The 72,089-nt window shown below is 41.8% G+C and overlaps 2 protein-coding genes across 2 annotated transcripts in view; both read right to left on the reverse strand.

Annotated features, from left to right (window-relative positions):
- Positions 1 to 8,091: 8,091 nt before the first annotated feature.
- Positions 8,092 to 41,785, reverse strand: MEP1A (meprin A subunit alpha). Its single transcript, XM_059399064.1, has 14 exons — positions 41,717 to 41,785; positions 41,606 to 41,630; positions 41,469 to 41,519; positions 39,510 to 39,550; positions 38,923 to 38,998; positions 31,570 to 31,687; positions 27,660 to 27,835; positions 22,803 to 23,024; positions 21,475 to 21,624; positions 18,548 to 18,763; positions 13,831 to 14,304; positions 12,809 to 12,982; positions 12,006 to 12,306; positions 8,092 to 8,683 (listed from the first exon to the last, which is right to left on the reverse strand). Exons 1-14 carry the CDS (start codon positions 41,783 to 41,785, stop codon positions 8,527 to 8,529), a joined length of 2,250 nt encoding a protein of 749 aa, XP_059255047.1. The 3' UTR covers positions 8,092 to 8,526.
- Positions 41,786 to 70,341: 28,556 nt separating this feature from the next.
- The window catches only part of ANKRD66 (ankyrin repeat domain 66), a 7,461-nt gene continuing 5,713 nt past the window's right edge, over positions 70,342 to 72,089 (reverse strand). Inside the window, exon 3 of the mRNA XM_059399065.1 lies at positions 70,342 to 71,238. Coding sequence (XP_059255048.1) covers positions 71,037 to 71,238 — 202 coding nt within the window. The 3' untranslated portion in view covers positions 70,342 to 71,036. The remainder of the gene's footprint in view (positions 71,239 to 72,089) is intronic.

Here is a 72,089-nt window from a genome sequence, read left to right on the forward strand (position 1 = left end):
GCATGAAAATCAACAGGAACTGATTGGGCAAGTCGTGGGAGGGCGGCTGTTGCAGCCCACTTCCTTCGCAGGGCTGCGCGATCCAAGAGCGACTGTGGGCCCTGCCTCCTGGGAAGCGATGGTAATCGGTCCCATCTTGTGTCCTCCATCCCGCCGGCCAGCCTCGCCCGCCCCCGGGCGCGGTGGAAGGAGGTGTTCGATTTGGAATCCCCGGGGAAGAATCGCACATCCACTCACTGTTTTTCTGGAACAGCGCGCTGTTCCCAGGCCCCGAGGAGCTCTCTCGCAGCTGTCCCAAGTCAAAGCGGAACCGACAGGAATCTCCAGCGGGGCCCCTGAGTGACCGGGGGCAGCCCGCGCCGGGCTTTCCTCGCCCGCTCCCCGGGCTTCTCCTGAGGCTCGATCGCCACCTTGTGGTCATCGGGGGGAGCGCCGCCTCCGGGTCCCACCTTCAAAGAGGCAGGAGCTGATAGGCCGCTGTTGTGCCTGGAGGGCGACGTGTGGGGAAGTAATTTGGTGCGAAGGTGGGATGGAGGCCTGCTAGATGACAGACACCAGGAATGCAAGGATCACCCTCACTCCCTACCTCCTGACACGTTTTAGGCTATGGTCCTTGCAGGAGATGAGGAAGCCAGAAAGCTTTGAGGAGATAAAGGGAGAGCGGACATGGCAGTCACAGAGTTCAAGTGTGCCTGATGGATTTGCAGACAGGTGTACCTTTCTGAGAGAAACTTGCCAGGATAGCTCCCTCCTTCTGTTTCTTTCCTCCCTACTGACCGAATCTTATTTATGGAACCAAAGGCAAAGTTAAAGGCAGCCCCATGCCATCACCTGGTTTCCCCATTCCAGAAGGGAGGTAGTTTGAGGAAACAAAACGGGTGCCTTCCATGTGTCCCAGGGCCTTAAACACTTTCCCCATCAATGCACCTTCAAAAGGATGAACTAGGATGAACCCCTTCCCTATTCTAATTCATCCATAGGGAACTATTCCTGCGAAGCTGGGTTTTCGTTTTTAGTTCACGCTGGACCCGCAGCTGCCCCAGGGCTGTCTGATACACCAGCCCATCCTGAGGCCACCAGGGAAGTTTCTAGTTGAGGCTCTGGACACACACTCAAGAAGACCTGCTGGCTTTGCCAGCCAAAGTGTGATCCAGAGAGACCCAGAAGAAGTAAACATTACCCACAGCCAAGAAGGCTGATCCTTGGAGCAGAGGGACGTGCTGACCTGCCTTATGTCATGGCCACACAGCTTCTGAACATCCAAGAATATCATATGCTTTGGGATACTGCTCCCCCCAACCCACCAAAAAAAAAAAAATAGCTCTCTCCCCTTCTCCCTTATATTGGACATCCATCTAATAGGAAACCAAATCTCAAGGGGAGATGAGGTTTACCATGCAAAAACTTCTGGGAGAGAGGTGCACAGCAAAGGAAATAAAATTCACCCTCCAGTGAAAACGGCTGATCGCTATGTTACTAGGCCAACCTTTATTGAGCTGTTTACCATGTATCTGACGCCTGTCCTAAACTTCTTCATGCATATAATCTCCTTTAAGATTACATTTTAAGATTATGTCAACCCAGGCTTGAGGAGATGCTCTTTTTTATTTTGCAGGTGAATAAACCAAGCACAGAGAAGCTAACAACTTGCCCAGGGTCGTGTAGCTCAGGAATGGTCGAGCCAGGTGCCGAGTGCAGACAGTCTGACCTGGAACATGGGCACGTCCCCACCTCACTCTGTCCCCCTTCATGCAGCCTGATGCAGGTATCCTCTGATGGCTCGGGGCAGGGGGCAGTTCTGGGTACCCAGATTGAGAGAGGGAGAACACAGCCATGGGAAGGGTAGAGAAAGTAAACTGTCTCCACCCTTAGTGTCACTTTATGATGGCACATAGGGGCAACCCAGAACACAGTGGCCGGTCCTCTGGGCCCTCTTGGGGGTTGGCCCTCTTCCCTCTTCAGTCTCTGATGGAGCATGAAAGGACTCCCACCGTGTTGCTTGAGTGAAAGTAGATCTCACATTAGCCGCCTACTTGACCCCCAAATGGGGCAGCCTGATGGCACCTGCCATTTTTATCCTTCATCTTCATTCAAATGAATTTTCACGAGGTTCCCATCGCCCTTGGATGTACTTTTCCTCTTGCTGGGAGTCTACTGAGCATTCTCACAGTGTTGGATGTCACTAAAACATACACGAGAAAACTAGGAGTTCTCTGAAACGACGCATGTGTCTAACGTGGTGTTTAAGCACAACTGAGGCATTGAGGCATTCGTCCTACGCCGCTTGGCTACGTGGTAATGGCCATGGTGAGTGCAGACAGTCGAGCAGCTGATCTACTAAGAGAGTTATCTGGGCGTTTTGCTTCCTTCTGCACGGGCCAGAGCATGGTGCGGTCTCCGGCACTGACTGACAGCCATCTGAGGGAGTAGAGAGGGGGTGAGCCCACTTTTCTATTTTCCTTTAACTCTCCTGACCAGACAGAAATCTTGAAATGTTACTGATGATTTCCACTGAGCTGTCGAGTCAAACTTGGGTCAAACTGACATAAATCTGTCTAGGCCTGAGGGAATCTGTGTCCCACATGAGGCCATGTCTCAGTCCATGCTAGGGCTACAGAACCAGCTCTGGGCCAAATTGTGAAAGGTGGAGAGAAGTGGGCCTGGTCTACACTATCTTTCTGACCTTTAGGTCTATCTCGTACATACAGCAATATGCACATACGTGCGCCTGCGCACACACAGACACACACACAGACACACACGCGTACTCATACCCAGGAACCAGGTTAAGCTGCCTCGTTCATGTCAAATCTCTTCTGTCGTTTCTTTTTTTATTTTTATTTTTATTTAAAACCAATTAATAGAGAGCGTGTTATTAATTTCAGAGGCAGATTTCAGCGACTCATCAGTTGTGTATAACACCGAGTGCTCCTGCCATCATGTGCCCTCCTAAATGCTTGTCCCCCAGGAACCTATCCTCCCACCTCCTTCCCCTCCAGCAACCCTCAGCTTATTTCCTGTGATTAAGACTCTCTTGGGACAGCTGGGTGACTCAGTCCCTTACACAACTGCCTTCTGCTCAGGTCATGATCCCCAGGTCCTGGGATTGAGCGCCGCGTCAGGCTCCCTGCTCAGTGGGAAGCCTGCTTCTCCCTCTCCCTCTGATGCTCCACCTGCTTGTGCTCTCTCTCGTTCGCTCTCTCTCTCTGACAAAGAAATAAAAACCTTTTAAAAATAAATAAATAATAAATAATAAATAATAATAACAAAAAAAAGAGTCTCTTATGGTTTGCCTCCCTCTCTGATTTCATCTTTTATTTTTCCTTCCCTTCCCCGTGTTCATCTGTTTTGTTTCTTAAATTCCACATATGAATGAAATCATATAATATCTGTCTTTCTCTGATTGACTTATTTTGCTTAGCATAATACCCTCTATTTCCATCCGCATTGTCATAAATGGTAAGATTTCATTCTTTTTGATGGCTGAGTAGTACTCCATTGTATGTATATAACACATCTTCTTTTTTTTTTTTTAAGATTTTATTTATTTGACAGATAGAGATCACAAGTAGGCAGAGAGGCAGGCAGAGAGAGAGGGGGAAGCAGGCTCCCTGCTGAGCAGAAAGCCCAATGCGGGGCTCGATCCCAGGACCCTGGGATCATGACCTGAGCCGAAGGCAGAGGCTTTAACCCACTGAGCCCCCAGGCGCCCTAACACATCTTCTTTATCCATTCATCCATCAAAGGACATCTGGGCTCTTTCCATAGTTTGGCTATTGTGGACACTGCTGCTGTAAACATTGGGATGCATGTGTCTCTTTGAATCACTATGTTTGTATCCTTTGGATTAATACCTAGTAGTGCAATTGCTGGGTGGTAGGGTAGCTCTATTTTTAACATCTTGTGGAATCTCCATACTGTATTCCAGAGTGGCTGTACCAGCTTGCATTCCCACCAACAGTGTAAATGGGTTCCCGTTTCTCCACATCTTTGCCAGCAATTGTCATTTCCTGTCTTGTTAATGTTAGCCATTCTGACAGGTGTGAGGTGCTATCTCGTTGTGGTTTTGCTTTGTATTTCCCTGTCTTCTGTCATTGCTTCTGCATCAGTACTTATCAGAGATTGCTACCACCCCATCTCAGCATTTCCCATCCCCCGCCCATTAGGGTTTGTGATGGTTTGCGAACAGTACTCATAGCTAAACACAGCACCTGTCTTTGAGAACTAATTTTGCTTGAAGATTTTGGTAAAAAATATTATGTTTATATAAATAACATGGGAAAGCCATTTTAGCCATATTTATAAATATGTGGAAATGTGAGTAGATGGCCAATTAGACGTCAAATGATATTTGTAATAAAGAAAACCAAGCAAAAAAGATCTTCCCATCACATTCGATGTCCCACCCCCCAAACCACTCACTGGTCTTAGTAAACCTCCCTGGTAGCCAAAAGGGGATAATAGAGTCTCCTTCTAAATGGACCTTGGAGCTGACTGAAGCACTCAGTCTCTCTAGAATATGCTCACTTTATTCAAATATCTGAGTAGAACTTCTGGATCCCCAAGTCTGCCTCAAGCCATGAGATGAATGACGTAATGCATCAGGAAGAAGGACCAGGAGAAGAGAAGGTGTTCGACTGGCTGTAATTTGCTTGCAGAGATGCATCAGTATCATACTACACTCCATACGGTATCCAGGTCCACCGTAATGCAGAGCTGGAGGAGGTTAGATTCTTGTCGAAGGATTCGGCAACGTTCCCACAGTCCTTAGTACTGAGGCACCCTAAATAAAAGTCTTTGCAGCAGAAATATCCAAAATAAAAACTTTTCAACATTACTATCCTGGGAAATCCTGGGTTGGCTCAGTTGGCTGAGCGACTGCCTTCGGCTCAGGTCATGTTCATGGAGTCCTGGGATCGAGTCCTGCTTCGGGCTCCCTGCTCTGCAGGGTGTCTGCTTCTCCGTCTGAGCCTTCTCCTCTCATGCTCTCATTCTCTCTCATTCTCTCTCTCTCAAATACATTAATAAGATCTTAAATAGTATATATTGCTATCCCACACCACAGCAGAGGGTTTTCCTTAGTTTAAAGGATGCTAGAAACCATCTTCGCATTAATAACCTGGGATTCTCAAACAGCTCTAGGTACAGCATGCCAGCAGGCCCAGTGAACTAACTTTGCCATGGAATCTTGGATTACAGCTCAATTTGGTTCTCACCTCCCTCACTTGCTAGAACATTCCATCAGCCGATCCAGTTGGGCAGGTGATTCTCAATCAGGATGACTTCACTTCCCCCGCCCAGGGACATTTGGCAACATCTAGAGACGTTTTTCGTTTTTGTAATCAGGGAGGTGGCACTGCTGACATTTCGTGGGCAGAGGCCAGGATGCTGCTAACATCCTACAGGGTACAGCACAGTGATCATGAAAAAGAATATCTCGTTCAAAATGTCAGTAATGCCCAGGATGAGAGACCCTGGGGTAGCCGATTGTCTCTTCCTGGCTGCCAGATTCTTCGGTTGCACATGACTAGAGTGAACATTTAATCCAAGATGTTTGTTGGAAAGCGAAATCACGGAGCAGAGAGTGTCTTACATTTACAAAATAGGGTTGGTGACTTTTATGGGGCTTGATAGATAATAAATATGTTCAATGTTCACTGTGGCCTTTGGGGTAGGGGTAGGGGTCCTACCCACTTCTACTATCACAGGCTCCAGATAGTACCAAAGAACTTGACATTAAAGAATGGCCAGATTGGCTCAGGCCAGTTCACAGAAGGAAACAAGACAGAGAAGGAAAAGGATGGGGTGAGGGGAAACGTGAGATATTTTTCAGACTTTCAAACTACTCTGACTCCTTCCCACTATGTTGACCCACTATGTTGACCAAGGAACCAAGCACCCAGATGCAGAGAAAATTTCTTCCTTTTTCACATCACTCATCTAAATCTCAAATACCACAATGCCTAGAGATGATGTAATGGGTATTTCTCTGTCTCTCTCCCAACAAGAACGCCTACTTTTCCATCACCACCCCAACACCTCAAAAGAGAAAAGTATCTGCTAATTCTCCTGGAATGACTGAGAACTTTGGGCTCGAAGAAAAGTTGAGTGCAGTGCCCCATCTATGATGTGATGGGTTCTTAATCAGTCAATCAACAGAAATGCCCATTAGTCATCAACAGAGTTGCACGTGAGTAGTGGGTGTGTTGCTGGATCTGAGAACCTGCAGAGAAATAACAAAATATTTGGCCCTCAGTCTGGTACTTCCTTATCATTGTTTTGACTTGCTGTTTTAATTTAGAGTACTAGATCAAAATCCTAGATTACCCTTGATATTTGAGCTTCTGCTGCTTCCAGAGAGAACTCATGTGTACAAGCAGTGTTGTCTTTGGCTTGGAAGGGGGCTTCTGCCTTTGAACTAGACCACATCTAAGTCAGGCATAGCCCAGAGCACATTTCTTTCTAGTAAAACTAAGGAAAACAACAATAGTATTTACAGCCCGGAGCCTGGAGTTCCCTTCCACAGTGAGACAGTGTGAGATTGTGGAGGCCACAACTTTCTCCAGGCCTAGCTGGGAAGGCGGTGTGGGCTTACAGACTGTGAGGCCCATGGAGAAAAAGCAGTCTATTTTCAATTTGGTCTTGGAAGACAGAAGTCTAGCCTGGGGCCTGGATAGTGTCTCGTATAGTCTGAAAATTGAACAGTAACATTTGCATGCTCAAAAATATGTTCTTACCCACTACCCCATTTTATTACTCTGCAACTCCGGACGTGTTAAAGTGGGGTGGGGGGAGGTGGCTAACTATTACTTCCATTTGACAGATTAGAGAACCATGACCAAGAGCTGATGTGATTTTACAAAAATTGCTCAGTTGGTTGGATGTGCCTTTCTGGCCTACTTGACTTCCAAACTCATTTTCCATTGGAGCAGGTGGTGCCCTCAACCAGCCCTCCAGGGGATACCGGTGACCTCAGGCTGGAGAGTTGGGCCCTGAGGGGTGCTGGTTGCACCTATTACAAACTCTCCTCACAACGGAGTCTTCTTAACCCATCATGTTATTTCCAGAATGGCCATCAAGTGTGTACTTGGGAAGCTGGTACCCTTAAGCCTGGGGCTACTCAGGCTCCTTGAAACATTTTCTTTTATTTATTTATTTTTTAAGATTTTATTTATTTATTTGACACAGACAGAGATCACAAGTAGGCAGAGAGGCAGGCAGAGGGGGAGGGGGAAGCAGGCTCCCTGCTGAGCAGAGAGCTCGATGCGGGGCTTGATCCCAGGACCCTGAGATCATGACCTGAGCGGACGGCAGAGGCTTAACCCACTGAGCCACCCAGGCGCCCTGAAACCTTTTCTTTTATTAAACATCCAGAGCCATCTCTCTGTGGAGCTTGTACTGACCAGATTTCCTTTGACTTGATCTATCTTAGAAACTTCTTGCCTCAAATAGTTTTATCTCCTTAGGAACTGTGGAAAGAAAGTGTGCTAAAGCTACTTCTTTGAAACTTTCTTCTACTAGCTCCTGTCAGTTTGCTAATATAATAATTTTCTACATGAATAGTATGTAAAATATGTTTTAGACTTAAAAAGATCTGAGGAAGAGCTTTGGAGAGCTCTCCCTCTACACACACACACACACACACACACACACACACACACAATGCTGGAACACAGACGGTACCGACTAAATATTTATTGAATTTATAAATATTTGAAGACCTATTTTTAGAATCAGAGGAGAAGGAGATCAAATGTCTGAAAGTGCAGCTATAAGTAGGAATCTTTCCACTAACACATAAGCCCTTAAAGAATACTATCATGGGGGCGCCTGGTTGGCTCAGTGGGTTAAGCCTCTGTTTTCTGCCCAGGTCATGATACCAGGATCCTGGGATCAAGCCCCGCATCGGACTCTCTGCTCGGCGGGGAACCTGCTTCCTCCTCTCTCTCTGCCTGCCTCTCTGCTTACTTGTGATCTCTGTCTGTCAAATGAATAAATAAAATCTTAAAAAAAAAAAAGAAGAAGAATACTATCATGTCTGACGCAAAAGTATTTGATTTTAATATAAACAACATGCATTTTTCATCACATTTATTTTATTTACAGTGGAAAGGAGAGTTTCTATAACTTAGTTCTTCATTCATTATCAGTTCATTCATTCACATTTTTTTGAGTTCTCATGATGGGCCCGCCAGGCACATGTCCGGGCATTAGAGCAAACATGGTAAATTCAGGCCCGCCCACATGGAGTTTACAGTCGTTGGGAAAGACGGTCGATTAAACAAGGGATTGACAATAAAGTGTAATGAGGACTGTCCCAGGCCACATGAGCTACATTTGGAGCACAGAGCAGGGCAACAGAACCATGTGAGGATGGGCGGGCAGTGGGGTGGGCAGAATAAACAGAATGATCACCCAGGAGGCTGGAGGCCACGGTCCTTGGAGGCCTATTCAAAGCAGAGTTGTCGAAAACCGCCCCAGTCTGCACTCAGGCCCAGAAAGGAATGGCTGAGGTCAGCAGGAAGGTCACTGCCTTGCCCTTTGGGAAAGCATGGAGATGATGGCGAAGGTCAGGAAGATCACACCGGCCGTGCCCCCGATCAGCAGGCCCAGGATGCTGCCGTGCACTTGCATGGCCTGGCAGCGCTCCCCCGTGTAGAAGAAGGCATGACTGGAGACACACCTGGGGGAACAGGACACAAGAGGAGTGTGGGACACACCTGAGCCTCGAGCGCTCTGTAGCAGCCAGCACCGACTGCCACAGTGGCAGGGGACATGGAGTCCGTTGCCCCATATGCCTGGCCCCATTCCAAAGGCTTTGTATGAGTCAATTCAATATTGCAACAGCCCGAGGAGGGGGTGCTTATTACCCTTCTCATATCCTCATTTTGCAGAGAGGTTAAATCACATGCTCAAGGTCACAGGGTTACACTTGACGTCTAATCCCTGGAAGCCTGTCTCCAGACCAGGTGCCCTGGCCTGAGTGCAAGGCTCAGGAGGAAGGTTTGGAGCATTTAAAGAGTGTGTGGCCCCCACCGCTTCAGACTGTAAGTTACAAGGGAAATTCTCCGGAGAAGAGTCTGACCCTGAGCATCATTTGGAGCTTGAGAACTTCCAGACGGTATCAATTAAAATGTTGCCATAAGGTGAGGATCCTGCCATCCATCTCCAAGGCCACCCCGACATCTGTGAGCTCCTGAGCACACTGTCTCCTGCCCTGGTTGGTACACAGACGCACAGAGGCCACACCTTGGGTTTGCTTGTTTGTGTTTTAATGTCATCTGGTCTCCACGACAACTAATAAGATCAACTAATATCAGACCCAAGGCATGGAGGGTGATGTTTCCTCACTTCTGGGGCAATGGCACCCTTTGCTTCAAACAACATTCTCATCACAAAGTCTAGCCACTGAGCCAAATGTGACAGAAGTAAAAAACTTACTCCTTTTACTCATTCTGGCACTATTTTACCTCCCTCATCACTAGCCTAGACATCAGCTTCTTAAAAGTCAGTGTGTAATAGGGGCTCCTGGGTGGCTTGATCAGTTAAACATCTGTGTTCCACTCAGGTCATGATCCCAGGGTCCTCAGATCAATTCCTGCATTGGGCTCCCTGTACAGTGGGGGGTCTGCTTCTCCCTATCCCTCTGCTGCCCCCATCCCAGCTGTGCATGTGCTCTCTCTTTCTCTCTCTCTCTCTTTTTTCCTGTCAAATGAAATAAAATGAAATAAAATGAAATAAAATCTTTTTTAAAAAAATCAGCGCATAATAACAAGTTTGTTCAATTTTTCTCTGGCCTAGTCCCCTCCAAAACACAGTTTAATGATATTCTCGAGGATTCCCTTAGAGGAGCTTATCCCGCACGCTGCAGGTTTGTGGAAAAGGCATGATCTGGCTGAGTAGAGGGTGATACACAAGTAGGAACCACGGCCTTCCTTACTCTGAGGGTAAAGCCAGCTGGGACACATATGGAAATCTAGTTTCCAAGGCCCCATCAGCTGAGAGGCACAGACCCACCGCTGTGGAACCCTCAAGAAACAACGAGGGCATTCTCCGATAAAAGAAACAAGCACTGTTTAGAAAAGTGGTTTATTCCTGGGACATGGAAAACAAAAGATAAGCCTAGAGTATTCTGTGATGCCAGAAAGTAAGACTGTTCACAAAACAGGGAGCGGGTGCTGAGACAGCACAGGAGCCAATCTAGAAGAGCCGCCAAAGGTCAAGGCCGGGAAGCCATGAGCAGCAAAGGCAAGACTGGCATTACGGAACTATGGCCCGGGGAAGAAAGTAAACATTTATGCACCCTTTGTGATATAAAGAACGAGTTGCATGAATCAATGATTCGGGAGGAGCGGACCCTTATTCTTTCCAGCAGAACTTCACTTACTGAACACAGAGGGAGTGGGGGAGATGGAAAATCACCACTGGACTATTTCAGGGCGATCATGGCAATAGGTCCGCCAATGGACGATGACATTAGCAGGTGAAAATTCTAGAAAAAGCAGGATGCCTGCATGGTCTCTGAATGTCTCTCCCAAGACATGTCTTAACAGCAGAGTGGGGAATGGATACCCCATTGCCCGGGAATCAAGGTCACAATCACCAGTCGTAACTTCTTGGACATCACATGCCCCTCATATGGCCCACCGAGAAGGGGTGTACCTCATCTTTGCTCTTCTTGCCAAAAATGTATGATCTCAATATAATCATGAGAAAACATTAGACACACCCAAATGGAGGAGCAATTTACAAAATAACTGAGCAGGACTCTTCAAAAGTGTCAAGGTAGTGAGAGAGGGGGGAAGACTGAGGGGTTGTCCCAGCGTGAAGGAGGTTAAGGAGACGTGAAACCGAATAAAAGAAGGGTCCCTGAATTAGATCCCAGAACAAAAAAAGGACATTGGCAAAAAGAGTGGAGAGATCTGAATGAGGTCTGTGGTTTAGTAAATGCTATTGCTAATTGCATTCAGTTGCATTATTGCTCATTTCTCGGCTTTGCTAATTTTGCCAAGGTTGTGTCAGATGTGAACATTTGTGAATGGGAAGGTCCGCAGTGTTTTGGCAAATGTACCTGTAAATCTAAAATCATTTCAACATGAAGCCTAAAAAAGAAGAAACAAAGTGGAGATCAAAAAGGACACCGAAGAAACCTAGGTCTTGTGAGCCAAGAAGCCAGTCGCTACCTCTGCCATTATTTTGCCACATGAAACTGATGCTTTCAATATGTATATCCTTTTATGAAATATTTTATGCAAACAACAAACATTATGAAAAGAAATATTAAACCTAGCAAACTGTGCAGACAGACACGGATGCAAGTCTCAGCTCTGGTATTTGCCATCTGGGAAATGTTAGTCTTATTATTTAGCCTCTCTAAGCTTCAACTTCTTTATGTGCCAAATGGGGAGAACAAGGGTCCTTATGTCACAAGGTGGTCGTGAGGAATAACTTCGATCATGCATGTGTACTGTTCAGGGAAGCACATGACCTATATAGCAAGCTGTCAAAAACTATCAGATATTCATATTACTATTATTGAAAACATAACTATAATCATAGTACAACAGAGCAAATAGATGATAGAAATAATAATTAATCATAATTAACAAAAACACTGGCAGTCAGTAAAGATTTAAGCTTGGTCTTCATTTCCACTGAGGCAGGTCATGCTGTTCCTGGGCTAAAAGCTCTGGAACATTTGTGACCGCTGCAGGGGAGTTCAAAATCCCAACAACATTCAAGATGTTGTTGACCACATTCTAGAGGTGGGCAAGGGATGAAAGCCAAGAGTTGGGAGATTTAGGACCCCTCTGCCCTGGCAGGACCCGGGCTATGCTCTGACAGCACAAGCCCACTGATTCAGAGCACAGCTTTGTGGGGTCAAAGTGACCCTCTGATGTAGTCATTGCCCTAACCTGAGAACAGTGTCTTTTCCCAGGTGAGGCAAATGTTTGGCTCACCTCTGCTGACCCACTCACTACCTCCCCACCGGCCACAGAGCCTACCTGCAGCTCGCCATCCCCTTCACGTTCACACAGATGCCTTCATTTTGGCAAGGGTTTGGGTCACATGGATCTCTGAAGTACTGTGGCCAGTTGTGGTCTTCCAGAGGGCCTGTGTTCTCCACTGATCGCTTCTGTCGGCCTGGCTGTCCCTGGTCCAGGCTGCTGGGAAGTGCATTCTCTAATAAGACCTTTCCTGAATATTCTTCTGAGATCTGCTGCTCCTGATCCTGGAGAACAAGGCCTTGGGGAGACAGCCTTGTGCCTTGAGCTGGAACCTCAGTCTGGTTAAGGTAGGTTATATCTTGAGGAAATAGAGGGCGGTGAGGAAGAAAGGCAATTAACATCTGATTAGATTAATTTTCACTTCTGGAGAAATTTCCCTCCCTCATGGAAGCCACCTTCAGTGACATGGAAAGGTGGCTGGAATCCAGCTGATTCTCATGCTAGCTATTTTTATTTTCAAAGTAATCCATTCACATTTTTATTTGTTATAACTTGGAAAAGGAAGCACAAAGCTAGCACAGCTAGAGTGATCAAAACTAAATTGAAGTCAGCAAGCTATCATATTTGATAAATTATCAAAAAGATGACACCAAAGTTTTAGCTTCTCCCAAGAACAGTTAAAGATGTGAATCCTTGAGCAATAGCTCTCCTAAAGGCCATCTTTTTTTTTTTTTTTAACCTGGTCCTCAAAAAAAAAAAAAAAATTTCCCCACCCTCCATGAGATGCTCAAAAATCGGTGCAAAATCAGTAAAAGTCCCAAAACATAGGATTAGTTATTCAGGAAGATCTGCAAAAGTACCTTCAAAGTCCACAAAAAGTATAAGGTCATCATTTTTGAGGAAACTCTTCCTTTTTAGCATTTGGTGGGAGATGACATTACTCCAGCCCCAGTCGATGCTTCTAAAACAACCACAGTCGTTATCGTAGTTTCCCACAATGGATGGCCTGTCCCAGATGACGGAGCCATTTATTGCTGCAAAGTTATAAGTAACATAACATCACATTATCTCTTTACACTTCATTCTCCAACTGCCCTTTAATAAGTAGATAAGTTTTGTTAGAAAAAAAATATGTTGGAAAAATATCAGATTATTTATATTTTCCAGGAAAATTAAAACTCAGAAGGGGAAGCAGGAAGGGCAAAGAACCAGAGCTCTGAAGGGTCAAATTGTCCATTACCAAGTTACTTCCTCAGTGAAGACAAAGGGACAATGAGTGCTCTTCCTTTTAAGGCTTAAGACTTTTCATGTGAAAAATTTAAAAATCTGCCCATTTCTTTTTTTAATTTTTTAAAATTATTTTTATTAATATGTAATGTATTCTTTGCTCCAGGAGTATGGGTCTGTGAATCATCAGGTTTACACATTTCACAGCACACACCATAGCACATACCCTCCTGCTCATTTCTTTTTGATATGAGTTTATCCCATTAACATACTGATGATCACTGGTATTTTAGGAGTCAGTGCATTAGTTTTGCATGGAGGCTAGCAAATTCTGAGCAATTGCTAAGAGACAAGCAGTATCTATCTTCTCATGTAGACTGCATTCGAGGAAGCAGGAACTGCCTGGTTGGCTTATATTTTAGGTACTGGCACTGAGTTTGGCAGAGTGAAAGCCCTTAACAAATGCTTGATAAGTGAATTTGGAAAAGAGAAGGGAGATAAGATAACGTTGAAAATGTGACTTAACATTCCAGCATGACTATGGTGCTGATGTACCCAAAAAGGAAATGCAAGAGGAATGTTCATCTCTTGTATCCACATGGGAATCACATCCACTGGCCCTTTCCAGTGGAGCAGCAGATTTTAGAGCACCTACCTGAAGATGTATGGGACCTGGAGGTAGTGAACACCATGCTCGAGGACATTCTATTTCTAGCATCAGGTTCCTGGTCGAGGATGGTCATTACCGCCTGTCTGTTTTCCACTGGCCACTCCAGGATAGCATCATTCTCCCCACTGTACAGGTGAAAAGTAAGTCCTAGGTAGCCAGGGCTACTGGAGTTGAGTCTGCCATTGGGGTATAAGGTCAACCCAAAACCATATCCCTCTGAGTTGTAGAATCGAGGGCTCCGGAGCATCTGCCCTGGAACCGTGTTCTGAAGGACCTGGGAGATATTCCGTATGGTCCAAACGCCTGCAGGACATGGGGTTTCCGTCAGAGTGATATCATCCAGGTAAATTCCCCCATTCGAGTTCTTGGGGTCGCCTTTTGTGCCCTGGAATAGATAGCGAAACTTCTTTTCTTCTCTGAGCGTCACATGGGCAATTTTCCAATTTTGGTCCAAATCTCCTGAGGACAGAGGAGAAGGTTGGTGACAACTGTGTTCAACATTTAAGTGTGGCCTATAAGCCTGCTAGCACGCCAAATGCTTTAAAGATTTTATTTATTTATTTGTGTGAGAGAGAAAGAGAGTGAGAGAGAGAGCTGGGGCGGAGGCAGCAAAGGGAGAGGGACAAGCACACTCTGCACTGAGTAAGACCATGAGATCATAACCTAAACTGAAATCAAGAGTCAGACACCTAACTGACTGAGCCACCCAGACGCCCTGCATGCCAACTGCTTTATATGAAGCATCTAATTTAATCCTCACAATATCCCTATGAGACAGGTACAACATGTTATAAACTGGTTGAGAAACTTTTCCCTATGGTTTATTTTAATATTCAGATTTAAATCTTTTTTTAAGATTTTATTTATTTATTTGACAGACAGCGAGAGCAGCAGGAACACAAGCAGGAGAAGCGGGAGAGGGAAAGCAGGCTTCCCACTGAGCAGGGAGCCCAATGTGGGGCTCGATCCTGGGACCCTGGGATCATGAATTGAGCCAAAGGCAAACGCCCAAGGACTGAGCCATCCAGGCACCCCTCATATTCAAATCTTAATCAGAATTTGTTTTCCGTTATCATTCAATTCCAGAGGTTCAGTGTTTCCCCCTGGGCTTCATAGTATAAATGCACCCCATCCCCTAATGTTTGCACTGAATACCCAAGTAATAGGCTGAACCATAAAAATAGCCATTTTGTAAGCTCAAAGTCAAATAATGGTGATTTCATATGGTCCAACCCATGACTTGATGCCAGAGAAATATATGGTATGTTCTGGAGTGAATATTCACATACAGGACAAATTGGATCTCCCCTCCGCAAGACCAACTCACCCACTAACATCCAAGTTTTTCTCTTTATATTATCTGAAATCCCACCAAGTAGGGGATCCATACTTTAAAAAATAATAATAATAATACAAAAAAAGTTGCCACTATCCAGATAGTCACATTCTAGTGAAAATTAGGTCTACTGGTTTTTTGTTTTTTGTTTTTTCCTGAGACTGAGCTGGAAGTGAGAATTTTGAATAAAGACCCAAGGTAAGAAGTTGAGAAGGCTGTTCTCGAACATGGGTTCCTGTTGCTCAGCATAAGAAACCAGAAAAGAGCTTGAAGGTCTAGGCAGAGGAAACCTCCAGGCCACAGCAACTCAGAATTGATTAAGGATTTGCCCCTATTCTGGCAGTCAGACAGTGTGCCTTAGCCCTGGACTCGGAAAGGAAAAGAAAAATGCTAGATCCCAAGTGGGGATCCTGTTGGCTAAAATGAATTTCAACAGATGAATTTAAACAGATGAGTGTTACAGAAGTTTAGTCTGAAATGCAATTGGCCAGAGGGCTTCGGAAGTATTTTTCCTCCTTCTGTATGTTATAACCAGAAATCTACGTACAGAGCTCTGCTCTCACCAGACTGAAGAATGCCTTTAACTCCCTTTGTTGTCAGTCACTCTCTCTAAGGATGACTTCAAGGGACAGGTCTAACATTCTGTTTTCTGGAGTGGAGCTGGTTATGGCCTGTGTGATTAGGTTACCTGCACACAGAGGAGAGGGCTTGGGAGGGCACATTGACCACATCTATAACCTATAAACAGATGTAAGTACCATCTCCTGGGGACAGGACTGTAGTCACATGGAGGATGCAGGGATCTGAGAAGTAATGGGTGTAGGATGTCTGGAATAAGGACAGACATACAAGATTTTTACAATTTACTCAACAGGGTTAAACCATCTTCATATGGATTGTTACCTTGAGATTGAAATGTGGGAACATGGTACTAGAAGGAAGACCCAAGGGCCCATTACCATGTAGGCAGAGACTCAACTGTAAAGTCTTTAAGAATGCTTCCTTTCCATGCTTCCACGGAGCTGCTGAATCAGGCAGATGATAAGTAATACTAAGATTATTTGGGACACAAATCTCATCCTTGTTTGTTCCAATTTGTCACCTATAAGGGTATCCTAGCTTCAGTAAAAACAGAAGTGTGTGCGTTCATACACGTATCTGTATGCAAACATTTTGCATTTAAGATCGCACATAAACATCGATACGTGTATATACATGGAGAGAGGTAGACACATTTTTATGTAAGTATTTCGGTTAAAAAATATGACTTGCTAAAGTGGAGAGCTATTCAAAACAAGCCATAAATACTCTTAATGATAGAGAACAAACTGAGGGTTGCTAGAGGCAGGTGGGCGGCAGAGGACCTAGAAGGATGATGAACGTTAAGGACAGCACTTGTGATGAGCACCGGGTGTTCATGTAAGTGATGTAAGTGATGTAAGTGATGAATCCCTGAATTCTACTCCAGAAACCAACATTGCACTGCATGGTAACTAACGAAATTTAAATTTAAAGAAATAAAACAAATAAAAACCTGGAAAAAATATAAATAAAGAAATAGAGTCTCCATATATTTAAAATTTTAAAAAGTTGTAACTATCTTAAGTTGAATACCACACAAACATTAAATGATATTCAACTAATATTTTAGAAAAGCTTCATTTACAAGTCAGGATCAGAATGAGCTACTTTAGAAATCCACTCCCGTGGCGCTCTTAGGAAACTCTGAACAGAGACACACTTTGAAGTCAATGGAACTCAAAGCAGAGCAGTGTCAGGAAGTAAGTGAAGTGTGAGAAGGTTGTTTGGTTGATTCTGTGCTTACGAAGCTGACATTGCCAGCTTTATATAGAAGTGAGCCATAATAGATCCCATCGGGATTACTGAGATTTTAATTCATTGTCTCATTTAAAAAGTACAATCTTTGGGGCGCCTGGGTGGCTCAGTGGGTTAAGCCGCTGCCTTCGGCTCAGGTCATGATCTCAGGGTCCTGGGATCGAGTCCCGCATCGGGCTCTCTGCTCAGCAGGGAGCCTGCTTCCTCCTCTCTCTCTGCCTGCCTCTCTGCCTACTTGTGACCGCTCTCTGTCAAATAAATAAATAAAATCTTTAAAAAAATAAAAATAAAAATTAGAAAAAAAAAAGTACAATCTTTGGTAACATAGCAAATTCCCAACTCTTGAAGAGCACCTAGCTGTCATCCCTCCATTTGATAGAGATGCTCTGTACATTTCAGCCAGAAAAGAGAACCCTCTTTCAGGCTTCAAGAGCAGCAGCTTCTTCTGGAAGTACTCAAATGATACTTCGTCTGTAGGGACTCCTTTTATTTTATTTTATTTTATTTTATTTTTTAAATATTTATTTATATATTTGACAGACAGAGATTACAAATAGGCAGAGAGGCAGGCAGAGAGAGGAGGAAGCAGGCTCCCCGCTGAGCAGAGAGCCCGCTGCGGGGCTCCATCGCAAGACCCTGGGATGATGACCTGAGCCGAAGGCAAAGGCTCAACCCACTGAACCACTCAGTCACCCCTGTCGGGACTCATTTTAATGGAGAACTTCTTCATTGAATGGAGATGAATGTGTGTCTCTTCTGGTTGCAATGAACCCCACCACCACAAAAGAATGTAAAAATGAATCTCTATAACCCTGGATCTTGATTTACACCCAGATTAACCTCAAATCCAACGATCTCCCTTAGTATTTTAAGGTTTTCAAGCTGACCCTCTTGTAGAGATACATAAAATTATCCTTAGGAGTATAGAAACAATATAATTAAGTTAATATTTACACACATCCTGTTTCCCTCCAACTTCACAAGTAGGCTTCACATTAGTCCAGTGTATTAAATAACCGTACTCGATGTTGGCTAATTGAACGTAATAAAATATAATAAATAACTAAATACATGAAACAGGTGAAGAAACACTTTTGTCAACTACCAAACCATTCTCTCTAGCAGCACCATCTCCCCTGCTTCCCTTTTATTTCCAGCTCTTCCAGAATCACCCATTTTCTCTTCCCTGGCTGTCTGCAGAGCTGTAGTGGAAATCCGATTTCTGTGTTCTGATTGGCCTCTGTCAAAAGTATATTTCAGCCTCGCCCGAATTTCCAATGTGGTTTCTGATTTCTGAGGGCTTAAAATATTCTTGGAGGGCTTAGAACATACCAGTTATTGTAGTGGGCCCTTCGGTAAGGAAGAGGGGGCTGGAAGAAAAGGAGGAAAAAGGGGGAGAGGAGGAGGAAGAGGAGAAGAAGGCACGAAGAGAGGGGAGGAAGGGAGCAAAGGCAGGGGAAGGGAAGGAGAAGACAGAGCAGGAGTCCAGACTGAAGCCGAACCAGCCCCTGCGTGAATGTCTCCAGGCACCTCGGAAGGTCTGCAGCTTCACCAGCTTGCGAACATTGCCTGTGCTGTCATCCCTCTTCACCCAGACGACGAGTCGATCTGAAGGGCTTCCCGTCATTTTATAGAAAAACTGCAGGCACTGCTGCTTCCTCTTTGGGTAAAGAATCCGGGACTCGAGGAGGGCTGCCTCTTCCGCCATCCCCGAGCTGGTGCTGAAGTGCATGAAGTAGCCAGCGCCTGTTGGGAGGAGCAGCCCAGTGAGCCATCTCCGGTGGCCCCCACCCCAGGGCACCCTGGGCCCCTGTAAAGTGAATCAGTGAGCAACAGCCATTACCCAGGCAACAGAGCCAGAACCCTTCTGAAGAAAACTAAAAGAAATGAAAAGAAAGTGGTGTGTTTTCTTTCTGCCTCCATGGACAGACTCCCTGGTGAAAGCCCCAGCTCCCCATTGCCTTTGTCCCCAAGCTCATGAAATGTTCTCCTCTGACTTAACGAGATATGGACTTCAAGCAAAGCTTGATGGAGTTTAGCGTCTTTGAGCTGAATGCTTATTTTCCTTATCTGTTTTCTTGTTTAGAGATCCATGCCAAGGAAAAGAGCCGATTTCCTAGCTGTAGAAAGACAATGGGATTCCAATGTTTAGGGACTGGAATTGAAATATTTGCAATGATAAGGGTTCTGTCTCTCCTGTTTCTAGCCTTAACTGGATGCATTATCGGTGGCAAAGTCATCTTTACCATGAGGTAAGAAGGGCATTCAAGGCTTATTACGGGACTAGTTGAGGACTTGTCCTGAACATAAAGAAAGCTTTGAAAGAACACTGAAAAGAAGGGTGAGAAGTGTCTGGGTTTATAACCAACCTGAGGTCTGCTCAACCCCTATATCTTAGAGCTCTCTTCCTGAAAAATGGCAGGCAGCTAAAGGAATACATCATTTGGAAAATCAGCACATCACAGGGAAGCACAAAGAATGATTCTTGCGTATAAAGAAGTCCTTTAAATTGTACTCCAGAATTCAGCTTCTTACCAAAGTATCCACTCAAAATATCTCATAAAGTAAAAACAAAGTGAGCACCTAAGACAGTTTTAGATACTTTGGCCCTGTGGCTCTCCACTTCATCTTGCCTCATATGTGGGGCATTGTACCTTCCATGATGGCAACAAGCATCACTGTTTGAATGGGCTCTCTCCAAATCTTTAAAAATATCTAATGGCTTTAATATTATATTAGGAAAAATTATACTTTCTTGCATGTCATTCTCGATACTTGAGCTTACTAGCCTGAGCTCTCGGCACTGTGAATTACTGAGTGCTTCGGTTAAATAAAACCAGTGCCTGGGTTAGCTCACATGGCTAAGAAGGTCTCCAGATGGTCCTTTCTGAGGAATTCCACCCGGGTGTACTGAAGGATAGGAAATGAGAGCCTAATAACCCAGGTTTGGGTGCTGGGAGACCTGAATTCTTGCCCACCCTGGGCCACTAATTCAAAGGTGTCCATGCATCTCTCATGGTTTCAAATGGGAGGTGGCTTCTATCCCAAGGACCCTTCATGCTCTTTGAGTCTCTACATCTACTGCAATACCACCAGTGCCCAAGTTCACCTGGTAAAACTTTTCTAGATATTTCTCCCGGGGTGTAGTCCCTTCCTTTCCTATTAAGGTGCTGGAACACTGTTCTAACACGTTTCCCTCATAGGACGGTCACTCTTCTGTTCAGCTGGAAATTGTATAGTAGCCTAGCAAAAGTCCGCAGGAGAGATTGGATGAGATACTATGATGGAAATTTAGAGGGAACTTCAGACTGAGATCACCCTTTGGACACTGGAGATTATGTGTTTGATAATATGATGGGTGGCATAGACTTTCACCCATTGCCATGACCGGAGGAAGAGAAGCCATTGTTTGTGACCTCTTACCCCAGTGGCCTGGCTTCTGGGTGACCAGCTGGGTCCCTTCTGTGAAGGAAATCCAATTGACTCACATGGGCAGAGACTGAGGGACTTTGTAACAGCCTAATCTTTAAAAACTGATAATGATCTATAGGGCCAAGATTATATCTGAGACGGGCACAACATGAAAGGATGTTAAATAGAAATAAAAAAAAATAAATGGAACCTCTAGACAGAAAGGGAAGATGGGAAAAAATGGAGAGGGAAGTTGCTGGTCTGCAGCTGGAGGTTTTCTATACGTTAGCTTCTTCTATCTTTGCTGGTAAGTATCAATATCCTGGACCAGTTAGAGAGATTTACAAAAGCGAAGACTTAAAAAAGGACACGGACAAAAACAACTACCCATGGTTAGAATTAGCAAGGGGTGGAGCCAGGTTTCGAATCCAGGTCCATCTGATTTTGTGGACTTTTCACTACACAAACCACTCATAAGAACTATCTGAAGTCAGGCCATCCAATAGGGGGTACCCAACAGATGTGGCCACTGAGCCCTTGAATGGTGGCCAGTCCAAACTGACATGTACTATAATACCGAGTATAAAAAATGTGGAGTAGCTCATTAATAACTTTACTATTAATTACATGTCAAAATGCTAATATTTTGAATATACTGGGTTAAATAAAATGTATGGTTAAAAAGAATTTCTCTTGTTTCTTTTTTATGTGGCTCCTAGAAATTTCACATTGCGTATGTGGCTTGCCTTATAGCTGTATTGTAGGGTACTGCTCTAGAGATGTTACCTTTATTTACAAAACCATGTCTTATCAACCATATGTCTATACTAGTTTTATTATCACTTAAAGGCATCTTTCTTTTGCATGCCCAGAAACTACATACTTTTTACTGAGTTGATAATTAAGGTATGAGAAATGTTCTTTGTGCTTGCCTGGATTTCCAAGTTTGATAACTAACATTACATTTGAGGCAAAACCTGCCTGTTGTCATTCCCTAATTGAACCAGATGAACCACTCAGTGTGCTTAATTTCCGCCTTCACTCACCTCTGCATTGTCCCACCAAGGTGTGATCCACTTGTCCAGACTGAGTGCCATCCTCATGGACCCAGTCAGCATCATCTCTGGTACCCTGAATCATCCCACAGATGTTTGCTTTCTCAAAAGCACAATGGTCCAAAAGTGTGTGAGTTGTAGCTGCAAATGATATTTTTGTCCCTCGGTTAAAAATTTAAGTCATATTATTTCACAGACCTAATGTTTTAAGCTAAAAAGACCTCATTGTTTAGACACAGCACATTTTCTTGACTTTTCCTTAATGCAAATCCTGCTGTCACCCGTTACTCTTCTGTTCAGTTGGAAATTGTATAGTAGCCTAGCAAAAGTCCGCAGGAGAAATTGGATGAGATACTATGATGGAAATTTAGAGGGAACTTCAGACTGAGAGCACCCTTTGGACACTGGAGATTTTGTGTTTGAAAATATGATGGGTGGCATAGACTTTCACCCATTGCCATGACCGGAGGAAGAGCAGCCATTGTTTGTTACGTCTTAGAACATCCAACATAGCTGCAGCCCTACCCACCTCCCAGAGTCAAAGGATAAAAAGGCCTGTCATTGTGCTTTGCTGTAAATGTCAACCAAGACCTCCTTTAGGTCAAGAAGAAGGAACCTGGTAGATCTTTGTATTTAGTACATCTTCTGTCCATGCATACTGAACAGAATTTAAAAATGTGTCCCGGAGGGGGTGACTGGGTGGCTCAGTGGGTTAAAGCCTCTGTCTTCAGTTCAGGTCATAATCCCAGGGTCCTGGGACCCTCCCCTGCTAATGGGACTCTCTGCTCTGCAGGGAGCCTGCTTCCTCTTCTCTCTCTGCCTGCCTCTCTGCCTACTTGTGATCTCTGTCTGTCAAATAAATAAATAAAATCTTAAAAAAAAAAATTCTCTGAAGACTAAAGGGTCATTTTAGAAAACAACCCATCTCTGAGCACTAGAAGACTCTAGAACAACTAACTTGGGTAAGAACTTTTCAGGATAAAAGATACTTTCAAGACCATCCCCTATCCTGAGCTTTATACAAGGATACGCCCTTCAAAAGGACACTGAAGAAGCTGGACAATTACAGACCCTTACATCATCAGTCCAATACTTTTACTTTGTAAAATACGACCACATAATTTTCATAACCCTCCTGTAACAAGGCAGGTGTTACAATTTTTTTCTACTCCAGAGATAAACTAAGGTTATGTGGTTTGTCCATTTTCCTTAACTAGAACAGGAAGGAACAGCGAAGGGAAATGTAGGGGAAACTGAAGGGCTGGGCGGAAACTCTGTTGAGGTCTGTTTACCTACTTCTCAGACCCAGCGGTACTCACTGCAATTGTACATTCGGTTCAGCCTCTCTAAATCAGTGGCACTGAAATCCAGACGCTGCCCAATGATGCTGTTGAACTCAGGGATCTTGGCCGTGATGGTAGGAGCACTGTCGTTCTTGTTAAATGAGAAAGGCTCATAGTGCATCAAAGATTCATAGTCATAGGGCGTATTGAGGTCTGTGATGAAGGTGTCATCGTAGGTGTTAAAGTTGTGCTCAAAACCTAACAGAGAGAGAAGCCATTCAATTACTTTGTTTCTTCTGTCCTTCCCTCTTTAACTAGATTTTAAGCAGAGACCCAGTGACTCAAAAAAAGAAAGAAAATAAGAGAAAATGAATGAATAGTTGATTTAAATATATATACATATTTAACATGTTTTATAATTAGCATGAGGTACATGAAATTAACACACATTAATAGTAACAAATAATATGATGATACTAAATTCTATAATAGTATATACACTTATTAAAAATTAAAACTATATTAAAATAAAAAGACATGTTATAATTAATGGATACATTTTACATACAAATTATTAAATATATGTATATACATATATTTTTAAATTTTTATTTATTTTTTAAATTTCTTTTCAGTGTTCCAGAATTCATTGTTTATGCACCACACCCAGTGCTCCATGCAATACGTGCCCTACACAATACCCACTACCAGGCTCATCCAACCTCCCACCCACCGCAAATAGATGTATATGTTTAAATCAAAGATTTATTTTACAAATAAACAAATAAATGAATAAATGTGTGTGTATGTATATGTATAAGGCTTTACGGAAGAGAGGATAAAATGTCAAAGTGATGGTATGTATTCCCAACAGGAGGAAAAGGAATTTCTGAATTCAGGAAAATACTCAGGATTGATACATCTTGCTAACAGGCAAGTACCTCATCCACCAAGAGCTACCTGGCCAGCTCTTCCATGGGTTAGAAAAAGGAAATCCAAGGGGCAGAGGGAAAGGGAAACAGCTGTCAAGAAAGGGGTATCTTGGCAATCAAGGTTCACACACTTTTTCAGAAATAGCCTCTTACAGAGAAAAATAAAATAGGAAGAATAAAACCGACTTTCCTTTCAAAATAGAAAAGGAAAATACTTTTAGGGGATCGGCCCAAGGTAATATATGCTGCCATGTGGAATGCTGAAATGAGAAACCGGTCAGATATTCTTTTAATCCATGAGCCATCAGGACTTTACTGTTTCAGTTGCAATAATGGGAAGTTCACAGATTTTTAATTTCCTTCTTAGGGAGTGACAGGAAATCTTAGTGAGATGTTTCGACTCCCCCATCATGACTTCCCATCTTCAGGGTCTTCTTTTCTAGCTTCCCATCCAGCTGTTTGTAATAATTAAAGGGAAGAACATGTAACCACCATGGAAAGACATCAACTCAGGTGCATTTAGGACTGAAGATGAGCCACACAATGTGGACCAGCAAGTGCTAGAGAGGGAGTCTCTAAATACTTTTGGTAAAGCCAAAGAACCCTGTTGATCAACACTTGAGCTGTAAAATGAGAATACCAGTGCTTCATCCTCCTAAATCATGGGATTTCATGGAGACTGCCCTTGGAAGGGATCAAAGCATATTCAAAGTTGGCACAGGACTGTAATAAATAAATGACCCAAACGGGGAAGGGAGAAGCATTTGGTCCTAGGTTGTCCTACCCTAAGAGATACAACCATAAAGAATATCTGAGCAGCGTGAGGACCGGGGCTTGGTCTGGGCTCTGCTTGTGACTCCTGGTGAGATCTTAAAACAGCACATTCGAATTCACTAGATAGTTTTTCCTTAACTTTCACTAAAGTCATCAGGTTAGGGGCACCTGGGTGGCTCAGTGGGTTAAGCCACTGCCTTCAGCTCAGGTCATGATCTCAAGGTCCTGGGATCAAGTCCTACATTGGGACTCAGCAGGGAGCCTGCTTCCCTCTCTCTTTCTCTCTGCCTGCCTCTCTGCCTACTTGTGATCTGTCTCTGTCAAATAAATAAATAAAATCTTTAAAAAATAATAAAAAAATAAACTGATCGTTCCATTTTTAAAAAAATAAATAAAATCATCAGGTTAGAATGGATCCTTTTATTCTTTATTATGCAAGGATTCTTATCCGAAAGCTTTACCAAATACATGTTTTGAATAATTTGTTAAGATGTTAGGCAACACCTTTTTGCTGTGCCTACTGTCTACATACTGGGAGCTGTGCTCAGTGGTGGTGGCCCCTGGCAGCAACAGGACAGGCGAGGTCCTGTTTTCAGGGAACTAGAAGCTGAGAGCCTTGAAGAGGAAGTGACATTATAAACCGGAGGCCAGTCGGCAAATCCTTTGTATAAAGGAAAATATTTTTGACTTTGCAAGTCATGTGGTCTCTGTCACGCTACTCAACTCCTGTCACTGTAGCACAAAAGCAGCCATGGAAGTATGTAAATACATGGGCATGGCTGTGTTCCCATGAAACTTTATTTACAAAAAAGCAAGAGAATATGAACCACGGGCTGTAGTTTGCGTACTCTTGCTGGACCCTAGAAATTGAAGTCTTTCCTTGGTTGAAGAGAACAGATCGAAAAAACACAATTCTGGCTTAAGAGATGGAGATATAGTTGGGGAGAGAACTATGTTGCCAACACTGTATCCTCTTCAGTTGAAGGGTAATATTGTCATCAACAGAAGACAAGAGGCAGTGAATGTTTTAAGTTACCCTGAGCAATAATACTGCCTGTGCTTACCATCTTAATAATCTGACATCTCATTGGAGAACAGTTCTCCAGGGATAGCAGGAAATTTAGATATATGGAATTATACCTGATGAAAATATAGGTAAGAGATAAGCAATATATGTTGAGTAACTCATGCTCAACCAAGAACTGAGCAAGTCTGAAAATTACCTGGGCAAATGTGCTGGTTCCCTCTGAGAAAGGGAAACTCATTTGGCTGAAAATCATTCTAAAAGCACTAATCATTGTGTTCTTCAAAGCTTAAAAGTGTGAGTGTTCTCTACATCGTGACTTAATCTCAGCAGAACCAAGTTTTTGTACAGGAGGGTAAGAAATCCAAGCCTCTAGGCAAATAGAGACAAAATCTAATAGTGCCCTGAGTCTTACAAGGGGATATTAGATCCTATCACCAATGACCCCACTCTCCTTCTCCACCTGCACAGACACAGTTATAACACAATTACATCCAGGAGACAGCTACATTATATTTGATATATTGTTTCAAGTAAGAAGAATATTACTTGATCTCTAGCTGAGTGTCCCGGGGTGGGACGGGTGAAAGTGTGTGCGGGGGTGGAGGTTCAATCAGATTGTATTAGGTTGTATTAGGTTTTTACAAAGGATACGGCTTTCCTCCTTTCCCCACCACTTCACATTCATAGACATATCAGAACATGAGGGACCTGGATCAAGAAACCCCTGAGGTGATTTTGACCCACCATACTTCAAAATGAGCTATTCTGGCAGAAGTCCTTTGGGGATTTGTATTTAATTTTAATGTACGACAAGATCTTACGAGTCCCTAAAAGTAAAACTATTATAGACGCGTTGTTATATATGAACCCATATATGAAACTGGAATCTTAATAAAACAGATAATCACTCGCCTCATGAAAGTCACATATGGTAATAGTTAAGACATTTTAATACATCAAGGTTTTATTAATCTATTGCTACCAAAAAGAATGTTTTTCTATTTCCTCAACCAATTCCTAATTAAAATCTAGGTGTTTTCAGAAATACAGTATTGATTTTTTTTTTCCTAGCACATTGGGAAACTGTTCAATAAAATTGTTTTACTCTCCCTTCCCCACAAAAATATTAAATAAAATCTTTAGAAAGGAGGGAGATGGGGGTGCCTGGGTGACTCGGTTGGTTTAAAGTCTGCCTTGGGCTCAGGTCATGATCTCAGGGTCCTGGGATCAGCCCCAAGGCATTGGGCTCCCTACAAATCCGGGAGTCTGTTTCTCCCTCTGTGCCTCCCCCACTCATGTGCTCTCCCTCTCTCTCTCTCTCTCAAATAAATAAGTAAAATCTTTCAAAAAGAAATGTTTTAGTATATTCAAAAGCTATCTACTTATTTGTCTCAAACAACTAGGAAAGGTGGTGTCCAAGGAAGTCCAAAGAAGCTAAAGAACATAGAAATTGTTAGAATAACACCCCTGCATAACAGTAAGTAAAACAAGACTGTGCTATCCTTTGCATGATACGGCTGGAGACAGAAGGATAGAGGTACTTACAGAAGAGGACGGAAGAAGACTGGAGGAAGAAAGGCAGGCAAATTTTGATTAACTAGAACTCAGACTACCAGTCAGAATGAACACAATCAGGGTGACAATTTCAGATAAAAGAATTCATTTTTCTTGTCTTTTTATTTTGTTTTTAAACACCTGTCATTGATTTGGCAAAGCACCGAAAAGATTCTTGAGTATATATTAGGGTGATCATATGTTCAGCTAAACTCCATGCAGACTCCTAGGCCTACATGTGATCTCACATCCAGAAAAATGACTATGACATCCTCAGGGGATGTCAGGTGACTATGACAGGGAAATAGCATTTTAGGTAGATTTTCAACAAAAACACTGAAACAAAGCAAAGGCTTCTGATCAACTTCCAATTAACATTGAGTTAGCCAATATATACCATTCCCTAAGGCCCTTATCTGGGGTCAGTTATGATCAGATGAGCACAGGTCCCAGGGAATGCCAACAAATCATACCCTTTTCCTATTCTGTGTTCCCAGCTGAGGCTTCTATCCACACACAGATGCTTTCCATACATCCCAGGGTCGGTCCCAGCAAGTGATAAATGTAACAGCAAATCCCATCCAAGTTCCTTGGGTTTCTACCCACCTGGAAGAATTTCATCCCACCAGATGTTTACATAGTCATCTCGGTCAGTTCTTGACTGCTCATGGTAAAATCCCAAAGCATGGAGGATCTCGTGCTCAATGATGGCCTTATAGTCACATCCCTGGCCAATGGAAAGGTTCTGTCCCACGTGATGATCACCAACCTCAGACCAGCACCTTCAAAGAAGAGAAGAGGGAAAAATTTTCTCCTCATGAACTCTCAAGTGGCTGTAATTCACAGGGTTCCAGAGCACAAATTTGAAGGAAGTTAGGTTTGATTAGAAAAAGAAATTATCAATAGCATTCTCATAAGCTAACAGTTCAAAATAAGGGACTGGTTAAATGAACAACATTTCCTAAAGGGAATAATAAGTAGAATTTAAAAGTGGTGGTCCATGGGTCCATGGGTGGCTCAATGGGTTAAAGCCTCTGTCTTCAGCTCAGGTCATGATCTCAGGGTCCTGGGATCAAGTCCCGCATCGGGCTCTCTGCTCAGCAAGAAGCCTGCTTCCTCCTCTCTCTCTGCCTGCCTCTCTGCCTACTTGTGATCTCTCTGTCAAATAAATAAATAAAATCTTAAAAAAAAAAAAGTGGTGGTCCATTATAGAAGTAATAATATACTCCAAGGCAAATCAATCCTAATACTGCACCAAGTAGAAAGATGTAAAAATTGGCATTCCTTCTCACCTTCACAAGCCCAAAGGGCGTTCTACAGAATAACATATTGTTTTGTACCACAATATTAAGTTGTCTCTGGATGGTGGCTATGGTTGATTTAAATTTTCTTCTTTATACTGAAATGAATTTCCAAATTTCCTAAAGTGAACACGTGTAAGGTTTATGTTCATGAAAAAGAACCTCATTAAAGAAGCAAGTCCATTTCTTTGGCCGATGCACAGCATTCTGAAAGCACAGAGCTGGCCACCTATCATTTCTGAAAGGCTCGGGCGGGCCAGAAGGACCCATCACTTCCCGCAAAAAGACAGTAGACTCAGGAGCTCCTGGCAGATTCTCCACCTTCCTCATAGTGCAGCCTCTTGTCCCCTTTATTTCCCAACTATTTTTTGTCTTTTTTCATGAATCCAACTTTTCTCCTCTGTTAAGCAAATCTGAAGCTTCCCACGAATTGATTCCTCATCTGCTTTAAGTTGTGGAAGAGGAACTGTTCTCGAACCAGTGCTCAACAGAATCAGAGATTGGCCCATACTTTTAAATGTGACCGATGGATTCCAAGTTCTTTGGAATTGTCTTACCTGTCTTTTCTTACCTGTCACACTGTCTTACCTGTGTTTTCCCGGAGATTACTAATATCATATGCCTTTAAATGCTAATGGATCTGACTTTTACTCAAAGGCATATCTTAATTATCTTCTAACAACATTTTGAGGGATAATTTACATACCATGAAATTCAGCAATTTTAAGAATACAATCAATGATCTTTTGAAACTTCACTGAGCTAAGCAAACATCACAGCCAACAATTTGCCTCTCTGACAGCGGCATTTCATTACCAAATCGGTCGACTCTGAGATAGCCAAAGTCCAGAGGAAGCATTTACTATTTATCTTTTTTTAAAAAGCATCCCTTTTAAAGGGATGGAACGTGTAAGGAAACGTGTAAGTTGCAAAAACGCCACAACTCTGCAGCTCTCAGTCTTTTCCCTGGACTTTCTAAAAGAGCCCCGTTAACTTACCACTTCCAGCGACCTTAGCCCTGAAGAGTTTGGGGCCAGTTTAGGGCAGTTTATTGCCCCAGACCATCTTCCTCCCTTTCCCTTCTCCTAACTTACATGTAACAGAGACACCTACTGGCCATGGGCAGTCAGAATCTCCCAGACTCAGGGTTTCCAGCCAACGTCCCTCAAAGCTGACCTACCCATTCATCAAGTACTTGGGGATTAAGTTACAAACTAAAAAGAAGCCCTGAGAATTTTACTAGGAAAAAGAGAACTTTTAGAGAGTTATCTCATTAGCTTTGTTTAGTTTTTAAGAGAAAAAGAAAAGAAAAGAAAAGAAAAAGTGGTAGCTAAAAATGGAAACAAAAATGTTAAGAAAATGAAGGGTTTTTTTTCCTGAAATCTTAAATAAATAATTAAAGGCTTTGGTACTTTCTAGAAGCACAAAGGTTGCCAAGGAACAAGATGAAAAGGTCCAAAACAGAGAAACTCTAAAATCAGTGCACTTGGCAAGGCCCAAGGTATAGTTTACATGATTTTCCTTCACATAAAAAGAAACTGTGCAAATACTATTGGTTATCTTCACTTATGTAAGCCACAAGAACCTCAGCACATGACTGGAAATACATTCACTATCTTACTGCCAAAGTGGTTCTCCTGGCAACATTCCCAAACTCGGCGAATAAAGTTACCCCTCGCCCATCACTGAATCAAAAATCAGAGACTTCTTTAATTCCTCTTTCTTCTTAACTCCTCATGTAGACAGGCAGACAGCTTTTGAGAAGTCTCCCTGTTTTCATAGTTCTGAAATCCATTCACTCCTCTTCATTTCAACTGCCTCTTCTTTCGTGTGGGTCCCCTTTTCTTTCTGTCCTGGACAACTGAGACATTCTTTCATTGGTCTCCTGCCACCACTCGTGCCCATACAGCAATTCTGTTTCCACTGTTGCTAGAGTAATCTTTCTAAAATGGAAAACTGAACATATAAGGAGTCATGCCCTAAATGGTGGATTCCCTCACACGTGGTTTGTCTTTTCCCAGACTCCTGTTTATCATCCTGGTTCGGTGGCTCACCCCTCTGCCCCTTACACACTCAGAACCGAATGAGTTCTCCAAGTAAGCCAGATTCGTGTTTAGGTTTGTTTTTCCCTTCTGTGGCTCTCTTCCTTTTTTTCTTCCTTCTTCTTCCTTCCCCTTTCTCTCTTCTCCCGCTCTCTTCCCATCCCCCATTCCCCCATCCCCCTTCCCTTTCCTCTGCCTCCCTGTCCTCCGACAGCCCATGCACTCCCTTCAGTGTGTGGAACTATTTACTCACTGTTGCTCCACCACTTCCAGGTGCCTACTCTAAACCTTGTGAGGTGTAAGACCGTCTCTTGCTTCTTTGTATCCAGAGATGGGCACACTTCCTGGCACTTAGTAGCTGTACAAAAATTTCATTTGTAATAAGAGTCGGAGCCAAGAAAGCAATTACTCAAGTAAGTAAAGGTACTTGACCTTTATCTAAGTGATCATCACAACTTAACTTTTGTTACTACTATTTTTGGCATTTTTTTTTCTTAAGAGGTTAAATCATGCGCTAAGTTCCTTCCTCCTCTGTGTCATCCATCCGCGATTAACAAAAATGCTAACAGAACTAGACAACCAAATCCAGGCAACTTCTAGAGGCAGTGTGGGGAACTGCAGCAGGAAGAAATGTCCCCAGGTGGGCCTTAAAGACACACACATTTGCAGTCACAGCTGGTGGTCACTTGGCTTCCCAACCTCATCTAGCCCAGGTTCCTTGACATAAATATCACTTAAAAAAAAAAAAAGAACTTCTTTCTTGATATACCCTTTATTTCTCCTGGGAATAAATAACTACACACTACATCTAGAGCTTTTCAAAGAGGTCCAGCCAACAATGCACCGTAATTTAAACGAGTACCATAAAAAAGGCTGTATAATTTATACTTTAATACACCTGACTTAGAAGAAAAAGTACTATAATTTAAAACATGATCTAAACCCAGGAAAAAAATTGAAATGAATCTTCCTAGGCCCAGAGGTATCGAAAAAAAAAACAAAACAAAACCCTCATTTTCCATCTAGATCATTAAAAACATTACAGACTTTAAAAACTCTTTTCTTTAAAAAGAAGCTTTTAGCTTCTTTCCAGTTTCTTCTTTTGAAAGGCATGTATCACTTTTATAAACAAAAAGAGGTATAACTACACACTTCATAAAATTTCATCCTTACCCTTCAAACTTCTGAAATATGATGTATGAGCTTTCTCCTTCATAGGGCTTGAAATCCACACAGGACTTGAGGCGGAACATTTCAAAGGCATAAAGAATGGCTCCTTTAGCATTCAGCCCTGCAGAAATCAGTAAAAATATCAACGAGCATTACTTAGATCTTAGATAATATACATAACATAGTTGGAGAAAATCTTGCCGGCACATGAAATCCACAGAGGTCCATGATGTATTTTTTGGTAGTAAGCAGATTCCTTGGAAACTAAAACTATAAAACTAATCACTTACATAAACATTATTTATGACCTTTAAATACACAATGTTAATATACTAACAAAGTAAAAATATACTCGTGTGTGTAGCTGAACAAAATTATGAACTCACTTCCTCATTTCCTCTCTTCCCCTTCCCAACTCACGGGGAGATCCTGAGGGCACTGCCCCAGCAGAGTTAAGCCACAGAGCAGAAGACAGAAGGGACTGCAAGCCATTTCTCACTCCTGAGTGAATAAAGCATCCAGAGAGAAGCAGTGAGAATGGTGTGTACACCAGTCTAAAAAGATACACCCTCCTGTGGGTGGAAGAGAGCAGAGATTAGAGAGGTGTACGGGGTCTGAAGGCACATGGAGCACAGATGGTATGTCACCCTGTTTCCCTGTGAGACCCCTGGGGAGATGGCAAGACTACACAGGTAGCCCTGAAAACAACCTTGGAAAAGATTTTTATGACTCAGTCTTGGATCCAAAGCAGCAAAAGCCTAACGAATCTGAAGTAGCTAGAACGGTAGATGCTTACCAGTAACCTGTAAGTTAGGACCAGTGACCAAATATCAAATGTCTTTCTTTCCCATAACATGCATGTGCTGTGGCATTGCACAAGACAAGCATGGGGTGGGGAGGAAAGATAATCCAGAGGAACAGAGATTACGTTTCACTTAGTATGTGGTTTTGGTATTTTTTTTTCCTCCTCCCATCAACTCACTGAAGGTGGAGCTCTAAGTTAAAATTTAAGCTCAGTTATAGAAAGTTAAATTGTATTTGTTGTATGTTTGATTTTGTGCACTCTCTCAAAGAGTTTATAATTCTTGGCAGTTTACCAAGTACTTACTTTATGTTTTCCTGGCCCTTATTTCATTTAATAAACCATGAAATTGGAGATTCCATAGTTCAGATGTCATAGAATTATACTAAGGTCATTAAATAAATCAGTGGAATGATCAGTAAATGACTTGTGGACACAACATGGGTAACAATAAGAGTATGCATTAGGCCTACTGAAAGACTTTTATGAAATTTTACCTATTCTTTGTGGCATCTAAAATATAAATATTTATACCAAGACAGATTAATTGTCACAAAAGTTTAAGAAAAAAGACCAGAAACAATGTAACTGGGGCAAAATATTTGCAAAATACAAATCTGACAAAAGACTTGTGTCTAGAATATATAAAGAACTACAACTCAAAGGAAAATAGACAAATAAATTTTTTAAATGGTCAAACTGTTTAAACAGATATTTCACAAAGGAAGACATACAAATGACCAATAAGCAAACAAAAAAAAAAGTGAAACAACAATAAGTAAACTAAAACAACCATTAAATACCACTACATGTCCACCAACATGGCTAAAATTGAAAAGATTAACAACAACGAATATTGGCAAAGATGTGTAGTAAATGAACTTTCATTCATCATTCATGGAAGTTTGTAAAATGGTACAAGCACTTTGAAAGAGATCCAACACTAAACCTACCTCTATATTATAACCCAGTAATTTCACTTTAAATGTTTACACCAGAGACATAAAAACATATATTCAAAACGGGAATGTACAGGAATGTTCATAGTAGCTTTAGTCAAATAACTCAAGCACAGAATCAACCCAAGTGGCTATCAATAGGGGATCAGTTGAACATGCTGTGATATTCTGTATTCAAGCAATGGAATACCACTCAATAATAAGAAGGAACAAATTACTGATGTCCACAACACTGGTGAATCTCGAAAACATTTTACTGAATAATCAAAAAAGGAATAAAAAATGATTCTATTTGTATGAAATTCTAGAACAGGCAAGACTCACCTATGATTAAAACAATGAAAAAGTTATTTCTGGAAGGGTGAGAGTACTATGAAAGTAGGTGGGAGAAATTTCTGGGATAATAAAAGGGCTCCATATCTTAATAGGAGTTGTATGAATATATTTACATTGTATAAGTGTAATGTATAAATTATAAGGTGTCTAAATATTTTAAAACTCATTGAACTGTATACTTAAGACTCCATGCATTTTACTGTATGTATATTTTACATTAAGAAGAACCATAAACAAACATTAAACTTTAGTTAAAGATACATATGCTGCAGTGTTTGTGGTAAGGCACACTGGTCCATGAAATTTACTTTGAAATGTGTCAGGAACAGAATGTATTGATAGAAGGATACAAGGATGGACAGGATGTTTCCATAAGATAGAGCAAATGTAGCGGAATGATGTTTGTATAATGTAGGCTGATGAGTACACGAGTGTTCACTGCACAGTTGTTTTATATATTTAAATTTTTTCATAATAAAATGGGGAAAAGAAAAGTATAATAATTACAAACTTTAAAGAAGGGGAAAATACCTGTTAAATTCTATTTCCAGTGGGGGGAAAAATTGCCCTTCGAAATGAAGGCAATAAAGAAGTTATTTTGGAGAAAGAAGAGAATTTGTCACCAACAGTTTTAATCTATAAGAAATGCTAAAGGAAGGGGAAGCTGGGTGGCTCAGTCAGTTAAGCATCCAACTCTTAATCTAGCTCAGGGTTTGATCTCGGGGTTGTAAATTCAAGCTCCATGTTGGTCTCTGTGCTGGTTATGTAGCCTACTTAAAAAGAAAAAATATATATTGCTAAATGAAGTTCTTTAGGCTACAGAGAAATGACACCACATAGAAACTTAAATCTCTAGGAAGAGTGAACAACACCAGAAATTCCAAGTATAAAAGTAAATATAAAGACTACTTTTCTTCATTAATTACATTAAGTGACAACTGATTAAAGCAAAAAAATGATAACACTATTATGAGGTTTATAAAATATATAGTTGAAAAGTATAAGCCAACAATAGTACAAAAGAAAGGGGTATAAATGGAATTATAGTGGTGTAAAATGCTTACATTTTATGCAAAATGGCATAATATTAAGTCTAAGTACACTGTCACATGTTAAGGTTACAAATTATAATCCCTGCAGCAAAACCTTTCAAAATGATACAAAGGGATTGAGCTAAAAAGCCTCTACAAGAACCAAATGAAATATTAAATTGTTGGATCTAACCAAAAGAAGCCAGAAATAAGAAGAATAAAAGAAAAATAGAAGGCAAATAATAAGTGATAGTTCTAAATCAAACTTTATCAATTATTACATTAAATATAAATAAGGGAAGAGAGGAAAAAGTAAAACAGGACGAAACCAGAGAGGGAGACAAACTGTAAGAAACTCATAATCTTAGGAAACAAACTGAGGGTTGCTGGAGTGGAGGAGGGGGGGGGGGATGGGCGTAACTGGGTGATGGACATTGGGAAGGGTATGTGCTGTAATACGCACTGGCTATGATATAAGACTGATGAATCACAGACCTGTACCCCTGAAACAAATAGTACATTATATGTTAATTAATTGAATTCATATTAAAAAATAAATGGGAAAAATTAAAACTTAAAAAAACAGAAAAAAAAGTAAATAGACCAAATGTTTCCATTGAAATTCAGAAGTTGATACACTGGATAAAAATGTGGGACCCAGGGGTGCCTGAGTGGCTCAGTGGGTTAAAGCCTCTGCCTTTGGTTCAGGTCATGATCCAGGGTCCTGGGATCGAGCCCTGCATCGGGCTCTCTGCTCAGCGGTGAGCCTGCTTCCTCCTCTCTCTGTGCCTGCCTCTCTGCCTACTTGTGATCTCTGTCTGTCAAATAAATAAATAAATAATCTTAAAAAAAAAAATGTGGGACCCAGATATATACTGCCTAAAAAAGAGACATCTTAAATATAAAGACAACGATAGGTTAGGAATAAAAAACTAAAAAAGATACACAGTGAAAACAGTAAGTTAAAAAAAAAAAAAAAACTGGTGTAGCTATATTTAAATTAGACAAAGTAGACTTCAAAATAAAGAGGATTACCAGACATAAAGAGAAATTTCCTTAAACAATAGGTCAATTTAGCAAGATGATAGACTAATGTACTTGTCCAAAAGAGCAGTTTCATGAAAATGCTAAAATAATAAATAAACACACAATTATAGTTATTAACAACTCTCTCTCAGTAGCAGATAAAACTATCCAAAACTCCTTGTAGATAAAAATATTTGAACAACACAATCACCTTGACCTATTTGACTTGGATAAAATAATACACCCACACCAGCCAAATATAAGTTCTTTTCCAGCACACATTGATCAGTCACAAAGATAAGCCATAAAATATGTCTCAGTAAATTTCAAAAGACCAAAATCTTATAGAATATGTTCTCTGACCTCAACAAAATTAAACTAGAAATCAATAATACAATATCTAGAAGCGCTATAGACACTTGTAAATTTAAAAAACATACTTCTAATTGACCCATGGATTTCAAAAAAAATGCAACAGGTATTAGAACATATCTAAACTTTAGTGAAGATACAACCATATCAAAATTTGTGAAGAACAGTTAAAGCAGAACTTTAAATAAAATTTACAGCTTTAGATGCCATATTATAACATATTTTATTAGAAAAATGAAAGTTTAAAATCAGTGATATAAATTTCCACCTTTAATCCAAAAAAGAAGAGCAAAATAAACTGGAATTAAGTAGAAGAAAGGAAATAATAAAGACAAACAAAAAGCAACCAAATAGAAAGCAGAGAAGAAAGGGAAAATTAGCAAGTCAAAAGTTACTTCTTTGAAAAGATTAATAAATACACTGCCTAAAAAACAAAAACAAAACAACAAACAAAAAAAAGGAAAGTCACAGACTGAGAGAAATTATTCAAGATATCTATCTACCTATCTCTGACAAAAGACTTCATCCACAGTATATGAAGTTCTTCTACAAATAATGAAAAGACAAACAATACAATAAAAAAAGCATAATAAGAGTTGAACAGACATTCCGTAAAAGAACATACACAAATGACCAACAGCACATGAAAATGTGGGAAATACCATTAGTCACATTAGGGAAATGCAAATTAAAATCACAGTGAAATTCCATTTTGTAATCACCAGAATGTCTACAGTTAAAAAAGATTAATTCCACCTATGCTATTGAAAATGTGGAGCAAATGGGACATAGCTACATTGCTTGTGAGAGTGAAAAATGGTATAGCCACTTTGGAAAACTGTTTGGCATTTTTTACTAAGGTTAAACATATACTTGCTGTATAATCAAGTAATTCTATTTCTAGACATTTGCTCAAGACAAATAATAATTATATATATATATATATATATATATATATATATATATATATGTAACTTAGCACAACCCAATATCCATCAACTGAAAAATAGATGAACAATTGCCCTATTACTGAGTAGTAAAAAAAAAAATAAAAAAATTAACTACTGATCTACAATGATATGGAAAAACATAAAAAACATGTTACACAAAAGAATCCAGATACAAAAGAGTGAACACTGAAGGATTCTATTTACCTATAAATGACATAACACTAATTGATAGGGAGAAAAATTAGAATGGTAGTGTCTTGGAGAGGAGGGTAGGGATTGGCTGGAAACAAGCACATGGAAATTTCTGGAGTGACAGGAGATTGGGTCACATACGTATGTGCATTTATCAAAAGCCATTGACTTTTACACTGAGTTGTGTATTTTACTCTGAGTAAGTTTAATTTTAATTTAAAAATTGTATACAAATATGAAACTCTGCTATGTCTGCTTTCTACAGTGGTATAGACTTGGGCATCTGCCCTTATTTTAACACTAAAGGTGATTCTCACGTGGTGCTGAGAACCACCGCTGTGTCCTTACTGTTGTTACCGTATTTCAGGCCACCTGTCTTCCATCTTTCTCCCTTCCTCAGTCACCAGCTACAGCTAAAGACACCTGCTACTCAAGCTGGGCCCAGCCGACTGAAAGCATCAGCATCACCTGGGGGATTGTCCAGAATCCCAGACCCCAACCCTGATCTACTCCACAGTTTCAGAAGATCCTCAGGGGAGCCTTATGCACACAAAAGTCTGAGAGGCACAGACCTAACGCCTCACAGAGGCCTGGTGAAGCCTCAACCAAATATTAGGTGAAGGCACATGTCTGGCATATACTGGTGTGCCTGTGTCTTGATGGAAGGGGGACTGATGTAGGTGTGACAGGCAGGGAGAAAAATTGTCGTGGGGGAAGTACCCTCGCGAAAGTTGAGCTTTCTTAAATCACCTTCCAGTGAATATGGGTGTCTGTGAATTTGCAGAAGTGTGGGCAATCCTGGGGAATGGGAATAAAACCTCAAATTTCCAAAAGATTCACTGAGAACAACAGCATTTGCATATATCTAGCTGTCCTCCAGAAAAGGGACCGGCGCTACTAACAGTGATGGAAAATACTGACACATGAGCTGTGTCTCCTGAGGGCGCAGCCTCGCAGTGCCTTGAGATCGAGCGGGCTTGTCCCAGCTTCCCCTCTCCTCTGATCCTCCTGCCTCCATGTGAGTTGGGCTTCGAGGGCATTGCTTCATCTGGCTGCCCAGCTGTCAGTCACCAGCTTGGGGTCAGTCAGTGTCTACGCGTGGCTTTGAATAGTCATTTATTTCTCCCGAGTACTATTCCCAACAATGAGTGAACTATGACTAAACCAGTCCTTCATCTTGAGAGAGAAAAGAATTGAAATTATTAATACTGAGGAACAAGGGCTCCTAGCATGGGAAATATAGACTTTTCTAGCTCTCAAAAGTGTGGAATGTTTGTCTCCTAACGAAAGGGGATGAAATCAGGATGCTGAAAATCTACGTAGATTCACCCAAACGAACTATTACTTAAAGCGTAAATTTGTTGTGGTTGTGAAGCTAAATTATATTTCATTGCATTTTTGTTCTTTGGGGGCGCTTTTGGTTATATTCAAACATTAATGTGTTCTGTACTTTTAAACTTATTATTTGATACTCTGTAACTTTTAAAATTACTATCCGATGCGCTGTATCTCAGACTCTTTAAGTAGCACTGGGTCAATATAAGGTCATGCCTTTCATCCCATGGGATAAAGAATTATCAGGGCTTGGAAACCCCCATATGCATTGGTGTTACTCCCCGTCTGAAACCTATGAACTAGAGGATAGAAGAGCAAAACCCAAAATTCCTAATTAAAACAATTAATATTACCCAGATTGTCAGCCAGAATGTAAGGAATGGGGAACTTCCACCTGGTGCTAGGGTCTCTCAGGCCATTTCTGGAGTTCTGTGGAAAAAGACAAAGATGACTGGGAAGGTGAGTCCTCTAGGCCCCCTGGCTTCTGTCTTCGCTAAACTTTCACACCACAAACAACCTATCATACAATTCAAACAATAGCATTTGTATTCTGATTGTACAACAATACAAGTTCATCACAGACAATTTGGAAACTTCAAAGAAATCATTAAGAATAAAACTTCAAAGATCCGCAATCTCCAAAAACTGAGATTGCCACTTTAAACATATTGGTGCATTTCCTTCTCTCATTCTTCACTTGCTAGGAAAATTGGGTGAACAAGTAATGTGATAATTATAGATTCTTTGTACTGTTTGCTAATTTTCCATCTGTTTTTGTCATCATCAACCAAAGTGGAAGCCCTTGTGGGCACAGATGATAGATTAGGTTCTTTCATGTCCTCCACGGTGTCTAGCCCAGGGCTGGACACAGCGGAGCCTCCCAGTCATAAAAAACAGCCAGTCCTGAGGAATATTAATTGTGTCCTTGAGAGATACTCACCTGCAGGAGGATGTCTCCTTGAAAGAGGTCCAAGCCCGCAGCTAGACACAGATTGAAAAAAAGAAAGAAAGAAAGAAAGATTTGAACGAGTATTACTAAATGCATTTCTCATAATAAAATTAATATTTTCCATTTCCAAACTTTGCATTGTTAATCTTTGGCCAACATCTTTTCCAAACAATGCTAAATTCCCTCTGAGTAAATGTAAATAGCCCATCAATATCATGTATTTTCACATCCTCTGTCTTCATTTTGGAACAAGAAAACTCATCCAAGAATCTTAAAAGTAAGAAGTGAGTTAGGAAGGATCTTTTTGATCATCGACTCCAAACCTCTTGTACTTTAGGGGGCGCAAGGGAGTCTTGAGACAAGAAGTAATGCACGGGGTCATCAGCCGGTGAGTGGGCTTGAGAACTCCTGACCTCCTATCCAGTGCCTTTCTGCTCTCGTTCCATCCTTCTTCGTGACTCTAGGTAAATGGGTTGGTTTTGCTCTGTCTCGTGAAAAAACATTGGTACCCTCTAAAAGCCAAGTTCAAAGTTCGAGATAATGCCCTTGCAATAAAGACCAGGCAAATATGGATGGATCCACTCAAACTGTATCTCCAGATACCTGCTATCAGGATCTTAGCATGATAAACTTCCTCCCTTATGCTATTCCTTGATTCCGGGCCTCGTAGTGTTTTGCAAATAGAAGTCTTAAAAGGAAAAATCTTTAAAAGAATCTGTAAAAGAATGTCTCTTTTTATGACATCCCTCATGTTTGACAAACAGCCTTCCCTGTAAATCACAAAATACTTCAAACAAGGTCAGGGGATTGTACTTAATTCTGAGAACAGCACCTGATTTACAGCAGGGGAATCTAGCTAAAGAATTATCACCACGGGGGCACCTGGGTAGCTCAGTGGGTTAAACCTCTGCCTTTTGGCTCAGGTCATGATCTCAGGGTCCTGGGATCGAGCCCCGCATTGGGCTCTCTGCTTGGCGGGGAGCCTGCTTCCTCCTTTCTCTCTGCCTGCCTCTCTGCCTACTTGTGATCTCTCTTTGTCAAATAAATAAATAAAATCTTTAAAAGAAAAAAAAAAAGAATTATCACCACGGCCTCACATGGCCAAGTTGATGGCTCGTTCATGGTAAATGACATCATTGGGGTTTTAGGTATTAGGAGAAGTCATGGTTTCCCTTGCTAATGACTAACTACGGTATCACGATCCCTTTCCCCATGCCCTTATTTCTTAAGCTCCATAAACCTCACCTATGTACTTGAAAATGGAACAATTAAACAAAAACAAATAGCACTGATACCCTGCCCCATGGACATTAGGGCCCAGGTTTTGAATTGCCTTTTCAGTAGGAGTAATATACACATGTATACATACTTACATATGCATGTGTATATGTAGCAAGTGATATAATCACCCACTTTTGTTTTTTCAAAATAGAAACAGGAAAATCAACATTTTTTTTTTCTGAGTAGTCTTTTTTTTTTTTTAATTTATTTGACACACAGAGAGAGACAAATCACAAGCAGGCAGAGAGGCAGGCATAGGCAGGCAGAGAGGCAAGCAGAAAGAGGGGGAAGCAGGCTCCCTGATAAGCAGAGAGCCCAGTGCAGGGCTCGATCCCAGGACGCTGAGATCATGACCTGAACCGAGGCAGAGGCTTAACCCACTGAGCCACGCAGGCGCCCCGAAAATCAACATTTTTATAAACAAAAATCATGTGATGCATTTCTAGATCCATGGAACACTCACTAGTTCCTCTAGAAAATTTGGTCTAACCATCATTCTCTTTCCACATTTCCATTTTTCAGAAACTGCAAAATTCTAATGAAGTACCAATAGATATTTCTCCCTTAAAGTTACCCAATACTCTATCATGAAGGTAAGAGCTTTACAGCAATTGTAGCACAAGATTTAAAAGTATTTCAAAGCATTAGTAAGGCAAAAATTGAACCCACCTAAGTTGATTTCTGAAATACCCTTCTGTTCATGAAACTCTTCATCATGTTCTGTTAAAAGTAGGAAGCAAATTGTTATTAATCTTGATGAACGAAAGAAAGTTCAGAAAACTCTATGCATTTCAGTTGATTCTTACCATTTCCTTTAGAGAGATGATTAATCTGGAAGAAAATGAACATATAGAAAATATGTAACATATACTTGAATTAATATTTCTAAATATCCAGAAAAGCAGAACTCTACTTACTGATACAGCTGCTATGTGGGCAACAAACAAGATGAAAGAGAGAACACAAGTGAATTTCATCCAAACCATTGTTGCGAATGAACAGACTCACCAAAGACAAAGACACCTTGTGATAAATGCTTTTTGGACCTTGCCCTGGCAGTCATCTTAGAAACTTTGACCCTCCCATATGTACTGTGGCATTACAAAAAGTAACCAAAGAAAATGTCATTGACCCTTTTAAGGACAGATATCAAGTTTAACATAAAATCTCAAGCTCCCCAGACTGGGAAAGTTTTGAAAAGGCTAATGCTGAGATGAGCATATAAAATCAATGACGTTTCTGTACACCAGCAATAACATTCCTTGACAGCATCAAAAACTGCTCGTATAACAGATAAAACATACATTTCACAATAGAAATAAAAATAATCTATAAAATAACCATAAAGTATTTAAGTCCAATAAAGAATGAATAAACACTTTATGGGAATATTTTAAGGGGATTATCAAAGGACATAAAAAAGAAAAAATGTCAGTTCAAATGCAAATGAAGTGCTACCTCAAACTCAGATTGGCATAAATGAAGAAGGCTGGCCATACCAAGTGTCAACAAGAATGGGGGGAAACAGGAAATCTTACATACTGCTGGTAGACCAGCCATCTGATGCTATCCTGTAAATTGAAATGTGTGTAGTTTAAGAGTTAAAAAGTTAACTTCCAAATATATACCCTAAAGAAATACACACATATGTATATAAAGTACTATATAACATATTCATCGTGGTATTTTTTTGTAATAGTAAAGAACTAGAAAAATGTATTCATAGTGGAAGAAAAGAATGGGGTATACTCAGTCATGCACAGATAAATGTTCAACAATCAGTTCTCAGAGGGAACAAGACCTTATATGTAGTGTTTGCTGATTTCCAGGGTATAAAGGCCTCCACTGTGGTGGTCAATTTCAAGCTACCAATGTCATGTTACTGAATGCAGGCTGGAAAGAGGTGTGCACAATGGGCCCTACCTGCCCAGCATGATACTGTGTGTACTTATACACCCTCCTACTCTTGCATACAAGAGGTATGGTAGTCTGCAGTCAGTATAAGGGCAATCTTCAAGGTCCAGGCCCTGCCTACCTCCACCTCAGACCTACTGTGTGGCAGATGGGCCAGTCCTGTGGTCAGAAGAGCACTTTCTGTCAGAAAAGCATTTCCCAAGGCAGAACATGCGGCTTCCTGTGCTATAAAATAGGAGGCATGACAGCAAGAGGCTCACCTCGAATGGGCTGAGGAGATCTGCGATGGCTTCCTTTCCACTATTGCCACAAACCGTGAGGTTGTAAGAGGGTGTAGAGAGACATCTCCCACGATCTCCAACCATGGGAAGCCACCAGAGTTCATCAAAAGAATCTGAACTTGCCCAACAGCTAACCGGGCTTATGTCAGCAAATACAATCTTAATGATTAAAAAATGGTTGGGGATGGACCTGATGAACATCACCTTCATGAGAATAATGGCTCTAGGTATATGGGAGGAACACCCAGGAGACTTTTAGTTAAATGTAATTGAAAGAATGGATATCCAGGAAGCAGGGGTTTAGGACTTTGCTGTTTTGTTTTCTAAAGAAAAGGGCAACACTCTTGCCTTGGTACCTTTCTGCTTAATCTCAGACTTTAGTTCTTCAAACAGGCAGTCGAGGGGCTGTTGAATTCTCTTCACCTTTCCCTGCCCTCTGATACGCTTTTATCTTTCCTTTCCTTCTCAAACTTACCTAAATGATATACTATAGCAAAAGCTTTGGAGTCAGATGGACAGGAGTTTAAATCCCACTTCTGCTGCTCACCAGAAGGGCGGTTTTGAGCACCTGCTTTCCTCATGTAAATTGGGTAGTGGTGCCTATTTAATGGGATTAGTATAAGGATTCAGTGAGATAACCTATGGAAAACACAGGTGCAAGAAACAGAGGAAGGTTTGGGCAACTATAGCTCTTTCTGTCCATGCACGCTGTCTTCTGGTAAAAGACAGGCAAGAAGAACACCATGCTCAGCACACTTCTTACTCAGCCAAACGTCCACTAATGGGATCATAGGTCTTCAACAAACATAACCTGCCCCAGGTGATTTTCATTTATGATCTTGACTCTGGGTGTTAATTAGTTACCAGTGATTTGCAATCCTAGGCACTTTATGTCCCAGGGTGTCCAATGAGCAAGGCTGGAGTCTTAAGTCCTGGGTTTGAAGAGTTTATGGCTTTGCAGTTCAAAGATAGATTAGGGACTCCATGGGGCAAGGGCCAGGTTTTATTTTCTGTACCTGCCCCAGGGTCAAGCACACGGTGGGCACTTACTAATCATGCTGGATGAAATACAGTAAAATATCATTTTCTTTGAAGCTATTGGATGTGGTGGTTTGCTCTGATCTCAGTGAGGATATTTTAGAAACTGACCAGTTGAGGAAGTGATATGAAGATTGGAAGAGAGAAGCCATTGGTAGGTGGAAAAGGAACGCCCTCTCTTGTTGTCAGGTAGGCTCCAGCCTCATAAAAGCTGAGGCCAGGACCCCCTTGAGACTGGCCAAGTCCTATCCCTCCAGGCTCTTCTCAGGGATGTCCTCTGCCCTCTGCTTCATCCACCTGCTGCTTTCTGCTTCACTCACAGGGCTCGCCCTGAACAGACTATCAGACTATCAGTTAACCTCTGACACAACCGCCTTTGCTGTTCCTTTGGGTGATCAACATTTAAGAGGGGCTCAAAGGCATTTAGAGCAAGAGTTGGTAAGCTTTATCTGAAGGGGATCAAAGACTAAATATTTTAAACTTTGTAGGTCATGTGGTCCTTGTGGCAACCATTTAACGCTACTGTTGCAGCAGGAGAGCAGCCATAGATGATAACATAAAGGAATGGGCATGGCTGCGTTCCAATAAAACTTTATTTACAAAAACAGATCAAGGGCCAACAGGTAAATCACCCATGATTCCTGGGTTTTAGAGGACAGACATCCTAGGCAGTGGAGAATGGAATAATAATTATAACAGACATAGGAGCAGCAGCAACGGATGTGTACATAGTTTTTCCTGTGGGCTGGACACTATTGGGAGGATTTAAAGCGTATTATACATTTAGTCCTCACATTAATTCTATGAAGCAAGCACTACTATTATGCCTGTTTTAAAGGTTAAAAAACTGACACAGAATGATTGAGAAACCTCCCCAAAGCCACACAGCTCCTGGCAATGTTTCTAGAATACCACCTGAGAGGCAGCTTTCTGCCTACAGCTGGCTGGAGGAGCCCAGGGGCGAGGCCTTCGCCACCAAGCTTCAACATGCAGGCCCCATGTTCCATATCATCCATCTCCGCCATTTACTAAAAAGACTCAGCCCAGTGGGAAACAGTTCTCAAGCTATAGGGTCTTTCAAACTCCCCAGGAAAGTATGTTAAATCACAGAATACTGGGCCTGGAATTTGCAAATTCCAATTCAGGTCAGGGCTGAGACCTAGGAATCTGCATATTCAATAAACACTCTCATGATTCCCATCCAGACCATCTCTGGAATTTCCTGTGATAAACAGGGCTCTAGCAAGTCGATGTTAACCAGATGCTTCCACTCTGATTGCGCTTAGCAGTTAGCTTACCTCCAATTTCTGTTTTATAGGAAAACCAAAAGATCATAGCAGCCCTCAATTCCTAGTGGGGATATGAAAGATATTAAGAATTAGAAAGATCTTCAGTGCAAAAATCCACTACAAAACATCTCTAGAAACATCCTCTCTGGGAGGTAGCTTGAAAACTCACTTTTTGACAAGCATGAAGATGAACCCTATGTGGGAAATGGAGACCCACTCACCTTTGCAGGCAACTCCATTTTGCACCGCACCAATTCCAGCGGCCTATCCTGGAGAGCCAAGCAGAGACTTCCTATGGTCCTGGGCACCGAGATCCCTGATGAGCTCCTCTCCATGCCCAGGTGGGCATTCAGTGGATTTGGCTTCAGCTTTTCCTCCTTTATGGGACCTAAAGAGCACATGGTCACCCATATTTCATGCTTTAGGGAAGAATCAGACAGGGGGCTTACTTCATTGTTTGCCAATTCTTTTCCCACTTACTGAGCCCTCGTAGAGTACTTGCCATCAAAACAGACTCCGTGGAGAGCTACAGGATTGCCTCCTGATTTTAGAAAAAGTCTATAACCTCTGCTAATTACAAGGGTCATCACTGCCCAAGTTTGATGATGGCATCTGGGAGAAAGACCAAACAAATGGGAACTTTGAGTAAAGGGAGCCACAGTTGGGAATGGGCTTTCCTTTGAAAGGAAATGCTATTCTAAAGAGAAAGAGGTCCAACTGTTTTCTACTGTCAAATGCTAAAACCAAAACAATTGAGCAATAAGTTTGACATCTTTTATTCAAAGGAAAACGGCCCACAGATTGGGGGAGCACTGTGTCTCATAAGCAGTGGAATGCTATTCCCAATGGATTTGGGGACAGGAACAAGTTTTACAAAGCCTTAGAAGCGGCAACACAGAAACAGGGCATGATCAGCTGGGGTGGCATATCTGGCCTTATTTAGAAAGATCAAGGCACAAGGAAATAAGTGTAGAGCCCAGAGTTGGCTTGGGCTTTGGGGATTGGCTAACTGGCCACACTGCATTTCTGGTCAAGTGAGACACTTACGGATCACAGAAGCTGGGTCTACTGATGTGGCAACCTGGACGAGAGTGGTGCCATTTAGCCTTGGAAATTTATTTCAACATTATTGGCCCCGAAGTTAAGGTACAAAGAAGTCAAGTTTAAATTGCAAAAGGGACATTTAATTACTAGCTATGAAGACCTTCCTGGTCATCTGAGGATTTTTGGACTCTAAAGCATTTTAAGGAGGGAGTCAGTGTTAGTCCTGGAGAATGATGCTAAAGCTACAGGTGGGGTGAGGCAAGCACTGATATATGAAATTCTTCAGAAAGACATGGTGTTGGAGAAAGGATGCGTGGGCTTTGTTTTGGGTATTTTTCTTTGTTCTGGGAGAAGTCATTCAGTTTTGAGATCATTTAAAACTGATGGGAAGGAACACGTGTAACTTGATCCAGAGAACAAGAAAGCTAACCCTCTTAGAAAACAAATGGGAATTATAATCCCACTTCCCCTTGAAAACCACAAAATTATTTTGGGGACAGCAGATTCTTTCATGCAAGTGGCCAGCAGGCTCTGGTCAGGGCCAGCTGTATTGTCTGACACCTTAAAAAGAGTCTGAGTCAGCACAGGGGGAAGGTAATAGGAGGGCCTGTGTTGGGCGTTATTGGAAACTCTAAGGGTCATTAGTCAAAGTAGACTAGCTAAGAAGTCTTCTTGAATTAACAGCAGGTCTGCTCACAGTCACATGCTAAATCAAATTTATAGAACATAAATTCATCTTCTAGTCACCAATGGTGAGAACAGGAAGACTACTGTGGCAACCACTTTGCAAAGCACACATGAGGACAGCTCTGCACAAATGCGCAAGCAGGGAAGCCAGTCACTGACGGCCTGTGAATGGATGGGCTAAGTGACTCTACATAACAGGAAAGGAAGAACACTAGAAAGCCCTTGGATTTTTCAGTTGAATTTCTGGAAAGAGCAGTTTGCTAACTGACCATAAAGTTTCCTACCTTGAATGCCTTTTCTTCTTAGGTAAATAATAGCAATTATTATGATAGTAACCAGATGACCTGGTAGGCACTCATCCATCCCATGGCAGGCCCTGTATAAGATGCTTTATGTAAGCCATTTCATTAAATCCTTATAACAAACCCATAAAGTAAAAATTATTGTTCTCATTTATAAGACTGAACTCAGAAAGGTTGTATATGGTACCCAAAACCTGAAAAATATCAAAATGAGTTTAATGTGGTTCTTTTTCTGGGGCGGTCTCCCTTCCCAGTTGATTAGGTGGATTTCCATACTGTGTTCATTCATTCATTTGTTCATCCAGACGTTTTTCCACAAATTTTTTACTGAGCATGTCTTCTGTGCCAGGCATTGTGTTACGCCCTAGGAAAACAGCCATGAACAAGACAGGCACTCTCCTTGCCCCATGGAGCTTAGACAGAGGTGAACATCATGGGGGAGGGAGGTCAAACATCCCTCAATATGTTAGGAGATCCCAAAGTAAAGATGAATCAAAGGTAAACAGATGAACAGATAGTGACATATTCATAGATCACAATAGACTTCTACTAGAATAAATTAGAATGCACAATAAAGTAAAATACTGTCACCATGGACTACTACTAAGCAGTAAAAAACAGTTGGACTACTGACACACACAATAACTTGGAGAAATCTCAAAAGTGCTATGCTAAGCTCTCGAATGCTATATGATTCCCATATGCTGTATGATTCCACTTACATCAAATGCCAGAAAAGGCACAACTCTAGTAATAGTGTCCAGTTCAGCAGTTGCCAGGGAGCAAAGCATGGGAGTAGAAGGAGACTGGCTACCAAGGAAAAAGAGAAACTTGTGTGGTACTGAAAATATTCTGTGTCCTGTGTTGGTGGTTATGTAACTGTATGAATTGTCAAAAATCAAGGGATTATATGCTCAAAATTCATAGATGTTATTGTATATAAATTATATCTCTGTACAACAGACTTAAAAAATCAGGAACTCTGGGATCTACATCCCACCTCTTCCACGAATGTACAAGACAACATTGGACAAAATACTCAATCTATATTTTGGTTCATTCTTTTATAATATGGGGCTAGTGAGATTTGTTCTGCCTCTTTTTTTTTTGTACTGTGTCAAGAGAATTTTAAATATGGAGAAATGTTTTCCCATGTATCAAATGCTTTGTAAACATATACTTTAACTGTTACTGTTTCTACATTGAGGACCCTGCTGTCTCATATCAGAGGCCTAGGATGAATTTGATTTCATAGGTCTTGTAACAGCTTGGATCTTGATCTTCTTGTGAGAAGGACAGCTTCTGAGGCTCAGATGGGGTTTCGCGGTCCTAGGACCACATGTTTTAGAGAAGACCCAACCATCTGCTTCAGATTTGGACTGTTACATGGCTGAGCAAATGGAAACAACATGTTCCAAAGCTTTTTCCCAATCACCACACATCCCTACATGATTACTAAGTCCATGTCCCCTTCTCTGGCTGGATGAGAGACAAATGCTGAGGGTAGACCCATGGATCCTGCTCACAAAACCAAATAAGCAATTGATGTCTGGCTGTATGTTTAGAAAAGCTCTTGATTCTTATCAAGGGATGTATCTCTTTACTGCCAGATATTTTCCTGAAGAAACAGAAATGTTCTATTCTTAATTCTGAAAGCAATACTCAATGCTACTCATTTTTATTTTATTTTATTTATTTTATTTTTCAGATTAGACTGATTTCATAATTCCACACATTAAGAAGGAACATGAGTAGCACATAAATCCAGCTTAATATACTAACCATCCAGGTGGATCTTGACCCAGTTATCAAAATGCACTTGGGTCCATGGCGGATGCCGAGGAGAAAACCATGAAGAATAGTGCACATATTTGTCCTCAAGGCCCTTAAGTTTAGCTTTTCATGAGAGATCAGCCTTTTCATTTATAGGGTCAGGAAAAAAATATATATTTATATTGTAATAACATGCTTATTATGGAGTATTTAATATTTAAAATTTTAAAATACATTAAAGAGAGGAGAAAAATCACCGCAAATCCCACTTTCAACATATAGTCATTTACCTTTCATTTTTAAAACTTCCATATGTATATTTCACAATAATATAAATTTTTATTTGCTTAAATTTTGGCCATTAGGTCTTTTCAATACAGTGAGTTATAATGTCATCTATTTTTCCTAAATTATCCTTCTTAAGAATGTTTATCAGCACCCAATCTTCCTTCAACTGGCTCCCATCAATGCCCTGCCCCACCAAAAAAAAACTAAGGGTCCTCAGATGCCTCAGCTTTCCAGAAATAATGTTCATTCGGTTTTCGTTTAAACTTAATTGATAGTTAGAAAACTAATTAATAGTTTATTTTATAAACTTAGTAGATATTCAATATAAAAAAACTCAAAAACACTATAGGAAAATGTTAACTTTAATCCCACCACCCAAAATAATCATTGTTAGCATCTTGGTATCTGTCAAGACTTTTCTCCATGCTTTTTTTTTTCCATACAAATGCTAGATAGCGTGGCTTATAAATGTTTCCCCGTGCCAGCAGATATTTTTTAACAACATGCTTTTCAGGGGCTACATATAATTCCGCTGAATGGATATACTGGATTTAACTTACCAGGTCTGTGTTGTGGATAAAGAGTTTATTTTCAGCTGATTTTGCTTATCACAGTCAATGCTACAGTAAATACCTTTGCATTTGCAATTGTATGTACTTTAGGTTATTGCCTTAGAACAAATTCCAGTAAGTGGAATTGTGAATCAAATGTATTAAGCTGTTTTGTTTTTTTAAAAGAATGTAATTTTAAAATGATCTCTAGGGACGCCAGGGTGGCTCAGTGGGTTAAGCAGCTGCCTTCGGCTCAGGTCATGATCCCAGCGTCCTGGGATCAAGTCCCACATCGGGCTCCTTGCTCAGCAGGGAGCCTGCTTCTCCCTCTGCCTCTGCCTGCCATTCTGTCTGCCTGCGCTCGCTCTCTCTCCCCCTCTCTCTCTGATAAATAAATAAAATCTTTAAAAAAAAAAAATGATCTCTAATTTCCCCACCCTGTGGGAGCATGTCCCAAAGGTAAAGGTGGTTTGAACTCCTTTAGCCAAAACCCTAAGAATGCAGAATTAACTTTAAGAGGGACACAGGATAAGACTTTTTAAGGCAGCACAGGAAGATTCTGAACTCATCTTATCCTGTAGACAAGATGAATCTACAACTACATATGGATCAATTCTCTCTGAAAAAGACTTGAAAACCAGCAGATCAGCTCCTCACAACAAACAGTAAAAGGGCTACGTCCAAATGGGTAAGAGTGACAGAGACTCTCATCTAAAACCCCACCCAACATGTGGCAACCCACAGTCAGGAGGGGTCTCACAAATTCAGAGCTTCTCCCTGAGAATTAAGGGGTTCATGCCCCACATCAGACCCCCCGACCCTTGGGACCTTCAGTGGAGGGATGAGCCCCCTCTCCCAAAATGTCTGACTTTGAAGACCAAGGGGGGCTCATGATCAGGAGATACATTTCTGAAGATGTTTGTGCACAGACTCCCTCACCCTGGGTCCCAGTGCAAAAGCAGCCCTTTGACAGGCACCCAGACTATATGTGAAAGAGATTTGTTTACTATCTTAAAGCATCTTCCAGAGGAGCAGAAGCCTGCTGATACTCTCTCCAGGGATGGGGCACTGGCAAGAATCATTTTTGTGCTGTCCCTCTACTTTAATAGTGCTGGTGGGCGAGCCCCAGCCCTGCATGCTCCCACAACCTTGCTAGAGGTGGTGGGCATGCACAGCCCACACAGGGGATGTTTCTTGATTGCCTGGCTCTGGGGATCGAGAGGCTTGTGTTCCTGGGCCCCAAGGGACTGTAACTATAATTAGAGAGAGAGTGTTTGTCAGGTTAATACCCTCCAGGGCACTACATAAGCAGCAGACTAAAAACATACCTCCTTTTCTATGAGAAAGGCCTCTATACTTGTCTTAGAGCTTCAGCCCAAGAAATCGAATTCAGGATTTCCAGATATCTAGAGATTATGGAGGAGCTGTCAGGGAATATAGGCTGGGACATGCCATGTTTGTGTTCTCCCTTGGCCTTGCCACAGCTCCTGGCATCTCCTAGAAAGGAGCTTTTCCCCCTGGGGGATGTACCCAGATCTCTGGTCTGGAGGCCAGCAGGGGTTACTACTACAGTCCCACAGGACTGTATGTATTTGCCTACTTCAAAAGCTTCTGCTAAGGTCTGGCTTCCAATCAACCTGAAACTAGGTACTGACTGAGATACACCTTGCCCTCTCCTTGGAAAAATTAGGTCTTGGCACATCCTCCGCAACTGGGACCTATCAAGAATAGATCAAGCTGTTTAGACAATCCAAAGGTTTGTCTAAGAGCTAGGGCAAAGTTGAAAGATAAGTCTCATCTCCTCTATAAGGCCACTCCTTGAAGAATGAGAGACATAGCTGTTTTGCTTAATAAATAAGGATAAACACAGAGAGAGTAACAAAACGAGGAAACAGAAGAATATGTTCCAAGTGAAAGAATTAGATGAAACCTCAGGAAAAAGCCATAATGCAACAGAGATTAGCAATTTATCTGATAAAGATTTTAAAGCAACAGTCATAAAAACGTTTACTGCACTTGAGAGAAAAATGAAATATGGTGAAAACTTCAATTGAGATAGAAAATATAAGAAAATAGCAAGCAGAAGAAGCAGAACTGAAGAATAAAATAATCAAACCAAAAACTATGCTAGAAATGTGTAAGAGCAGATGGACGAAGCAGAGAAAGGATACGTTACCTAGAATGCAAGGCAGTGGAACTCACCCAAACAGAGCAGCAGAATGAAAAAAAAGAATTCAAAACAGTGAAGAGGGCTTAGAGTCCTATGGGAAAATGTCAAGCAGAAAAACATTTGCATTATAGGGTTCCTGGAAGGAGAAGAGAGAGAGAAAGGGATAGAAAGCTTATATGAAGAAATAATTCCTGAAAACTTCCCTCACTTGGGGAAGGAAACAGACATCCAGATCCAGGAATACCAGACAGTTCTAAATAAGATGAACCCGAAACAATTCACATCAGGACACATTACAATTAAAATGTTAAAAATTAAACAGAGAATCTTAAAAGCAGCAAGAGATAAAAGCTTGTTACACACAAAGCAGTCCCCATAAGACTGTCAGCAGAATTTTCAACAGAGTCTTTGCAGGGCAGAGGGAATGGTAGGATGTACTCAAAGTGCTGAAAGGGAAAAACTGCCAACTGAGAATACTGTACTTGGAAAGATTATTATTTGGAATTGAAGAAAAGATAGAGCTTTCCAGATAAGCAAAAACTAAAGGAGTTTATTACCATTAAACTGGCCTTACAAGAAATGTTAAAGGGACTTCTTTAAGTTGAAAAGGAGAGACATAATTAGTACTAAGAAAACATATGAAAGTATCAATTTCACTGGCGAAGGTAAATATACAGAAAAAGTAGTGGATTAATCACTTATAAAGCTAGAATGAAGTTAAAAGACAAAGGTAGTAAAACTAACTTTATAATAATCAGTGAAAGGATACAAAAAAATAAAGATGTAAAATGCGACATCAAAAACATCAAGTGAGGGACGCCTGGGTGGCTCAGTTGGTTAAGCAGCTGCCTTCAGCTCAGGTCATGATCCCAGCGTCCTGGGATCGAGTCCCACATGGGGCTCCTTGCTCGGCAGGGAGTCTGCTTCTCCCTCTGCCTCTGTCTGTCATTCTGTCTGCCTGTGTTCGCTCTCTCTCCCTCTCTCTCTCTCTCTCTGACAAATAAATAAAAAAAATTTTTTTAAAAATCAAGCGAGGGATTAAAAATGTGGAGTTTTAGAATGCATTTAAACTTAAATCACTATCAACTTAAAATAGCCCACCATATACATAGGATGCAAGCCTCGTGATAACTATAAAACAAAAACCTATGGAGGATACACAAAAGATAAGAAGAAAGAAATCTGAGCCTAACACTAAAGAAATCATCAAATCACAAGAGAACAAGAGAAGAACAGAACAGAGAGAAACTGCAAAACAAGCAGAAAACAAAGAACAAAATGGCAATAAGTACATACCTATCAATAATTATTTTCCATGTAAATGCACTAAATTCTCTGATCAAAAGACAGAGAATGACTGAATGGATGAATTAGCGGACAAAAGTTCAAGATCCATGTATATGCTGCCTATAAGAGATGCACTTGAGCTGAAGGACACACACCAACTAAAAGTGAAGGGATGGAAAAAAGATGTTCTGCACAAATGGAAATGAAAAGAAAGCTACGGAAACTATACTTATATCAAAAAAAAATAGACTTTAAAACGTAGACTGTAAAAAAGACATAGAAGGGCATTATACAATGATAAAGGGGTCCATGTAACAACGGATATATTTGTAAGTGCTTATGCACCTATCATAGAAGTACCTAAACATATAAAGCAAATATTAACAGATGTAAAGGGGAAGAAAGTGACAACAATACAGTAATCATAGAGGACCTTACTACTCCACATATATCAATGGATAGATCATCTAGGGAATCAATAAGGGAACATTGGCCATAAATGATACATTAGAATAGATTATTCCATCCCAAAGCAGCAGAATACAGATTATTCCATCCCAAAGCAGCAGAATACACATTCTTCTCAAGTGCATGTGTAAGGTTCTCCAGAATAGCTCATGTTAGGCCTCAGTACAAGTCTCAATAAATTTAAAAAGACTGAAATCATATGGAGCATCTTTTCCAACCACAGTGATATGAAATAAGAAATCAACGACTAGAGAAAATGGGGGGAAAAAATCACAAATATGTGATTAAACAGCATGCTACTGAGAAATCAACAGGTTAATGAAGAAATCAGAGGTGAAATAAAAAAAAATACCTTAAGACAAGTGAAAATGGAAATATATATATATGTATATATATATATATATAATTATATTGAACACCTGAAACTAATATGACACTGTATATTAACTAACTGGAATTAAAATAAAAACCTTTAGAACAAAGTTTACAACACCCAAATATGGTTCAATGCAGTCAATATTATTTAATATCGTCAAATTACAGCAAATACTATTAGAGCCATTCTTTCCTATGCCAAAGTTTAAATGATGAACTAAATAAGAGACTTTCAGTTGAACACCCCAATTAAAACTACACATGAAAAATGTTTAGTGCCATATATGAGCTGATTATCATGTGATGTTAAACAATTGAAAAATGATTCTCAATTGTATGTGTTATGAAAATTCTATGGAATCCTGGGGTGCCTGGGTGGCTCCGTTAGGTAAGCAACTCACTCTTGATTTTGTCTGAGGTCATGATCCTGGGACTGTGAGATCAAGGCCCATGTCCCCCAGCTTAAGATTCTCTCTCTTCTTCCCCTGCATTCTTTCTCTCTAAAAAAAAAAGGAAGAAAAGAAAATCCTATGGAGTTCTGAGTCACAAGTTTTCATTTGTTAAGCTGCCAAAAATTCCACTATTAGCACGCATAGGTTGCTAAAGCAGTCCATCATGCTGCATAGGGATACTGCTAAAAAACTACCAAGGCTTAAAAACTCTGAAAATGTTCAGCAATTATTATCACAGGCTTGGGTTGTAAAGCAAGCACAAAAGACTATTCAGAATCTGGTTTTAAGTAAGGAAGCATTGTTTTGAACTACTCTTACAGATCCCTTTGGAAAAAAATGACTAGAAAGCAACTTTTTAAAAAAAGAAAGAAAATGTAAATACAACCAAAATCTTGGGATACAGCAAAAGCAGTTTTAAGAGGGAAGTTCACAGTGATAAAGGCCTACCTATAGCAATAAAATCTTAAATCAACAATCAAATTTACACCCAAAGAAAAGAACAGAGCCCAAAGTTAGTAGCTCTTGTTTTGGTTTTTTTTTTAAAGGAAAGAAAAAGGGGAAAACAAAATAATTGCACAATGGTTTTGTGGCTTGCAAAAGGTAACACAAAGTGAGGAATATTAGGACAAATAACATGAACAAAGCAAGGTCCATTCTTCCATTCTCTGTTAGATGCTATGATACAAGTAATAGTACATTCAGCAGGAGTGGCAAAATGTGTTTCTTGCAGTAAATCCTTCAAATGAGCTAAGAGGTTGAAACACAGCTATGACAGATCTCTTAAGGAGCAAAAGAAGTCAGCTTGTGTTATCAGTGTGTCACAACCAGAACAGAGCCAGTTTTCAATATCATTACTTCATTTGATCTTCACTCAAGCCCTTGGATCTATGCTATGGACTGAACGTGCGTGTCCACCACCACGGCCCTTAACGTCAAAGCCCCTAGCCCTAGCCCTAGTGTGGCTGTGTTTGGAGATGGAGCCTCCAAAGAAGTAATTAAGGTCAGGCTAAATCCCAAGGGTGGGGCCCTGATCTTTAGAAGAGACACCAGGGAGGCACTCGTTCTTTCTCTGAATGCAAGAATCGAGGTGGGGTCACATGCAGAGAGAGCAAGAAATTAACCATGCACAGTCTAGGAAGAGCACTCTCACCAGAAACCAAATTTGCCAGCACCTTGATCTTGGCCTTCCCAGCCTCCAGAATGGTGAGCAAACAAATTTCTGTAATTTAAGCTCCCCAGTCTGGGTGTTTGGTTATAACAGCCCCAAAAGGCTAATAGAACATGGGTGTCATCACTATCACCTTATGTTATTGATGAGAAAATTTTGACCAAGAAAGGTGAAAAATTTGTACAAGGCTATGTAGTAAGCCATAACCAGCTCTCAAATTCAGTTCTGTCTGATGCCACAGTCCATGTTCTATCTGCTTTAACCGCTTCGCTCTACGAGGGGAAATGGTGATGATTTCAGAGTGATTTGAGACACTGTATTCAGCCCTTCTAAGCCCCAAGATATTCCTTCATCAGGTTTCTCAGTTCCTGAATATCTACTATTAAGCAATCTTTGTCTAGTGGACCAAAGTCTTCTCCCTCTTTTTGGAGCCTCCTATAATATTCTGGAATCCCTAGAAAGCAAACATTGTAAGAAAGGAATCAGACACGTAGCCCCTCTCCAAAGTTATAGCCCACCTGAAATGTTCAGAATACTGCCTCTAAGTATCAAGACTGTGGAAAAGAAGACCAACTGGGCTTAACCAGCTGCTCCCTAAGGCCGTGATGTTACAAACGTCAAACATGGAGGCGTGACCCAATCAATGATCACAATTAAAACTAAACATAATCCTAATGGAATTTAGAGCTATTGAATTCTATTACAATTTCATCTTGAAACTAGGGTATAAAGAAATTTCGTTGAGGAAAAATAAGAGAAGAACAAATTCTCCATCGTACCCGTGACTTTTTAAAAAAATCTCATCAACACTTGCAAGCCCGGCACAGACTTTCTCTAATCCCTTTGTTATCAGTTACATATCCACAAGGACACACACGCTCACAAAAGATTTTGTGCGGCTTAATCCTACAGAAACATGTAGACGACCCAGCCATGAACTTTCTTGGCTACCATTTCAAGCCACCATCCACTTAAGTCTGCTCTTGCTCTTTTGTTTCCTACCATCCACCCAATGGCCCCAAACCGGAAACTTAGGCACCATCCCTGCCTTTCCCCGCCCCCAGCAATTAATCTCAGTCAGTCTGTGGATTCACCCTCATAACCAGCTCTCAAAACTATCAGCTTCACACCCATCCCAAGACACCCCTGCCCCGGCATCCCACTTCAGGGGGGATGGAAGTCCCTTCCACGACTGCTTCACCCCCTAACCTGCTTCCCCACAAATTCACTCTATGTGGGGCAGGAAACCTCAAGCCTGTTTAAAGAATGCAGAACAGTTGAATATTAATAAATGTTTTTATATTTGCCCTACTATCGATGTGTGTTTCTCTTGACACGCATCTATGTGGTTGATCAGTGTAAGAATGCTGTTTTCATGAGAGGTCTTCAATTCTTGTCAGCACCTCATGGTGTAACGTTTTATGGTGTGAGGACAAGTCACTTAAATTCTTTGAGCTTTGGTTTCCTTTTCTGAAAAAAAACGATGTTATACCTCAACATCTAAGGTTATACCAACATTCTAAGGTTCTATGACAACCACCCACTTTCAAGGTTTTATTTATTTTTTTGTGATTCAGTGTGCACTCTGGTGAGGGACGCTCATTGTGTTTAGAACTTCATGACTGAGATCTTTCTTTGCTGTTCTATAGGCCACAAGGGGGCACCCACTTTCTACCAAGTTGAACATCAGCGCTTTGACTTCGCAGAAATCATCTCTTAAATTTCTGGGAAATTCCAGTGAGCACAGAATTATGAATAATTTAAACTTTGCCTATTAACTCACTGAGATATTTCAAAACATAATTGTTAGTACAGATGGATTTCAGTTTTAAGTGTCTCCACAAATGGGTTGAGTGTGTGATTTTACCCATGATGTTGGAGTTCTGAAGTATATGAAATTTGTATGAAGTTGGACTTGAGGTTTTATTAAAAAATATAGAGAATCCCCATTCTTTAGCCAAGTTCCTACTTAATGGCTGTGTTTCCCACTTAATTCTTCTTGATCTACCTCAGAGGGTTTTATGGAGATTAATTTAGAGTATATGGAAATGATTACCTGAATGTATTCTTAGAAGACAGCATCTTATTTCTTATGTTACATGGTGGCTTTACCAAAATAAGGACTCAGAGTCAAACACTTTCATTATAAAAATTATTCTGGGCACAATTCTTCACAGAACAACAAAATATTTTGGAGAGCAAGTAAGCAGTTTTGGGGGGAGAGTCTTCCAACCATTGAGAGAAGTGGACTCAAGGTGCATGTTTACGGGCCCTAGGTTTGGTGGTAGAAGTGTGGTGATGATGAAAGGGTGGTATGATGGTTAGGGTAAGGGAGGAGAAGGGGGGAAAGTGGGGAGATCAACTGGAAGGGGTCAGAAGAGGGCAAACAAACTAGTCAAAGGGACCTTGTCAGGCCGGCAAACAAGGTCAGCACTTCCAACACCAGAGAACAGCTGCCAAGCAAAGGTGACTCAAAAAGAACTCAGAAAGTCCCATCAGAGACACAGTAGCCACCAGAAGGATGGTCAGGGCATCCTTGTGAAAGATGATGTCCCCAGGAATCCTTATATAGGAGGTAGTATAATTAGCTGAAAAACGTAGGTGTTTTCAATTTGGGTTTAAGTGATCTTGAGAACACTGATTAACATTCCCTAGCCTCAGTTTCTTTAACTGAAAGAGGAGAACAAATAATACCTACCTCTCAGGTTGTTGTAAGAATTTAATAAATTAATGCATAGAAATCCAAAAACACCACCATTATCATGGTCCTCCTCTCCTCCCCTTCATCAGCATTTGTATCTTTATCTAATTATCCCCATGGATCATTTCCCTTCATTTCCTCTGATGAGGAAAGTTCTTAAGAGGATGTCCTGTGGGCCTTCCCACACATGAAGGCTAAACTGAACAAAACTCTAATAAAAATTTAACATACCCCTTCCCTGTGACCAAGCAATTCCATTCTAGAGTATTTACCAAGGAGAAATGAAAATATGTGTCAATAAAAAGTCATGTACTCAGCATTCACTGCAGTTTTTTCTTTTTTATTGTAGTAAAAATATTTAACATCAGATCTATGCTTTTAGCAAAATTTTAAGTGTAAAAAAGAAAGTATAGGTAACCACAGGCACAATGCTGTCCGGGAGATCTCTAGAACTTACTCATCATGTGTAACTGCAACTCTTTTCCCATTGAATAGCAATTTCCGCCCCCTCCCCAGCCCCTGGCAGCCACCATGCTATGCTCTGTTTCTATGACTTTGCCTAGTTTAAATACCTCACATGAGTGGTGGAATTATGCAGTATTTGTCCTTCTGTGATGGCTTATTTTATGTAGCATAGTGTCCTCCAGATTCAGCCGTGTTGTCCCATATCGCATGATCTCCTACCTTTGTAAGGCTTAATAATATTCCCTTATGTGTATACACCACATCTTCTTTATCCATTCATCTGTCAGTGGACATTCAGGTTCCTTCTGTATCTTGGCTGTTGTGAATTATAATGAGCTCAAACTGGAAGCCACTCAAATGGCCACCAAGTGGTGAATTAATAAGTGAATTATGCTATATTCATCCAGGGAACAAGCTGCCAACGGAATCGATGACATGGAGAAATCTCAAATACATCACGCTGAATGGAAGAAGCGGTCCATGAAATAAGACAACCTAGTGATTTCTGTATATTAATTGAATACGCCAAACTACTTAATGGTGACAGATACCAGAACAGGTTTGCAGGGACAGGGACACAGACAGACTGGAAACAGACGGAGAAACAGATGGGGGGCGGTGGTGGGGAGGAACAGACGGGGAAACTTTTTTGGGGAATGGGAATGTTCTAATACTGGTTTTGGTGTAGATTTCACAGGTACACATTAAACTGTTCACTAAGCTTTGTGCATTGGCCCTGTATAAATTATACCTCAATGACATTTGAGTGTTTTGGAAAAACAAGACAAAACCAAGCAAACAAATCTATGATATGAGCCAAAAAGCTCTCACGACGCAGAGCTGAGCGGCCAAGATAGAGTGAAGGCTTGCACGGGCAGGGCTAGCTCTCCTGGTGAACAGACCGAAGCATATAGTGATGAATAAAGCAAGAGCAACTTTCCAGAAGAGTGAGCACATCTATAGCCATTCAGAAAAGGAATCAGCTGACAGAGGCCGCCCCAGCAAAAGGATTCCCTCTGTGAAAAGTGGATTGTCATTAAGCATAGTCGAGGTTTGTGCAAAGGGTTGATGGGGCAGCCATCCCAAATGCATGCCGAGCATTTGTCAGTTTTCCATTAATGTGTCTATGAATGTGTCTATTCACTCTCCCAGCGGGTCCTCTGCTCTCCCTCCAAATATGGCCGCAATCCAGCGGCTTCTCACGGACTTCACTACAGCCTACATCAGCATCATCTCTAGCCTGATTATGGCAATAAACTCAAGTGGCTCGTGTCCTGACTTCCACCCTCACCCCTCTGCAAACTATTCTCTGCACAATAGCCAAGAGATGCGCTTAGAACTCCTCAATAGTTTTCCATGACCCTTAAAATGAAATGCCCAATTTTCACTGGGGCCCACAAGGTTCACAGGAACCTGCTGCTGACCACCTCTGCAGACTCAGCCCCTCCCCTAAGGCACCCCCCACTGGCTCCCTGCTCCTGCTGTAGCAGCTTCTCACCCTAGCTCAGATATTCTGCACTGGCCCTAGATACTTCTTATTCCCTCCACCTGGAAGGACACGCCCTCAGAGCATCTTGTTTTTACTTCATTTAAGTCACTGTTCAATTGGCCTCTCCTTGGAGATACCTTCCCTGACTCCCCTTTATAAAATGGCACCCCTACCTACCCCTTTTCCTATTACCCCGTACGATGGTTAATTTTATGTGTCAGTTGGACTGGACCATGACGTGCCCAGGTATTTGGTAAAACATAATTCTGGATTTTTCTGTGAGGGTATTATTTTTATTTTTACATTTGTAAGTTGATATTTTTATTTTTAAAAAATTTTTTTAATAAACATATAATGTATTTTTATCCCCAGGGGTACAGGTCTATGAATTGCCAGGTTTACACACTTCACAGCACTCACCATAGCACATACCCTCCCCAATGTTCATAACCACACCCCCCCTCCCTCTGAGCAACCCTCAGTTTGTTTTGTGAGATTAAGAGTTGTGAGAATATGAGATTAACATTTAAATTGATAGACTGAGTAAACAGATTGCCTGCTATAATGTGGGTGGGCCTCATCCAATCAGTTGAAGGTCTGAATAGAAGAAAAGGCTGACTCTCCCCCAAGTAAGAGAAAATTTTCCTGCCTGATAGAATTTTAACTGAGATATCCACGTTTCCTGGTACCACGATAGCCTGTCACCTTTTGGACTTGAACTGAAACATTGGCTCTTTGGATTTGCCAGCTTTTGTAATTGTGTATGACAATTCCTTATTACTTCTCTCCCTGCAACCCCAGTAACTGTTACCCAACTGTATGTCTTCTTTGGAAAAAGTCCAGAGCTTTTAACCACATGGCAATGCTGCCTCCCAGTGGCATCTCTTGCTTGGATAATTCTTGCCCTGCTTCCATTCATTTGCCAGGTCACAGCCAACCCTATCTAAAGCTCCTCAGAGGTCTTTCACTGACTTCAGAACACCAGCCAAGTGTCACACCATGGCCAGTTGTGACCTGGCTTTACGGCCCCTCCAAGGCCACCCTCATGGTTATCATGTCTCCTGGCCTTCCTTGCTCTTTCACACACATTGTTTTTCAGCCTTGTCAAACCTGCTTTGGTCCTTCAGCCTCAACTCCTAACCTCCACCGCTGGCCTGCAGAGTTCTCTCCCAACTCTCCTGCTTACCTCTAGCCTACCCTTCCATTTTTCATTCATATGCCGCTTTCTCCAAGAGGCCTCCCAGAACTTCTCCAGGCTACTTTATGAGCTCCGGATAAGCTTTCCCAGAGAGCACCTGTCCTCCCCTTTCACAGACCATCACCTTCCCTGGTTTTAGTTGTTTAACTTCCTGCCTTCCTAGCTGGACAGGAACTAGTCTGTTTCACTCACTTTAGGACAAGCAACTAGCATGTATGATATATATTGTTAAGTGGTCGATTGAATTTATGAGTAATAGAGATACAATGATCTGCCCTTAAGAGCCCTTCCACCCATTTCTACGCAATTTCTAGAAAAAAAGATATCTACAGAGAAAGAAAACAGATTGGTGCTTGCCAGGGACTGGGAGTGGGAATGAGGTGTGCCTGCCTAAAGGGCAGGCAGAATCTCTTTGGTGTGATGGAAATGATTTAAAATTGGATTGGGGTGATAATTGCGCAACTCTAAGTTAACTAAAAAGTGCTGAATGGTACACTTGAAATGAGAGCCATGGGTATGGAGTGGTAATTTATACTTCCATAATTTGTTTTTCAAGGAATGCATCTAGTGTCTACTGGCTCAGTGCCAGCCAGATCGAATTTTCCTGATGTCAGGAAAGACACCCCAAAATCTTGTGTAGCTTAACATTTTCCTAAAAGCAGTAATATTCAGACTTCACATTTCAGGATTTCCTATGCCACTCTGACTTCTCCATGGAACGTATTTTGCTACTTTAAGTTCTTCAGGGTCTGCCATCGTCGAGTTTCATGGCAACTGAGAAGGAAGCCCAGAATCATAGAGCCATGAGATTTCCCATACTGAACAATAAAAAAGAAATCTTTGAAGAGGAATTTTCTCAAAGACTAGCACGATGTGTGCATGTGTTAGATAAGGCCAGAAAAATGTCCCGGTGTGAACAGACCAGAGATGGGAAAATGATTCAGACCGTAGAAGCTGTTTTCTCCAATTTCTGAACCCTTGGTATAAAGTTGCTAAACAGTCATGTGGTTGCAAGGGTACAGAAGTTCCCTGATTTCCCTTCTGCAAATGGAACAAGAATTTGGAGTTCTCTAGCCCAACATGGGGAAGCCTATGTGGGAACAGGCAAGATTAGGACCCCAGTCATATTCCAGGAGGAGCTGCTTCTTTGCTCTGGTCTGGCCAAGAGATGGGACAAGGAATGACTTGCTGGGGTGGGGGGTGGGGCGGGGCTTGGCTGCTGCTATCCCTGTGAAGGTGTGACATGCCATGACACCAGGCCACAGTGCCCAGACTGAACAACCATGTTGCTTTTCAGCCCCAACGTCCCCGGATGGCACAAAGCAGGCTGCCCCCAAAGTCTCTTCATCCTGTGGAATCTGGGACTGCCTAAGGATTGAGGCAGATCAGCTAAGCCAAATGGGGAGGGAACACCACCCCTACCCTCCAGCTTTGGGTTGTCTCCTACTGGGGGGAACACCACCCCCACCCTCCAGGCTTGGGTTGTCTCTTACAGGGCATTTGCTCTTTCGCATAGGAATTTTTGATGACACCTGATTGCCATGGAGTTGGTTCATGTCATTTTATAAGATGGAAGAAACAAATCTCAGGAGAAAGAGTGATTCGAGAGACAGATTCCTGGGCTGGAGCACAGAAGATCTGAATTCAGATTCTGGTTCTATGATTAATCAGCTTGTGAATTGGGGGAAATCAGTTTTCCCTTCTGAGCATCTGCTTGTGCATCTGTTAAATGAATTTTTCAGGGTTTGTTTTTTTTTTTTTACTCTGATAATAAGAATAATAATAAGAATAGTACTAATTCTGATTTCCTAATCATTTGCCTAATCAGAGATGCCAGGTACATTTGCATGCAGTCATCAGAAACAGGCATAATTTTCACTATTTGTAGACAATGAAAAGGACGATGAGGCAAGCTAGCCGAATTGCCCAAGTTCAAAGTGCTTAGAGACAGAATTACTTGGGCTTGCCCAAACATGTCTTCTCTATACCAGGTCCTGAGTCCCAACTACAGAACAGAATGTTGAGGCCACTTTCCCTCATTTCCTGGGCTCAGGGACACCACCGTCTTTTCCAAAGGCTCTAGAAAAGCCTCTAGATTTTCACCCCCAACCCTGTATTTAGAAAACTTTTAAGCACATGAAAAAATTGAAAGAATTTTACAGTAAACACTCTTCTACTCGTTTCCTATGAGCTCGCACGGCTTCCTTTGCTGCACATTAAGACACCTAGCCCTCTCTCCCTCTCTTCCTCCATGGATCGATCTTACTTTCTATGGAATCCTTTGGTTTTGATTAATTTTGAGAAAGCCTTCTCCCATCAAATTTTCTCACTCTTTTCTCCCTGGTCCCATACCATTCAGTCATTTCAGGAGCCAGCGTGGCAGGCAGGATCCTGCCCTATGAATGGACAATCGGGCTCAGGAAGGGAAGCCGCCAGCTCAGCGTTGCTTCACTGGGAAGCACTGGTCCAGCTCTCTCAGGCTAAAGCCTAGGCTTTTAGCCTTACGTTCTCATGTCCTCTTACATGGTACTTTTGCAAACATAGGTGTTATGCCTTCCCTTCAACCAATCTTTGTTAATTTCCACTGGGGATGTTTTTTCCGAAGGAAATTAACATCTTTTATAGCCAAATGAAACAGGATCAACAACAACAAAAAACACCTCAGGGCTTATTTACTCTGCTATGACCAGAACATTTTTTTTTTAAGATTTTATTTATTTGTCTCAGAGAGAGAGAGCTCCTGCACATGCGAGCAGGGGCAGGAACAGAGGCAGAGGGAGAAACAATCTCCCCACTGAGCAGGAAATCTGACATGGGACTCAATCCTAGGTCCCTGGGATGGTGACCTGAGCCAAAGGCAGACGCTCAACTGACTGAGCCACCCAGGCACCCCTGTGATGACCAGAACTTTAAATACGGTTAACTTAAAAGAGAACATCTAAATGATGTGACCCTTCTTCCCTAAAGTTTAATATTTACAGTTTGATTTTGTGCATGTGTTTACACGTGTGTGTGTGGGGGGGGGGGTACGTGTGTGTATTCCATAATATCTACTGCTTTTACAGATCTGTGCCTCTGAACTCAGTTTACAACCTTGACTGCATTTTATTTATTTCTTTGTTTTGTTTTCGTATTCTTGAAATAGGGCAAGAAGTTCCATCAGGTGCATATGTGTGAGTATGGACGCTCGTGTGATATGGGATGGATCCCTGGCTCAGTACCTCTCAAGAACCAGGCTTATAACCCTTAACCCATCAACTTGGCTCGAACAAGTAAACAAATTCCCTTTACCAATCTGACTGAGCAGAAGGGTGTTGTTCACCAGAAATACCTGAGATGACCCAAGATTCAGTCACTCTTTCTATTTTAGGCTAGTCTTCCCCTTTGCTTTCATTTAAATACGGGTGTGTCTGCAGTTATGGGAACCATCATAAATCAAATCAGGAAGACTTACCATCGAAGTGCGGAAGTGTTTTGTGCCATGAGCCCCTATGGCCATCTGGTGAAGCACTGGACCTCTTCTAGAAAAAGTATTTTTAAATGAAGAAAATAAAATGCAGAAGGTAATAAAGGAAACTAATTTTATTTAAATGCATTTATCAAAATTTAGAATAGTAGTTTATGATATAATATATATATTATTGTATTAAATGGCTAGACATAGGGATAATTCCAAAAGTTACCATAATTTCCAACTAATCACAAGTGTTAATGTTATTTTAAGATACCTGAAATGTCATTGAGATATTTTGTAATTTGAAATTCCATGATTTATAAGATAATGTTAATATTGAGTGAAAATATATGAGATGTCTGTGCAGGAAAGTCATAGAAACTGCTAATATTTGAATTTTGTCACCCAAACTCACAGTTGAAGGAAATGCTAAGTATCAGTTAGTATTAGTAAAAGTAAAGATGGCTTTTTCCTCTCCCGGCAAAGTTTACACACATCTGAAATTCTATGCAGTCACAGGAATGCTTAGTTTGGAAAGGACATTAGCAATTCTGTCTCAGGAGTTCTAAACCTAGATTCACAATAATTTAGTGACTATTGAAGAACTAGAAGTTTCTGGGACCTAACCATGACTTACTGAATTAGAGTCTCTAAAGCAAAATCCATGTATTTTTTATAAATTCCAAAGATGATTCTGATGCACAGCCAGTTAAGGAATTCATTGAACTCTTAGTATTTCCAAAGAATTTCTCTAAGAATTTCTGAGGTATATTCCCTTCCTGCCCTACCACCCCCCCACGTTCATGGACCTCCTGGTATTTTGCAAGGCTTTATCTCAGTGTATGAGTTAAGTAAACATTAATTCCTTCCTCCCACAAAAAAAAAGCAAGGCATAATTTACATACAGCAATGTTTATACGTTTTAGGGTATCCTATAATCACACAACTAGAACTATCAAAACATGAAACAGTTGCATCACCCTAAAAACTGACCTATGCCTCTTCAAAGACGACAGTCTTCCCTTCTATCTCCAGTCCCTGGCAATCACTTTGTTTTTTGTTCTACCTGTGTCTTCTCTGAATTGTCCCATAAATTATTTAAACAGGCCTTTGAGGGCACCTAGGTGGCTCCGAGGGTTAAGCCTCTGCCTTCAGCTCAGGTCATGATCTCAGGGATCTGGGATTGAGCCCACATTGCATGGAACTCTCTGCTCAGTGGGGAGCCTGCTTCCCCCCCCCCCCCGCCCCGCCTGCCTTTCTACCTACTTGTGATCTCTCTTTCTCTGTCAAATAAATAAATAAATAAAATCTTAAAAAAAAAAAAAAAAAACAAAAACGGGCCTTTGAGTCTGGCCTTCTTCCATTTAGCATAACGGATTTGGGACTCGTGCATGTCGTTGTGTGCATCAGTCTGTTCCCTTTTATTACTAATACACATTTCATGGTACTGATGGACCGAGTTTGTTTACCCACGCACCCCTGAAGGACATTTAGATCATTCCCATAATTTCTGGCAATTTGGAATAGAACAGCTACAGATAACACACAGATTTTATATGAACATAAGTTTTATTCTACTTGGGTGCATACCTAGGAGTGCAGTTGCTGGTGTATATTTAACTATATAAGAAATTGACAAAATATTTTCCCAAGTGGCTGTAGCATTTTGCATCACATACACGTGTGCATGCACGCACATGCACACACATACTCAACAAACATGTTCATAACAAACTAAGAAGGAAGACACGTGACAATCCCAGTCCTTGTCTCAATAACCGATCTCGGGCTCACAGCTGGTATTGGTTACTACCTACTTACACTACCCATTCTGCATTTCCTTTGCCTTCAGCAAGCATCTCAGCAGGTCATGGTTCTGATAACACAGAGAATAGAAGAGAGTAAGCATTGCTAAGGGGTTATTTAAAATGGAGAATATTGAGGGATGCCTGGGTGGCTCAGTCAGTTGAATGTCAGACTCTTGGTTTCAGCTCAGTTCATGATCTCAGGGTAGTGGAATCAAGCCACATGTGGGTCTCTGTGCTTGGCGGGGAGTCTGCTTGACATTCTCTCTCTCCCTCTGCCCGTCCCCCTGAAATAAATAAATAAATCTTAAAAAAAAAAAAAAACGTAAAGTGGGGGATGTTGAAGAAGTGTGTGTCTTCTGTCTCAAAATCTCAGAATTGTTGAGAACTCAGCTAAAATTCAGTTTACATGTGAGGAATCTAGGGCCGATGAGCAACCTGACCATGATCCCACAGTCCAAAGGTTTGGGACTCGTTCTAATCCAGGCAGGCTTTCAGGGCTAGAAGACCGTTAGCCTGGTAGCCTAGCACGAATCATGTCACCTCTCAGAACTGCAGTTTGTGACGTCACTGGAGGATAGAAAGACCTGCCTCCCAGGTGAGTCGTGAAGATTACATGTAAAACATGCTTATCACAGAATCCGCATTGCAACAATTCCTTCACAGTGTTCTCTTCCTGTTGATCTCATTTACTATACATAATCTCTTTCTCTTCCCAATGCCTCCATGAGACAAACAATGAAAGGAGGACTTAGCAAGGACAGCGGGAGGCCAGGGGGTATGACCCCAGTAAAGGATCCTGAGAACACTTAACAGCTTGGTGCAGGGTTGTCCCGCCAATGGAAGACAGATTACGATCCACACCATGAAACTAGACACAGCATATTTATGGACTGGACGATGGAGAGGCTCATGGGACCCATACAGGATATTATGTCTGGCCCCCTTCAGGATTCTTAGGAGAAAACTGAGCCTATTCCTATAGTAACAACATAACCATCACCTGGACCTTTTACAGAGGGCCAAGGGCAATGTTAGTCCACACATCTCATCTCATCCCCACTGTAATCCCAGGAAGGAAGGATCATTTTGCCTATTTCATGGAGGAGGATATAAACCCAAGCCCACTTGACTCATAAGCCCATGATCATAAAATACAGTACTTATTAGAAAAGACTGCTGGGAGAAATCAATTCAATATGCTGTAAGCAAAAGAGGAAATACTATTATGAAAGTAGTATTTCACAGATTTCCTGAGTATAGAACCAGAACTGGAAACTAGAAAGCTGTGCATGTGCGTGCGTGTCCCCACCTCCCCCCACCCCTCCCTCCCAGACCTGCCATCTTTTACCTCAGTCTTCTCTCTCTGTGGAGCACCTTCGGACACTTCCTCAGCCCCGTGTAGAATGAGCCACTCCGTGCTTCTGAGGTTATATGCTACTGGCCTATCCTCTCATGATTCCTTTTCAAGTTACCAAGAGAAGAATCCTTAACATTTTTTCCTTTTTTAATAAAACTTTTTAATTATCCAGGTGGGGATGTGAAATTTGAGGGAGGCCTCAGAAATTCCCGAGTCCAGCCTACTCCTGTGGGTAGTCTTGTGTATCTCCAAAGTGTGCTCACCCATCTCCATTTGGACACCTCCAGAGCAGCCAGTTTCATTGTGGGAGTCCTGGCTGTTAAAACACCCACCTGTATATACTGCTCCTGCTTCTATTAATTCTCCTCCAAGGAGCCTACCAAGGCTGAGGGGCCAGGCCTGGGGGGCAGGCTCAGTTCCTCCCTTCTCAGCTCCTGGCCCACAAGCTCTGGTCATCAATGTTCCTCCAAAATGGGTGCTTGACCACACCAAGCAAAACTGCCATCCCCCATGTCCGATCTTTGGGCGAGATTTCCCTGCTGTTTTTTCAGCCCAGTGCATAGTAGCTGGCACTTAGGCGGACCTATTGTTCCAGAGGAAGACCCCCTGTGAGTAGCTCAGGAACCAGAAGCAGTGATGAGGGCAGAGGTGGGAATGGAGAGAGACCCTTCTGCTCCTGAGGCTACACAGGGAGGTAGGGAGCCCAGGAGGTCCCCGGTAAGAGGAGAAGTGCAGAACCCAATCCCGCTCCCACTTCTCCACCCCCAGCTCGGCTAAGTCATAGGCTCTGTCTATGCCTTTCTGAGGATGTCGCTAGGGCTGAGGGTGGAGGGGAGATTGTGGAGAGAGGACTCATGGACGTGACTGAGTGCTCTGAGATGGAGGGGGCTTAGTGAGGAGAATGAGGGCCAGTGAGGGAGGGGCTCATTGGTGGGGGTAGACCCCTGCGAAGATGGGGTCTCAGGATGAAGGGGGAAACAACAAGCCTTTCTTCAACTTGGGGGTGCTCTGTGTTGCAGCCTGGGTCTTTTTCCACCCCACCCCCACCCCTTCTCCAACTGCAAGCCTCTGCATGAGCTGCAACTCGCAGGAAGGGAAGTGTGAACTCGGAGAGAGGATGGACTCTGCACAGCTGTCAAGGGCAGTGCGGGGCAGGTCAGGACACAGGCAGAGCCCCCCCCCCCCCCCCCGTACCCAGAGCCTAGTCTCAGATGCCAGAACCAGCTGGCTCCCAGGAGAAGAATCTGAGTGGTCCAGCTTGAGTCAGGTGTCTTCCAAAGTTCGTACCCCGGTTGAGGACCAACAGGAGCACAGCAAGCAGGAACCACCTCTGGGACTTGCTAAGCATAGAGAAAGGGGATTGATGCTCAGGATGGATACAAACACTAGAAAAGGTATCCTCCGTAGCTGTACGACTTTTCTACCTGAGGTTCAAGCATTTATTCATTTCAGAGAATCCAAACCAAGCATGGCCTGTATTAACATAAGCATTAATTGAGGAAAGTGTAATGAGGATGTGAGGTGCCCAAAGACATTGATTTAAGTAGAAAAACTATTAATTGGAGTCTATCAGGCCAGCTGTCTGGTGGAGGCTCTAAATATTTTCTGGTTTCTACTGCAGGACTATCTGATAGCCCAAACAACCACCTCCCCAAATGGAACAGAACAGAACAAAACAAAACAAAAATAAGGCAAGCCAGCCACGTAATTTTAAACACTCTAGCAGCCACGTATTTTAAAAAGTGGAGAGAAAGAGAGCAAAATTCCTGCCAGTGACATATTTTATCCAAAATATGATCATTTCAACCCATAATCAATAATATTGTTAATGAACCACTTTACCTTTTTTGTTCTAAGTATTCAAAATCTGATACGTACTTCACATGGAGAGCACATCTCAGGTTGGATGTGACATTTTAACTGGAAATAACCTGATCTGTACTGAGATTTCCTAACACGCACACCAGACAGTAAAGACGGAATCACACATCCTAGTTCTCGTGCTACCCCTCGCTTGTTACGTGGGAGGGAACGAATCCTCGCCCGTGCTCCCAGTTCTCGCTCACCAAGCTGGCCTATCGCCCGGATCTCTACTCCTATGGGGAAGTGGTCATTGGTAGAAATGACCGCTCTGGGATTGCGGCCCTCCGCCCCACGCAGGAAAGCCATAGTTGGAAGCTGGGAGCTACCTTTGTTCACCTCTTTGCTTCGTTTATGGGGCAACAAATCATATTTGTCACCGATTAACTGTACTGAGTAGGTAGGAAATTTCTGAGATTTTATTACTACTTTTTTGTTTGTTTTTCATCTCAACAATCAAGTTCCCTTAGGGTGAGTGCTTTCATTGCCTCCTGAAATTCTATAACAACACAGCGGGGCCAGAGGATGCTGACAGTACAAATGACTGGTGACCACGTACAAGCAGCAAATGCTTGGCTATTCCTGGCAATTCCTGGGGACAGTGCGCCTCAGCAGGGAGGCAGCTGCTCCAGCAGAGAACACCCAGCAAGGCTTCAGATCCAATGGCAGGTGCTGAGCTACCAAAAGAAGTCATCTGGGTAACGGTCTCTAAGTAACATCACATAATGATGGTACAGATCTCACAACTCCTACTCCGGTCCAGGGACAGTCCCCCGCAGCCAACCTGCGTGCTAGAGCCGCCGAGGATGCTGTCCTTCTCACGCCCATCTCTCCTTCATATGGCCAGGCCTGGTGGGGGCTCGAATTGTTTTATTCATTTTCTTATCAGTGTTTCGATTTGAGGAAGGGAGAGACAGCTCCAGCTCCCTTTTCTTAGCATCCCAGTCTTCGTCCTGCTGGTCCAGAGGCAGCCCCTTCTGCCTGGCGGTGCGCCGGTGGTCCTGGCACTCGGGCTCAGCCCTGGAGAGGGGGAAAGCAGTGGCCCTCAGCTCCCAGCTGGCCAGGAGAGCCTGTCTCCTCTGCAGCATGGGCCCCACTTCCCACCCTCTGCACACAGGCTGGCCACGTCAGCAGTCCAGGAGAGAAGGAAGGAGGCTGAGTTCCAACATCTCCCAGTGCACCTATAGGATGCCTCAGACACTAAGGACATGGCTGTGACATGAAGGAAAGTGGCAAGCCCCTGAGTGGGACATTCATAGAATCAAGGACAGGCACTTAGCCTGAGGAAGGGGCTGCTAATTCTAAAGCATTCACATGTATGGAACCTCCAGAATCTTAGCAGGAGGCAGCTTTCCTTCTTTTCTCTTCCCATGATTATAAAACCATGTCTGTTTGTCGTGTAAGATTTTAAAGTATGGAAACATATATAAAAGAAATGAAAAGGACTTGTAATCACGTGTGTATGGTATGTGTAGATGGATTTGAGGAAAGAATACTGAGAGATGATCTATATGGACAGATGATAGATATGGAACAATAGAATAGATAATAGGGAAATAGGTGAATCAATCATCATATACACATGGACAAGGGGAAACATATGAAAGTATGGTCTGAAGTAGAGTGCAAAAAGCACAGTTCAATGAGAAGAGAGCAAACCCGTTTGCCCCTCAGTCCGCATCCCCTCAACAGCTAGAAGTGACCGCTCTTTATTGAGACCACCCTGTTCTTTCCACCTTTGCCACTTTCTATCCTATATTCATGCTATTTCTGTAAACAAGTATCTCATCTCTCAGGAACTTAATGTCCAGCTCTGTCTCTGATTCAACTCTAAATCCTTTTTAACATCTGGTTCAAAGCCATCTGCATGG

Source organism: Mustela nigripes, chromosome 5 (genome assembly GCF_022355385.1).
Source record: "Mustela nigripes isolate SB6536 chromosome 5, MUSNIG.SB6536, whole genome shotgun sequence".
NCBI lineage: Eukaryota > Metazoa > Chordata > Mammalia > Carnivora > Mustelidae > Mustela > Mustela nigripes.

Excerpts from the sequence above, each read along its gene's own strand:
- MEP1A (XM_059399064.1), bottom strand. The coding sequence starts at position 41,785 with ATGGTTTGGATGAAATTCACTTGTGTTCTCTCTTTCATCTTGTTTGTT. Across the intron at positions 23,025-27,659 it reads GTGGGATGAAATTCTTCCAG|GTTTTGAGCACAACTTTAAC; the intron begins GTGGGTAGAAAC and ends TCTCTCTGTTAG. Across the intron at positions 12,307-12,808 it reads ACTTTTTGTGGACTTTGAAG|ATATAACCTACCTTAACCAG; the intron begins GTACTTTTGCAG and ends TATTTCCTCAAG.